Source organism: Solanum dulcamara, chromosome 3 (genome assembly GCF_947179165.1).
Source record: "Solanum dulcamara chromosome 3, daSolDulc1.2, whole genome shotgun sequence".
In the NCBI taxonomy this organism is placed as follows: Eukaryota; Viridiplantae; Streptophyta; class Magnoliopsida; order Solanales; family Solanaceae; genus Solanum; species Solanum dulcamara.
Window position 1 is genome coordinate 50,040,312 of NC_077239.1, and position 72,089 is coordinate 50,112,400.

A 72,089-nucleotide genomic window follows, 5' to 3' on the forward strand; every position below is an offset into this window, starting at 1 on the left:
TAATTAAAGCTAAGGGAGGCCAAAATCCAAGAGTTCATCAACCTCCGTCAAGAAAGTATGAGCGTAAGAGAGTATGCTCTCAAATTCACTAAGTTATCAAAGTATGCTCCCTTCATGGTCTCCAACCCAAAAGCTAGGATGAGCAAATTTATTTTCGGTGTCTCAAGCTTGGTGCCCAAGGAGTGAAAAATGGCTATGTTGGTCAAGGAAATGGACATCTCTCGGTTAATGACTTAAACGAAACAAATTGAAAAAGAGAAGCTAAGAGAGAGATAAAGGGGGTTCAAAAAGGCTAGAGTGGATGGTGGAGGGTTTAACCTTCAAAGGTCTGGTTATGGTAACAATGCCAAAGGCCAAGGTGGACAATGGTTTGTAGGACAAGGTTCCACCAATACTCCTCCTCCAAGCTTCAAAAAGGAATGCTTGTGGCTCCAATGCATACTTCAAGTGTGGACGACAAATATCTCACCAAAAGGTGGGGGGTGCCGAGTTCCTGGGAGCGAGATCTTTCCATCATGATCAACTAAAGAGAAAGTCGACCAATCACACTAGTCAGCGACATCTATTCAATTGTCCTATTTAGATGGATGAGATAGTTCCCACTTGAAGCATGCTTCAAGTCTATCTTTAAGACATTTACTGCAATCAGAACCTAAGCCGGACCATCATGCTAGGGATTGTAGAGGTGGTGGTAGTAGGCCTCAAGTCCAAATTGCTTATGGTCAACAAGCTCAAGGAGGTGGCCAACGCACCAATCGCTTTTATGCCTAGCATGGGACACGAGTGGTTGAGGACGCACCCAATGTCATTACTGGTATGTTAAAGGTCTTTGCTTTTTATATGTATGCATTATTATATCCGAGTGAGAATTTATCATTTTTACTTCATTCTTTACTTATAGGTTTGATGTTTCACCCGAAATATTACTAGAGCCTTATTTGTGTCTACCCTATTGGTGATTCAGTTGTTTCTAGAAAAGTCTATAGGGGTTTTCCCGTATCTATTTTGAATAAAGTTATTCCTTGTGATCTCATTGAGCTTTACATGGTCGATTTCAATGTCATTCTTGGGATAGATTAGTTACATGCATCTTATGCTTTCATAGATTGTAGGACTCATCGACTCAAGTTCCCATTTCAAAATGAGTTCTTTATTGAATGGGAGGGTCATGATTCAGTAGAGAAAAGTACGTTTATTTCTTATCTTAATGCGTGAAAATTGATTGCTAAGGGTTGTATTTACATATTCTGAGGGTTATGAATGTCGACTCCAAAATTCCTCCTCTTGAGTCGATTCTCGTAGTCAATGAGTTCCCCAATGTCTTTTTCGATGACTTTCCCTATGTCACTCCCAAAAGGGAAGTTGAGTTTGGTATCGATCTCCTCCCTAATACCCAACCTATCTTTATTCCTTCTTATCAGATGGTCCCAGTAGAATTGAAAGAGTTGAAGGAACAATTAAAAGACTTATTAGAAAAGGGGTTCATAAGGCCAAGTATTTCATCATGGGGTGCTCTCATGTTATTTGTGAGAAAGAAGGATAGGTTGCTTTGAATGTGCATAGACTACCGGCAATTAAATAAGATGACCATTAAGAATAAGTACTCAATCCCTAAAATAAATGACTTGTTTGATCAATTACAAGGGAAAAATCACTTCTCCAAGATTAACCTTCGGTTCAGTTATCACCAACAAAGGGTGGAGTGTGACATTTCCAAAATGGCTTTCATGGACTTAATGAATAGGATGTTCAAGCCTTACCTTGATATTTTTGTGGGGGTCTTCATTGATGATATTTTGATTTACTCTCGGGGTGAGAAATAACATAAGAATCACTTGAGAGTTGTGCTTCAAACATTGAGGGATAGGCAATTGTTTGAAAAATTTAGTAAGTGTGAATTTTCATTAAAGGAGGTGGCATTTCATGGTCACGTAGTGTCCGATGATGGGATCAAGGTTGATCCTAAAAAAATGGAGGCTGTCAAGAATTTTCCTAGGCCATTGTCTCCTTCAGACATTAGAAGCTTCTTGGGTCAAGATGGGTACTATAGAAGGTTCATCGAAGGGTTTTCTTCTATCTCATCACCTATGATGAAATTGACCCAAAAAAAAGCCAAATTCATATGGACGGATGAGTGTGAGAAGAGTTTCCAGACCTTGAAAGATTGACTTATCTCCGCTCCTATTTTGACTCTACCTAAAGGATTATAAGGGTTTGTGGTTTATTATGATGCTTCAAATATTGGTATAGGTTGTGGCATAATGCAAAATGACAAGGTCATAGCCTATGCTTCTAGGCAAATAAAGGTGCATAAGCGTAACTACCCTACCCATGACCTTGAGTTGGTAGCCATAGTTTTCGCTTTGAAAATTTGGCGGTATTACCTCTATGGGGTGCATATGGATATGTATACCGATCATAAAAGTCTTTAATATGTGTTCACCCAAAAGGACCTTAATCTAAGCCAAAAGAGGTGGCTAGAACTCCTCAAGGACTATGACATGAGTGTGCACTATCATTCGGATAAAGCTAATGTGGTTGTCGATGCACTTAGTAGAGTGTCTATGTGGAGTGTGGCTCATGTTGATAGTGGGAAGAGAGAGTTGGTGAAAGAAGTTCATCAGTTGGCTAGATTAGGGGTGAAGTTGTGTGGTACCAATGATGGTGGTATGGTTGTTGAAAATGGGTCCAAATCCTTTTTGGTGGTGGATGTTAAGTCAAAGCAAAATCTTGACCTGACGTTTATTGAGTTAAAGAAGTTGGTGAAGGAAAAGAAGGTAGAGGTCTTTTCCGAAGGGGGAGATGGGGTGCTATACTACCAAGGTCGGCTATGTGTTCTGGATGTGGATGTTATAAGGAGTTTGATATTGATGGAGGCTCATAATTCTACATACTCCATTCACACAGTTCGACAAAAATATACCGAGACTTAAAAGAGTTTTATTGGAGGGGTGGCATGAAGAAGGACAGTAAGGTTTGTGTTTGAATTGCCAACAAGTGAAGGCCAAACATCAAAGGTCGGGTGGCCAAGCCCAAGACATTGAAATCCCTACTTGAAAATGGGAAGATGTGAATATGGATTTTGTAGTGGGTTTGCCTCATACCCGGAAGCGTCATAATTCAATTTGGGTAATTGTTGATAGAATGACTAAATCAGCTCACTTCCTACTGGTTAAGACTTTTTATAGTGACAAAGACTATGCCAAATTATATATTCGGGAGTTGGTGAGATTGCATGGTGTGTCTTTATACATTATTTTAGATCATGGTACCCAATTCACTTCTCACTTTTAGAGATTATTTCAAAAGGGTCGCGGTACTAAGGTAAAAGTGAGCACCACATTCCATCCTCAAACCGATGGGCATGCCGAAAGGATGGTTCAAACACTAAAAGATATGTTAAGGGCTTGTGTGTTGGAGTTTAAAGTAAATTGGGATGATCATATACCTCTCATAGAGTTTTCCTATAATAATAGTTACCACTCAAGTATTGAGATGGAGTTATTTGAGGCTTTGTATGGGAGACGATGTAGATCCTCGATTGGATGGATCGAAGTATGTGATATGACCTTTTCGGGCCTCAATTTGGTACTTGATGCTTTAGAGAAGGTGAATATCATTAGAGAAAGGTTGAAGATGGCTCAAAGTCGTCAAAAGTCCTATTCCGAAACTAGAAGAAGAGATCTTGTGTTTAATGTGGATAATTGGGTGTATCTCAAGGTTTTACCCATGAAGGGTGTGGTTCAGTTTGGTAAGAAAGAGAAATTGAGCCCTAGGTATGTAGGACCTTATAGAATCGTGAGACGTGTTGGCAAGGTTGCATATGAGTTGGAGTTGCCATTGGAAATGGCCATGGTTCACCCGGTGTTCCATATGTCTATTTTGAGAAAATGTGTGGGTGATCCTATTTCCATTGTTCCTCTGGGAGTAGTGAATGTTGAATAAAATTTGACCTATGAAGAAGTTCTGGTTGAAATTTTGGACCGGCAAGTTAAGAAATTGAGGAACAAAGAAGTTGTATCTATTAAAGTCCTTTGAAGGAATCAACAAGTTGAAAGTGCTACATGGGAAGTGGAAGCGGATATGATTAAGCGATACCCTCATCTTTTTCCCTCAACTCAAACCTAAGGTACTAAGTTGCCCTTGCTCAATTACTTGGAATCCTTGCTTTCCAACTTTTCTTGTCATATGCTTGCAAAATTATGAAATATATTTCGAATGATATTTTAAATTACACTATTGCATTAATTATGGGTTGATGGTTTACACTCTACTCTACTCAAGCTAAGTCTTGTCTCATTCGAGGATGAATGTTTCCAAAGAGGAGATAATGTAACACCACCTAAAAACGTTGTATATGGTATTCCAATTCTTGACAAAAATGATATTGCTTCTATATTTTGGGCATAGCTTTTCATAGGATGGTCTAAATTAGGTGATTCTAATTTATGAATACCTCCAACATCATTACCTATAACTTTTTTAAAGACCAAAGCTTAAGATTTGGAGGCTAAGTAGGTCAAATAAATTAATATTTGTAAGACCTGGTGCCGTGATAAAATGGAGTATTTGTAGAAGAAAAATAATATCTCATGGCAGGATGATCCCATTCAGTTGATTCTTAAACGAGATGAAATAAGACTTCTAGAGCTATAATTCATATGAGATACTAAATCTTAATTAGAAAGTTATCTTGTTCAAACGTAGCTCCAAAAAAGGGTATTCCGTAAAAACAAAAAGACTCATCTCACCAACCATTTGATATCACCCATGACATCACAATCCTCTATTAAATTTTTAAAAAATTTTATAATTATTTTAATTATTGTTAGGTCCCTCTTTTATACCTATAAATACCACCTTATTTCATCATTTTGTTCATCAAGTTTTCTCAAATAACTCTTCTCTCTATACACTTCTTTATACATTCTCAAAATATAGCTTTAGTTCTTAGTAGTTTATAAATACTATTCCGGTGATTCATCTCCAAGTAATACATAAAATGCCCCAACAAGGAGAAAAGACTAGGATTCAAGAGTGTTCATTAAGTCCTTCGATTCTGAGTAAAGCTTCGAATTCCAGGTATGCAAGGCTTCAATGAGAGTATTTCTTTCACTCTCATGCCTAAAGTATTTTGATTATATGATAAATTATATTTATTTTCTTTAAGCTTTACTCTAAAGTATGTGGGTGTGTTTATCCATGGGCTCTTCCACCTATATAGTCTAAAATTCTTTTAACTAAAATCTCTTGATTTCAAGTAAGATTTTCTTATGGTTAATTCTTATTTCTACTTAATAGCATGAATCATGGTTAAACTAATGATTATTGGTCTATTTTGATGAAAAATAATTTCATATGTATGAATTGATGGTTTTCAAATATTTTCTCTATTTAACTCTTTAAAGGTTCTTGAAATTCATGGTGGGTTGTTTAAAGAATAATTTTTAATTAATGGATTTTAAAGTATTTATGCATATTCATTTACATACATATTTGAAAGTTAAAGTGATTTGAACCCACCTAGTTTTACTATGTTTTCAATGAAGTTTGACTTAAAAGCTTTGACTCCAAATGAATGTTTATGAAAGTAATGCTAATGATCAAAATGGATTCTTATGAAATAAAAGAATGATGAAATGATATGAATGGTGTATTTTTATGCAATAAGGAAAATTCTTACATATATGAATTTTCAAAGGTGTTAATGAGCTATTCTACCGAATATGATGTTTTAAATTTTCAAGCTATATGTTATGACTATTTTGAAATATTAAACTATTCCGTGGAATTGACTTAGCACCTAATGGGCCAATGAGGTGGGATTCGGTAAGGGAATCCTAGTAGCAACCCCTTGTCTCATTAACTATGTGCCAACATAGGAGACCTTGTAGGCTTAGGCTAATGGATCCACGAAAGCCCTTAAATTTAAAGTAAAAGAATGAATGTAAAATTGACGGATTTCTACCCTAGGCAAGTAGACTCCCTGGCCAACGTAGGGGGTTATGTTAGATTCCATGTAATATATCACATGGTCTTAATGTCGGTTATAGTAAACTTCCCACAAATGAATATTTCAAATTCTATTTGCATGATTACTCATGCATATATCCATATATGTATGATTTAAATGATATCTACTTGATTACTCATGCATGCACTCATTTATGTACTTTACCTTATAAATGTCCTAAATGTTTTACTTTGTAATACATGCCTACATACTTAGTACATTCAAAGTACTAACGCATACTCTTTTGCCTACATGGTATCACCATGTAGGGACCGGTGCTCCTCCTCATTCTCCTCTACGTGACTAGTTGAGATTTTATTTGAAGGCTACTTTTGGTGAGTTTTCATGTTCCGAGAACAATACTCTTTTATCTTTCTAGCTTATGATATGTTGAGATCTTTAGACACTTATTATGGCATTTCTTTCTATTATGATTGAGGGTGAACTAGGAACTTGTCTTAGCCCCGTTAAATCTAAAAGTTAGAGGTATTGTTGGATATATGTAAGTTGAAGATTTACTATTATGATTTTCGCTTGTTTATTTATTTTCACTACCTATGAAAGGCGAAAAAAATGCTAAGAGGCTTGTTTGAGGTACTTTCGGGTTCCTAATTCACTATGTCACATCTAGACCCTAGGCTTGGGTCGTGAAACTTTTGGAAGAAATATTAAATAAATTATGTATTTTAGAATTTTTTTTAATCATTAATTAAGTTAATTTAATTAATTTTCGAAATAACGGTCCGGTACCGATCCCTTCCTATCCCAGTATATACCATACCTGGATGGCCTCCATTAAATCTACCAATTAATACTTGTCCGGGTCCAATGTGATTCCGAATGGAACCACCATTTTCATGGCTGGTTCTGGTAGATACCGATCCGGTTGTTCCTATATCGATTAAGCTGCCACACTTAGTAAGCCACCCCAACACTTGAAAATTTTTGAGTTCCTCAACCTTACCTACGTTCTATGGCCTGCAGGAGTTCCTATGGACTGTAGGAGGGACTCTGGGAGAGAATTAGAGACTCAGTACCTCCTGAGTTATAGGACCGTACCTATGAGTTAGCAGGAAGCTCTGTAGACTATTCTACAACCCTTAGGAAGGGATTCGTAGACTCCACCTCAGAGGAGCTTCTAAAAATCCTCATACGAGTTAGCAGGATGAATCTTAGGTGGTCCTACGACTTGCAGAAAGGGGTTCGTAGGTCCATCTTCAGAAACCCAGGCAAGTGCCCGAGTTCCTACAAGCTGGTCTCTACAACCCGTAAGAAGGTATTTGATCGGTAGGAGCTTGTTCGTAGACCCTTTATGCAAATTCCACTGAAGTCCAATTTTGGACCTAGGCTTCTACGATCTTCCTCCTATGGTCCACATGAAGTTTTCACGATCGAAGCTAGACCCTAGGTGTGACACGATGATTAGATTCCCAAATAACCCCAACCATGCCTCTTAGCATACCATACATGAGCATACATAAGGTATTTAAAGCAATAAAGTCAAGACATATATTCAGAAATAAAATCTCAATACGAATATGTCAATAAAGGAGAATAAGTCTCAAACTCGAAAAGAAAAGACAACATAGACTCCTTGACATCCAGCATGCCTCTACTAGTCTAGATGGAAGAATAAGACAAGACCCAGCTTACCCAATATAAAAGATGACAAAGTCATAGGAAATAATAGAATATAATGTTTTGTGCTCGAAACATGAGGATTCACCATAATAGAATTAAGCAAGCTCAACTCGCCCCACATAGCGGGGACTAAGCTTCCCTTTCTTGCCAAAATACATCACACCCTTCATGGGTGAAATTTTCAAGTAAACCAAATCATCAACCTCAAATACAAGTTCCCTTCTCCTCACGTCTGAATAGAAATTTTGTCGACTCTGGAAGTCTTCAATCTTTCTCTAATTAATCTAACTTTTTCCATAGCCTCATGCACCAACTTGGGTCTTATCAAGCAACTTCACCAATTTCAAACCAACCAATAAGAGATCTACACCTCATGCCATATATGGCCTCAAATAGGGTCATCTGAATACTCGAATGGTAACTATTATTATAAATAAACTCTACCAATGGCAAGTGATCATCCCAATTACCCTTGAAATCAATTACTCATGCTCTCAACATGTCCTTTATGGTCTCAATAGTGCGCTTGGCTTGACCATCGGTCTGAGGGTGAAAAGTTGTGATAAGTTTAACTTGAGTACCAATACCATTTTGGAAATATCTACAAAAATGCGATGTAAAGTGAGTGTCTCAGTATGAAATAATAGATAGAGGAAAATCATGAAGTTTAACCAACTCTTGGATATATAATCTAGCATAGTCCTTCGCTGAATAGGAAGTATTAACGAGAAGAAAATGTGCCAACTTAGTCATTCTGTCAACAACCACCCAAATAGAATCATATTGCCTACTCGTACAAGGCAAACCTAAATCAAGGCTTCCCACTTCCAAGTAGGAATCTCTTTATCTTGGGCAAAACCTCCCAGTTTTTTATGCTCAACTTTCACTTGTTGATAATTAGGACACTTTGCCACAAACTCCGCAATATCCCTCTTCATGCCATTCCACCAATACACTTTCCTCAAATCCATAGACATCTTTGTGGAACCCGAATGAATAGAATATCGCGAACTATGAGCTTCGGACAATATCATTTCCCTCAAGCCATCAACATCGAGAATGCACAATCGGCCTTGATATCGTAATATACCATGTCCCCCCAATGGCTTTTTCGGCAACCGCATTCTTCAACTCAACCAAGGTAGGGTCATTATCTTATTTGGCCTTAAAATCCGCCACAAGAGATGATTCAGAACTATTTGGCATGCGACCTATAACATGAAATCCAATATAACTCCCACATCAAGAAGGGAGATGCTACTTTATCAAGGTAGACTCTGTGAGAACATCATAATATCATGAGCTAAATGTGGATCAACTAGCTAGGCCCTATTGGCATCATAAACCTACGCGGACAATGTAGTTAGAAACTACTAAGATTTCCTTGGGTAGCTACTTGGCTACCTTACCAAATCACACCTTAAAGTCCTCTATGTACTTAGTCATTATCTCAACAAAATTCATGTAAAAATAGTCATTAACATTATTAGGAAAGATAATAATAGATATCAATCCTCATCATAAAATAATCATAAGAGTAGCTCATTAACCTGAGTGGTTCATAAGAATCCACAAGTTAGTGAGAATGTCATTTCACCTCTTTAACATGAGTGTGTGGAAATTATCTTTCACACTATCGATACTTGCTTGAAAAATCATTGAAATCTTAGTTCATCATTATTCATTACTTTCGTGAGTCATTCATAATCGTTGATAATCATTCATAAAATATTCGTTGAAATAATTTGAAATTCATGATCATAAATCCTTAAAAACATACTTGAAACTAGCATATAGCATAGGTCAATGAAAGTCAACTTGAAATCATGCAATGTGATATGAATTATGCATAAATTGATCAATAAGCATAAGATAAATCGTAATTAAGAAGACCCAATGCAAATCCATGAAAATTAGGGCTTAGAAGAAGAATTCATAAAAGAGAATTTGAGAAACCTTGGGAATCCATGAATGAATTCTCACACACCTTGATCACTTTGAAGACCTAAATGCAATGAATTGGATACTTGACTTTGACTTCTTTTGGAATTTTCTTGAGGAAGAAGAAGACCCTTGGGAGAGAGCTTTAGAAAAAAGATTTTGGGATTTGGGTGTTAGAGTAAGAATGAGAGAGTTAGGAGGGTTTAGGGTAGTTAATAGGATAGGATTTAACCTAAAAATTATCCAAATATATTAATGAACCGATAGGAAAAAGATCAAAACAACCCTAACTTAAACTGAGTCGAGCATCTGCACGGGAAGGTCATCATGCCCGTGATGCGCACCATGGGTCATGGTGAGGGTCGTGATCCTAGGGGGTCGACTTGGCTAGGAGGGGTTGGCTTCCATGAGGGAAACCACGGCTCATGGTTCTCACCACGAGTTGTGGTCCCATCATGGTCCTTACCCAACTTAGAGGTTTTGGGGGTCCACTTTCATGAAAAGGTCTACGGTCCGTGAAGCCCTCCACGGTTTGTGAACCCTATCGTAGATCCTTCCTCTAATTCTCAAACTTCTAGGACTCCACCACGGCGCCTCTACACAATTTGTGGTGCCCTTCACGGCCTGTGAAAGGCTCTATAAAGTTCACCTGATGCCAAAAGCTGCAACTTTCTATGAAACATTCTTTAAATCCCATTTTTTGACTTAACTTCCGGGGTCTTACAGAAGTCCTATGGTCCGTATAAGTTTCCGTAGATGGCCTAAAGATAATTTTAATAAGGGTTAGTGTGGTCTTTTTTCACCTTTCCCAAACTAAACCCAAGCCGGTTTGGGACCAAAATTAGTCCCTTATTAGTACCCAAAGGGGTTTTCTCTCTCATTAGCACTTAGAACTTTTGAGAGAAAGGATTGGAGAGAATAAGAAGATCTAGGGTTCAAGGTTTTCAAGCAAAGTCTTTGATTTTTGACAAGATAGCCTTCTTTCCAGGTATGTAAGACTACCACAACATTGGCCTAAGTTCGTTCTCATGCCATACATGTTCCTAAAGTCAAATTGAGTTCTGAATTTGAGTTTCCAATTCCATAAAAATAAATTCTTGATGTATTACTTACTTCTTTATTGAATTCATATATGTATATTATATTGTATTGATGATTCGATGTTTGAAGTTTGCATTATATATATTTTATGCATTATTGATGTTAAAAGAATGATGATTTATCCATATTTAATAAATGATGAGTTGAGTATGATGTTGAGGTTGAAGGAATCTTTGAGGTTTATTTTCAAGCATGAATATAATACATTTAGATGTCATATTTTGAGAAGTCAATGTATATTTTAAATGTAATTGTTGAGATGAATGTTATCTATAATTAAGCGAAGAGAAGATGATGAGAGAAGATGATGTAAATTGATGTAGAAGTTCAATGAGACTACATGGGATGTACTTTGAGTATTTCACTCACTTGATGTATATGTATATGAGTATAATAATGTTATGTGAGTAGTATTGAGCACCGACTTGGACAAGAGTTCAAATAACTCAATCCCATAAACTATGTAGCCAGCGTAGGATAGGATCGTGCTATTCATTTGGGTGACTCCTCATAGTCCAAAAGAAGACTTTTATATGGATCCACAGATGATGTGACGTCCCTTACCCTAAAAATGTATCGGATAGATGTGGCAACGACATTGCTTCGTTGTATCGTCACTAGCTCATAAGTGATGGTTGTCGGTTAGAGAATCTCCCTAAGAAGTAAAGTATTATATTTTTATACTGAGTTGCATTTATTTTTGCATACCATTTCAAAGCACTGTCTTAATTTAATTCATGCTTTATTGATGTTGAATTCTTGGGTTGAGTATCCTGATGTAAGTTTTCTTTTGATATTTTACATACTCGTACATTCCATGTACTAACGTCATTTGATCTGCATCATTTTATGATGCAGATACAAGTGTTAGAAATCATTAACAGGTGCATCATTGAGAATATATATTCCATAGCTTTTGGTGAGACCTCTTTGCATTCAGAAGAGCTCTTTCATTTCATCTTATGTCATTGTTATTATTTCATTGAGGTAGCTGTGGGTTTGTCTCGGCACCTTCTTAGTAGTGAGTAGAGGCTTTATAGACTGAGTAGAGTGCATTCATGTTGAGTCATTCAGAGTCTGTCTTAAACACTACGACTTTTACTATTGAAGTTGTGATATTTGACTTATATTAAATGATTATTTTAAGTTATTCTGGAGCTTTATTAGAATGTTATGTGATTGCCCACTTGATGTTACTCTTCTATTGAGTTTGAGTCTTCCGCCGAGTGAGTTAGCCAGGCAAGTGGGTCGTTTGGGATCAACAACGGCTTTTGAGTGCAGATCACCTTCAGGGTGTAGGCTCGGGGCGTGACAAACATATTATTTTAAGTTTGACTTAGAATTTTGAATGATCCAATAAAAGTTATAGTCCATAAATATTAGTAACTCTAATAAAGTTCAAATCAAACTCAAATCAATACTAGTGTTAAAAAAAATCAATTTAACACTAACAATGATAATAATGTTGAATATTTGTTCTTTAATTTTACATTGATTTAGACAATTAAAATAAATAACCTAATTTTAGTTTTTTTTTCAATGTTTAGTCATGCAATTAATAGTTATTAGACTTATTTTTAGCATGATTTAGTAAATTATGATCATTTTCATTATGACTTATTTATTTGCAATATTTGTTTTATGCGATTTTATTATTATTTTTTGTTGATTATTTTAGTGTCATCACCCATATCATATTTTGTGTTATTATTCTAAGTAACACCTTACATAGTTATATTTTGATCGGACAAAAGAAATATTTGAAATACAAATTAATTATATATTTGTATGAATATTTTATTGAGAAAAACCCGAGAAATCCAAAACACCCCGAAGTTAAAAACTCAAATTTAATTAGCTTTGTTTGATTTATAAATTTAAAAACTCGATATAAATAATTTGATTTGATATTTGAAAAATTCAAACCGTCCATATACACCCCAGTAACATAAACTAGAAAATGATAAGTGGCATAATCAAACCCCCGAAAAATATACTAGCGGCTCCCTACATTTTGGAGAAAGTGCACCTAAAACTTGGCTAATTTTTGTGTACCAAAATAATGAATGAGGAGAACCAGAGACACCCTATCTATCTCCCCCGCGCGACGCTAGTATTTAAAATTTGGAAACAAAAGAGTCACAACTGTGACCTGAGAAAATTCCATGGCTACTCTTCAGTCTTGTTCCTTTTCTTCACTTCACTGCTTTCCCTCTGCAAAGTACTCTCGAGCTCAGCCAAGGATTTTGCGATTCCATTGCCGATCCAGCAGTGATAATAAGGAGGTCTCATATGTTGGATTTATGCTTTAGTAAATTATGTATCTTTCTCTGTGTTTAGTAAAATTGCTGACAATTATACAGGAATATTTGCTGGATGCTCCAGTTTCAGTTGGGGACGGCTTTTCTTTTAGCGGAGGTTGGTTGGAATTCTTCAATTTTGATTATGGATCAACAATATAATGAGATCAAATTGATTTTTTTTGCCTAGGGAAGTATTCAGACGACCCAAGTCCTGCTGACGAATGGTTCAACCAAGGAAAATTTGTGCGTTTTTCCATCGTTGATCAAAATCACAGTGCATTTATTTTTTTAATTCTGAAATTCAGTGATATTAATTCAGGTGAAAGCTCATCCTGTCTCTGGGACTGGGGAGAAGGCAAAGGATCCCATATTTGGACTTACAATGGGTGGGAGTTCGCAGGCGTCATCTGATCTTTTCAGGTAAATCTTGATGATTTATTAGTTTTTTAAAGGAGTTAGCAATCTTATATGGGTTGTTTGCAGGGTTACCCATTGAATATGATTTTGTGCAATAGATGGTTTTGTGTAGAAACTGGAAGCTCTCACAATTCTCCCATTCTATTACTCCACGGGTTACCATCACAGGTTACCATCTTTCCTTTTACCATTCAAATTATTAATCTGCGCCATGTAACATTTCCCTTGCTTGATTCTTCGCTAACCATGCCTCAACTCCTACTTTTTACAGGCATACTCTTATCGCAAAGTTCTTCCCATTCTTGAGAACAAATATCATGCTATAGCACTTGATTGGCTGGGTCAGTATTTTACTACTTACTTTCTTGCATTATCTTCCTAATTGTTTTCCATTCTTAATGCTGCATTCGTACCTCTACAGTGAGATCAAGTGTCTGTTTATTTTAGTTTTAAAAAAGAAAAAGAAATCGCTCGAGTTCCAGTTTCGGATCTCCAGTGTGAATTTCATATCCAAAAGAACATACTCCCCCCATCCAATTTTATCTGACGGGCATGAAATTTAAGAAAGAAATATTTTTGAAGCTTGTGGTTTAAAACAATTCATAAGTATTTGTGTGGCGAGGAAGATGAGAATTTTAATGTTAATATACTTTTATGTACAAAAAGGTATCATTCTTTTGGGACAAACTAAAAAAGAAAGTGTATCAAATAAATTGGGTAAGACAGAAAAACATATTAGAGAGGGACCATGTTTTACCTCTAAATGTGTTACAACATAGAACAATGTTGATAATGAAAATGTTTACAAAAGACATGAGGTAAGACTTCTTTACATTTGTAGCTTTCAGAAAGGTGTTTCCCTCGATTCTATCGGGCGATCGAATTGATTATAAAAACATGAGTTTAATTAGTCGATTATTAGTGAACAAGGAAAAATATTATCAAGATATGTGAATAAATTGACCTTGAACCAACAATGATTAATTACTCTTGCTACAAAACAAGCTCGTATTTTATCTTTGTTACCGTTTCTCAATAATGAGAAACAATTGGAAAGAACCGAGTCGACAAAATATTGTACATGGTTAGCATTAACCTATGCAACCCAAATAATGAAATCTTTAGTTGTAAAATGGTACATGGCCGCATAATAATACTTGACGATTCCATCTGATCTTTTTTCAATGCAGCTCTAACCACGTGTCTTTGAATGTGTTTCAATTTCTTATGATATACTTAACAGTTTTTTAACAGTGTCTCCATGTTATCTTCTGTTCTAGTTTTTTTACTATTCTTAAAAGATACTGTAAATCACATCCATCCATGATCCTGTCAGGCTATGAATAGTTTTACCTTCTCCTTACAGGATTTGGATTCTCGGATAAGCCCCAACCAAAATATGGATTTGACTATACATTGGATGGTAAGTCATATTTTCTATCCACCTAGTAGCTATGTTGATTGGCCTCTTCAAAAATATCTTTGGGTGTGTGTCGGATCCTCTCAAAGCTATGTATTTTTAAAGTATCCTACACGGGCCCAAATAGGTTATTTGACGGACAAAGAAACACAACCTAGTAATATAATAATAATGATCAGATTATTACAATGTTGGAATCTTTTGTCAAAAGAACGAAGAACTTCTCCCTCCTTTTAACATTCAATTTTTCATGTCTGACAGAATATGTGGCATGCTTGGAATCTGTGATCAATGCTCTTACTGACAAAAAGGTTACTCTTGTAGTGCAGGTATTATATGTATGGAAAAATTCTTCTATAGGACCGCCATGCTGTTTACAACAACAACAACAAGTCCAGTATAGTCCCACCATGTGAGGTCTGGGGAGGGTAGAGTGTACACAGACCTAACCTCCACCTTGAAAGGTAGGGCAGCTGTTTCCGAAAGACCCTCAGCTTAAGAGAGAAGAACAAGAGAGGAGAAACAAGGAAAACAAGACATAGGTCAGTAGAGCCAAGCATATCGAAAACAATATAAAAATATGAGAAATGAGAGCGAGAAAGTCAGGGTAGGAAAGACCGGAAAGAAAGAAGCATTAACTACTATAGATAAATAGGATACCCAAAGTAAACCGGACCAACAAATATAAGCAGTAATCAAATACAGAAATCAAATATTAATAAACAAATGAGCAAAACTATGACTACTATGGAGAAAAGATAAGCCACCTAGCCCACTATCTTAGTCTGAGTCCTCTACAGCCTCCTATCTAAGGGCATGTCCTCGGTGAGCTGCAACTGTGTCATATCATGTCTAATCACCTCTTCCCAATACTTCTTCGGCCTCCCTTTACCCCTCCTGAAACCGTCCATAGCCAACCTCTCGCACCTCCGCACTGGAGCATCTGTGTCTCTCCTCTTCACATGCCCAAACCATCTCAGTCTCGCTTCCCACATCTTGTCCTCCACCGATGCCACTCCCACCTTGTCTCGGATATCTTTATTCCTAATTCTATCCATCCTAGTGTGCCCACACATCCACCGCAGCATTCGCATTTTCGCAACTTTCATCTTCTAAACATGAAGTTTCTTGATTGGCCAACACTCCGCCCCGTACAATAGAGTCGGTCTAACCACCACTTTGTAGAACTTGCCTTTGAGTTTTGATGGCACTTTCTTGTCACACAGCACTCCGGAGGCGAGCCTCCATTTCATCCACCCTGCACCAATACGGTGTGCAACATCGTCGTCGATATCCCCATCTTCCTGTATAATAGACCCAAGATACTTGAAGCTTCTTTTCTTTTGAATGGCCTGGGTACCAAGCCTCACTTCCCCATCAGCCTCAAGTGGCAGGCCACTGAACCTGCACTCCAAGTATTCTGTCTTGGTCCTACTCAATTTAAATCCTTTAGACTCCAACGTCTGTCTCCAGCCCTCCAACTTGTCGTTAACTCCATTGCTAGTCTCGTCAATCAGGACTGTCATCCGCGAACAACATACACCAAGGCACCTCACCTTGTATTTGTCTTGTCAATTGATCCATCACCAGGGCGAATAGAAATGGGCTAAGAGTCGATCCCTGGTGCAACCCCATCGTGACAGGAAAGTGCTCTGAGTCCTCTCCTACCGTCCTTACCCTAGTCTTAGCTCTATCGTACATGTATTTAATCGCTCTAATGTACGCCACAGGTATACATTTCGCCTCCAAGCATCTCCATAGGACCTCTCTTGGCACTTTGTCATAGGCCTTTTCTAGGTCAATGAATATCATGTGTAAGTCCCTCTTTCGCTCCCTATACTGCTCCACCAATCTCCTTACAATATGAATGGCTTCTGTAGTCGAGCGCCCCGGCATGAATTCAAACTGGTTCTCTGAAATAGACACACTTCTCCTCACCCTCATTTCCATCACCCTTTCCCACACTTTCATAGTGTGACTTAGCAGATACCTCTATAGTTGTTGTAGCTTTGAATGTCTCCCTTGTTCTTGTATACGGGAATGATTGTACTCCACCTCCATTCTTCCGGCATCTTCGATGTCTTGAAAATGACATTAAACAACGTAGTCAGCCACTCCAATCTTACCCTACCTGCATTCTCCCAAAATTCCCCAGGGATCTCGTCAGGTCTAGTCGTTTTTCCCCTGCACATCCTACGAGCAGCTCCCTTAACCTCCTCAAACTTTATTCTCCTACAATACCCAAAGTCGCGACACCTATCCAAGTGCTCCAAGTCTCCCAACACAAATTCTCTATCCCTTCCTTCGTTCAAGAGTTCGTGAAAGTATGACTGCCATCTATGTCTACCAGTACTTGGCCATCCTCGTCCTTGATTTACTTCACTTGATCCAAGTCGCGTGCCTTCCTCTCTCTCGCCTTGGCAAGCTTAAATAGCTTCTTATCTCTGCCTCTGTCCTCTAGTTCTGCATAAAGGCGTTCAAAGGCTGTCGTTTTAGCCGCCGAAACTGCCATCTTCGCCTTCTTATTCGTCATCTTATACTTTTCCCTGTTCGTTCGCTTCTCTTCGTCATCCTTGCTATCTACCAACTTTACATATGCCTGCTTCTTTGCTTCTACCTTTCCCTGGACTTCTCCATTCCACCACCAATCCCCTTGGTGCCCACCATGGCGGCCTCGTGAGACCCCCAGCACCTCTCTAGTTGTTTCCCTAATGCAACTGGCCGTCCTATCCCAAATATTGCTCGCATCCCCCCTACTATCCCACGCCCCCATAGCCATCAGCTTCTCCCCCATCTCTAGGGCACTAGACAGAGTCAAACGACCCCACCTAATCCTCGGTCGGTCATCCACGACCCTCTTCTTCTTCTTCCTTCTTATGTCCAAGTCCATGACCAATAGCTTATGTTGGGTCGTAAGATTCTCACTTGGCATGACCTTGCAGTCCTTACAGAGGCTTTTATCATCTTTTCTAAGGAGCAAAACGTTTATATGCGTCGCCGCCCTCGAGCTACGAAAGGTTACCAAGTGCTCCTACTTCTTTGGGAAACTCGAGTTGGCCACCATTAATCCAAAAGCTTTTGCAAAATCCAGGAGTGAGTCTCCTCCACCATTCCTGCACCCAAAGCCAAATCCTCCATGCACCTCGTCATAGCCCGTCGAAACAAACCCAATGTGCCCATTGAAATCTCCTCCTATGAATAGCTTCTCAGTAAGCGGTATACTGACCACCACTTCGTCCAAGTCCTCCCATGTTGTTTAATCTTGGAAAATATATTGAAAACAAATCTTAGCCCCTCCACCCCACCCCACCAATTAAGCAGGAGGCAGCGCCCCCGCCAGCATGGCTACTTACTCATCCATTTGCACTACTTATTTGACTGTTAGCATCTAATTTGCACTATTACTTTTCTTGTGCGATCTGCTTTGAAGAAAACCTCTGCTTTTGCCACTCTTACAGGGATACTTCTCACCAATTGCAATCAAATATGCTAGCAATCACCAGGGAAAGCTGAACGGTCTTATACTTCTAAATCCGCCAGTAAGGATTAGTCAACATTTAACTGCAATCAGTACATGCATTTATTTGCTGAACATTTTTATGTCCTATTCTGCAGATAATTATTCTGCAAACTATGAAATTGCCAGCAACAAACATATTATGGTTTTCTTGTTCCCTTGGCTGGAGAATTCTAGTTTCTAGGACCTTGAACCATATTATTTTACACCCTTTTCAGACATAAGAAAGATAGAACTGTCTAAATTTGATGTTAGTCTTGTTTCTTCAACTTCTTTTTCTCCTTCAAATTGTTGAGTGAAGACATGTTCGGATTCACCAACCCATTTTATTTTTTTTTTGGTTTACTGAAGCTAACTATAAAACATGCCAATCTGCCGTCAAGCTTATCTGTTCTGAGCAACTTCTTGTTGGGGGAAATTTTTTGTCAGGTAGAGAGGATGCAAATATTTTCATGTTTGTTCTGCTTGCTGACATGCATGTTTCTCTGGACTCATCCTTGGTTTTAAATCTCTTGCAATCAGGACCCTCTTAGAGCTAGTGATAAAACATTGCTGAGTTGCGGTCCTTACCAAATAAAAGAAGATGTGGCAATGGTTTACAGAAGACCTTATCTCACATCTGGTTCTGCAGGGTTTGCATTAAATGCGATAAGCAAGGCAATGAAAAAACAACTTAAGGTGCACTTTTTAATCCCCGTCTTAATTTTCTAATTAATTAGTTTCAGGTCAATCTACTTAAGTTTTATTTTCAATGATTACCAGAAAAGTAATGCGTACCCAAAAGTATCTCTTCTCAGTGTTTGTCCTTTCTTTTCTTCTCCGGCCTGCCTCAAAGAGCGGAGGTAGGTGTCCTTTGCTTTTCTTGTTCTTTCCTTCCCTATTCCATTGTCGAAGGCACATAGTCTGAGAGGGTGGGAATCTTTTTCTTCTAGGAGCACCATGGAGCTCACGCTGGATAACATAAACAAGGAATTCTAGGACCTGATATGGAGGTTTTCAAATGAAAACTTTAAGAAGATGTCATATACAACAACAACAACCCAGTGAAATCCCACAATATGGGGTCTGGGGAGGTTAGAATGTATGCAGAGCTTACTCCTACCAAGGTAGGACGGCTGTTTCCTGGAGACCCTCGGCTCAGTAAAAGCATAAATGCATAAAAAAAAATGTTAGATAAGAATAGAAAATTAAAAGCTTTATGAGAAAAACAACAAACAAATAACGAATAGATAACAAATAAATACAAATAAATAAATACTAATAACAAATAACGATTAAATAAATAATGAAAGCGTCACAGGTAAAATTGAGTAATCAAAGCATAGAAAGTAATAAATAATAACAGAAATAACAGAAATCAGAAATCAGAAGTCAAAGCGCAAGAGATCGTAATGCACTACTACACCTATGAATAGAGAAGAATAACGAGACTATGAACTAGCCTTCTACCCTAATGTGGGTCCTCCACACCCTCCTATCTAAGGTCATGTCCTCCGTAAGCTGTAACTGTGTCATGTCCTGTCTAATCACCTCTCCCCAATACTTCAAGAAGATGTCATATAAAATTCACAAAAAATTGAGATCTATAAATCCAAAATCTAATTTAGAACCCAAATTTCTCCATCAAAATGGTAATGGGAATGTACTTTTGAGGGTTATATTTGTCAACAAAAATTCCGTAATTTGATTATGAGATAACCAATCAAATTCTCTTCTTCCTATTAAGTCTTGTTAAGAAGGATAACAGAAAATGCTAGAGTTCAGTTACTTTATTCTATCTTCCTTTTCATTTAAGGATATATTAATCTAAAACTTCCTTTTGTGCTTCCTAATCGGCAGGGCTATGTCGAGGACACCAGAGAAATACTTATGGACAATAACTGGTCAGTTCAGACAACAGTTTGCTGGGGACAAAGAGACCGCTGGTTAAGCTTTGATGGTGTAGAAGACTTCTGCAAGGAATCAAAGCATCGACTAGTTGAACTTCCTATGGTAATGGCACTATTTCATTGCTCTTTTTCTTGGGATAGTATTGCAAATGCAGAGCTTAACTTTCGGGATGAATATCATATTCTTGAAAATATGCCTTCTGAAACCTCTCAGTAAATTAATACAGGAACTTCTGGTCATTTGAAAGAGCACCGCTTATCAGAAGTTGATTCGTATTAACAAGCTAAATATTCTTTATATCTTTCTTGTGTTTCAATGTGTTATTGGTTTATAGAGAAAACTGTATTAAATTTCTGAATTATACAGTCAGGGCATCACGTTCAGGAGGATAGTGGTGAAGAATTAGGTCAACTCATTGCTGGAATTGTTGGAAAAGAAGCAGCACTTAGTGGTTGTGATGAGATCTAATCTATGGATTAAATAGGCAGTCCATCTGTTCATATATACACACACACACATCAGTGTGTTTGTTAATTGTACAACATGACATATATCTAATATTGTAATGCTGCATGAGATAACACCAAAATGGTTAAATTTCATTTTTAAGCTGCTTGACAGCTTTGTATTTTCATCAATTGTTTCAGACAGAGAATGAACTACAGGGTGAACATCATAAGTTACTCTGGCTGTCTGAACTATTCTATTTGTTTTTATACATATTTGGAGCTTATGGAAATTGACAATGTCCCTCTGTTATCATGAGCACTTGAAGTCCATAAGAATTATCTCAGCTTTCCAAATTCAGCTTGAAGACAGAAGAAAAACCGTGATTTGTGTGTCTCAATTTTATGTGTGAAGATGCAGCCCCTTCAGTCACCTTTTTTGTTTCACAGGCTGCTGAAAGGGATCAATCCAACATTGGTCTTCTCTGGCAGCCTTTTTCCATCTATTCTTGAATCTTTCCAATTCAACAAGAGATTGTTTCCGCACCTGCAAAATTACTCTGTTTACATTACAGGAACTAAACTTGCACATACTAATTAGTCATGTGCTTAGATTCATAAGCAATTTAACATTAGAAAATTGTCTTCTTGCATTGTGTCAGTGGTGTAAACACACTACAACAAGCATGTTAGAAAGACACTGGCAATTGCAAGGGCAAGCTACTAAGGTCTTTTTGAAAAAGTAAATGGAACTTACAGCAATTCTTGCATCAGATGGATGAGATTCTGGCAGCCCCTGCGATGATATTTCAGTTAATTCATTCTATTCAAGCAGCTGATTGATGAAAGCTAGTTACTTTTGGTACATACCATTTTGTTTGGTGAGCTTTCCTGTTTAGGAGTTGTTCCTTGTGCTGAACTGCTCTTCTACATAGAAAGTCTGTAGTTAGGATTTACTAAAAAGATAGGAGATGGAAACTTGTTTCCTTATTCAATTGTCTACTGTGAGTTTATCCCCTTGGTTTTGCTGGACATACCTCATTTTCTGCACCACCTAGTGTTGGAAGACCATAGTGAACCAAATATTTGGAGTCAATAACCCCAACATTAGTGGTTCGGTTCCCCTATCAAAAATAGTTACAGATCAAACAGAAGGGTAGACGTTTTTTTTTAATTGATGATAATTTCTGAAAAAGTAATTGCTGGAGCCGGAGCTGAAACCTGCGCACAATATCCAAGCTGGAAGTCCACCCCCCCCCCCCCCCCATGCATGAACGAAGTCGTTCTGGAATATCAAACTTACCAAATTCAATAAGAAATTTGGTGTAGTACTAGTGTGTTAGATTTATTAAGATCTGAAACAGTACCTGAATTATGTACCAGGCACAGAGCCATGATGCTCTTGAAAAAACAGGAGCCATCATTTCCACCCACCTGCATGTGAATTTAGAATTCAAAGATGTATAGGAAAGATGTGAAGTGAAAAACAATTCTTTCTGCCCAATAATATTACCCAGTGCATGGTGGTTCAGTATTGTTTCCGTAGCACCTCCTTCCAGGACCCTTTATGTTTATTGTCCTCCTGTTTCAGCCATAAGAGTACAGCCTTTCAAAAAGATCAATTTATTATTGATAAACCAGTCACTGGTCATGAGAGTAATAATACCTGTGCACTCTTGATCCCTCTTGTCGTGTTGTAAGTTTGTGGCGAATTTCTGAACTATATGCATCGATTGCTGGCTGTGATATCTGAAGACCTCCTTCTTTTATTATTGATAAATATCTGCAGGTGGAGATTATTTTTTTGGTTGACGTGATTGCTCTTACTATGAAGATATATTGAATTGTAGTATATTTTTAGCCCTATAATTACCGTCCAGCATTGAAATTTTCAACTCCAAGATCTTCATCCCATAGGATTATGTAACTCTGCAACAATATCTGGGTGTAAGAACGTCTTGGCAAACCACCTAAAATAACAAGAGAATAAAGAGTCAGCTAACACATTATAGAAGAACTTGAGTGAAGGCTATATGGATCCTGTAGGATGTAAAAAAACTCAATAGTTACCATTTAGTTTGATTAATAGCAGAAATGTGAATAGCAGTGCTACTCCATTCTAGATCTTCCCATTGATCCACGAGGCCATCATAATGAAAAAGCATAATAACAAAATCCGTACGTGGAAACTGCAATAAGATAGTAGAAGGTTGTTACTATAGTTAGAGGCTAGGATGAAAAATGCGAATAAATGATTAATATTGTCTCTCACTTTGTTTACAATTTCATTTACATTCTTTTTCTGCTTAATTCCAACTGCCATAGCTAGTAAGCTCGTCGGTGATTTTGATTTCTACAAGGAAAAAAGAATACTACTCCTGCCTCTTAAAGTAAAAATAAAATTAAAATAGTTTACACGACAAAGCAAATGTATAGCTTTTTATTGGGAGAACCCCAGAGTGGATGCATTTCTAAATCAGAGGTCTTAGCCACAATACCTCTGGGTAATGTCTCGCTTCCTTCAGGCCTGCACTCATCCTATAATAAAAGTATACAACAAAAACAACTTGCAAATTAATTAATTACACAACTAATTAAGTTATTGATGATCCCAACCTCACACATCGTCCTAGGTTTCTTCATTCTCAAGGCTTCAACCAATTGCTCCTATTACTTTCTTTACCAATTAAGGAAAACAACATCCAGTACAACTATGAAAACAAAAACAAAAAAAATAAGACTTGTGTGAAATGATGACAGAAGAAGATGAAGTATATTATATATTACCTCTTTACATTCAGTGATAATGAAGGCGCTTCCTATAAACAAAGCAGCGGAAAGCAGAATTGCATAACCTATTAGGCAATTCCAAACTAACAATTTCTTTTTCTTAGTATCAGCCATGGGAACTTAAAAGACGCAGCTGCAATATATAACAAGGAGGGCAAAGGGTGATGCAATGCATTTACAAGTATTCCAATATATATAACATGCACGCTTAATAGAGGTCAACGGGAGATAGTGGAAAGTTGCTTCAACTCTAGAAAAAGTTAGGTCAAGTGGCTGGTATCCAGTGAGCCGCTAAACCCAATAAAAAAGAAAAGTCCTTGCAAAATCCCTTCCTTAATGACATTCGCCCTTACTTTGACTTTTTGACTTTCTGAGAAGGATTTAAGTAGCTAAGTTTGGTGAGAATGAGGTTAGTCTTTCAAATATGTGGACAAAAAATAATGATATAAAAATGCAAAAAATAGTTGGGGTATCACGAACATTCTTTAAATCCAAGTAAACTCAATATAGGGGAAGTGGACCTTTGACTTATAGTGCACATGAGTAGTACCACTAGGCCATGTGGAAAAGTTCTTTTTGTTTTATGTTTTTATTTTTCCTTTGGGTGTGTTTGGTAACAAAGAAAATAATTTTCAATTTTCTGATGTTTATTTAGTTAAAGTGTTTTGTAAAGTGTTTATTAGAAAAATAAATTACTTAGAAATAAGGAAAATAACTTATCTAAGAAAATTATAAAAAATAAGTCCAAATGACATTCTACGTTTATTGTCTCCTCCTCATTCATCCAATGCCCCCAATCTTCACCCCTTAACCATTCCATCTATCACCACCTTCATACCTTGCCTACCTCATTCCATCCTATAGTTCTTGCTAAATTACATATAAATACTTTTGAAAATATTATTATGCTTATTAATGAAACATTAGAAAATAAGTAAGAAAACATTTCTTTCGTGCTAAACACGTCCTTCATTTAGTTTTTTGTCAAAAGAAATCAAGAGCCAAAATTCCAAAATCCATAGCTCAAACTAATAATACTAATAATGATGAACTTTCGTATTCTTTATGCAATGTAGGGTGGTTAATGATAAACTTTGAAATCGAAGTTCTGAAGTCAAGACCACCTTGTGGAATATTTTATCCTACTTCACATGTGGAATAAATTAGTCCAACAATTATAATCTCGAAATAATTTATGACATATCAAACGACTCCTTAAATTCTTTGAAAGAACACATTTTTATTCACTCCTTCCTACGTACAGGCCAAATTCATTTTTTTCGTTCATGATCAAGCACTTGAATATTCTTTTTTATTATGGATGACAGTGAAATTCGATGTCAAAATTTACCTCTCTAATATTATATTAAAGTGTGTGATCACCTCATTTAAAAACTTTCTTAGGAAAACGCTCTTTTATTCCCTTACGTGTATTCTCAACAATAACCACAACATCAAACTCACTTAAACCCTTCAACTAATTAACAAGTTGTTGTAATAGTAATATATACACATCTCTCTCTACAGTTACATACATTAACAAGTTGTTGTAACAGTAATATATACTCATCTCTCTATATAGTTACATACATTAACAAGTTCCTTGTATGTCAATTGTGCATGTCACTCTATTGTCTGAAACAGTCCTCTTGAGCTTGGTTTGAGAAATTCAACATAGGAGTTTGGCATGACTCGTAGTGGAGCTGGTCATTCTGTGTTTTATTGATATTCTACATCAAATCTAGTATTTCATGAGAAGACTGAGCACATTGAGGTTGATCAGAGAAAAGATACTCTAAAAATATATCTTTAAAAAAAATTGTGAAGTCGAATGATCAACTCTCAGATATCTTCACTAAGCCCCTCATTGGTCCTCATATTAATTACATCTATAACAAGCTCATTATATATGACTTGTATAATTGAGCGGGAGTGTCAGAATAGGAATAGATACAAGAATAGTCCTACTTGGAAAAGGATTAGGAAAATGATTGTAATGTAGTGTCCTAGTTGGAAAAGGAATCTAATGTAGTGTCTATAAATAGGGCATCAATGCAATAATGTAGAGACATAATTCAATAATATTTTTTCCTATATTTTTCATAGTACTATGGAGGCTTGTGGTTTATCTGACTTGGGTTATGTCAAACCTAGATATATTTGGTGTAACAAAAGAAGGCACTAGAAAAGAATCTAGAAAAGGCTTGACAGAGTTTTGGTTAATGATTTATGGGCTCAAATATTTCATACTAAAACTGTGAAGCACTTATCTAGAGTTGGTTTTGATCATAGATCTCTATTAATGAAAAGTTACACGGACCAAAAGAAGTTCATAGTTACTTCAGGTTCTTAAGCATTTGGACACAACAACATGATTTTCTTGAACTGGTACAGAAAGCATGGAACATGAATGTCATTGACAATGATATGTGGAGGTTACAAAATTAGCTCAAGTTTCTTAGTAAAAGACTTAGCTAATGGTCTAGGGAGATTATTGGAAATATTAATGAGCAGGTCAACACTTGGGAGACAAAAATACAACTTGTTAGAAGAAATAGACCAAATTAACAACAATGAGCAAGGGTAGGGAGGATTTGAACAGGGGTCATGCTGAATATGTCAAATAGTTGGGTATACAGGATTGACTTCTGAAGCAAAAGGTGAAGATCAACTAATTTAAAAAAGGGAATTGCAATAGTAAATATTTTCACAGTGTGTTAAGGGATAGAAGGAGAAATTTCAGATCCATTAAATTTAAAATCATAGAGACAATTGGATACAGGGAGAAGACAAGATTGCTAGAGCTGTTGTTAGACATTATAAGGGAATGTTTAACTTGGAACAGCCTGTTTTGGATGATAGTCTCCTCGATTGTGTTCCAACTTTGATATCAGAGGGAGATAATGAAATGCTGCACAATTTGCCTATTGAGGAAGAGATCAAGAATGTTGTTTTTAGTATTAGTGTTGAGAGTTCTGCAGGGCCAGATGGTTATAATAGTAAATTTTATCAAAATTGTTGGAATATCATCAAACAAGATGTTTGTGCCTTTGTCATGAAGTTTTTCTCAAGTAAGAATCTCACCAAATTCCTTACTCATAATTTCCTTGCTTTAATTCCAAAAATAGATTTTCTTGCTAGTTTTTCTGATTTGAGGCCTATAAGTTTGAATAATCTTTCCAACAAAATCATTTTCAAAATCTTGACTAGAAGGCACAACTCTCTCCATCACAAACTAAAGTTTCACTATAACAGTGCAAAAAGACTTTACAAAATCCCAACCAAGCTTAGGCTACTGGTTCACAGGATCCTATCATATCAACTAGTGATTCAGCCTCCTCAGCATAGCTTTCTTTACACCAAAATAAAAATAAAAATATACTATTCATCTTGATTTTCTCCACAAAATTGTATTTGTCTTCAAAAGCTCTATAGCTCCTCTCCTTCGAAAATGGTCCACCATATGCAAGCAGGGACAAGTTTCCACCAATTTTTCTAACTAACTGGCCCAACATTCTGATTCCAACATTTCAATAAATCAACACTTGTTGCTAGCATTGACCATCTGATTCCTACCATGTTCAAGAAGTAGTTCCCATAATTGTCCAGTACCAGGACAATGAATGAATAAGTGACTATTATTTTTCCTAGCAGCTCCGCACAAAAAGCATCTAAAATGTATTTAAATCCCCTTCTTTGAATCTTTGAAGTTTATCCTGTGTGAGGCAAGCATTTCTTGCTACTAGCCAAGAAAAGCATAGCATCTTAAAAGGAGTCTTTACTGGTGGGCTTCCATATAAGTGAATCTTCAGTATCTTTGAACCCTTGGAATGATTCTAAGGTCTTGAAAAATTCAACAGCTATACAAGAAAGACAACAACATAAAGACAGGGGGAGCAACATAACGACAGAAAAGTTAAAAAATCACTCTTGCATAGTTGAATGTCATTATTAAAAAAGGGGAGATTGTTAGCAATTGAAATATTTCAATAATGATTTTTTCTGTATTGCAGGAACACAACTCACATGAAAAGGTTGGCTCTCTATAATAAAAAAATAAAAAGAAATGTGAAAGCAGAAAGCAAATCAAATCTGGAGGGAATCAAGTAATCTTGAGGATATCAAACAAGCTGCAAACTGGAGGAAATCAAGCAACAACGACAAAGCCTAATTAGGCTGCAGTCCGAAGGAAATCAAGCAAACAACGATAATCCTAATTGATACCAAGCAATCCTAGATTAAGACTAGTGCTAATCAGAGAATTACACACGGAAGATTGCACGGATTTGCTGCTAATCAGAGAACTGCATAGGAAAGATTGCACAGATTCACTGAATCGCGAAAATACTCTATACAAGGCAGAGATCAATCCAAAAAAAAGAAAAAAATATCTCACAAAGAAAGATTTTACACGAACATATCTTATATGGATGTGTATTCTCAATCAAGGAAACATTACAAATCCTTAATTCTTGGATTTTCCTTTATAGAGCTAATATGGCTACCTCACAAAAGCCATATATAAAGTCCTCCTTGTCAAGCTAGATAGTTACGCACTTCACTTGAACTTATACTTTTATTTTCTTTCATCTTTCAAAAAGCTTTGTATTTATCTAAGTCTACAATTGTAACAATAAAGAGAAAGAACTATCTCTAGCATAGATTATACGAGTAAAGGTTGCGTCGTGTCAAAAAGTCTGATTTGCATATCAGAAAAATCTTAAAGTCTCATTAGTGTATCATCAGAAATCTCAAAAAGCTCTGAAGAAAACCTTTGTAATCCAAGGAGACTGAACTAGGCACCACACTGGTGATCCGAATTAGAATAAGATCTCTATCTCTTTTAATTTTACCTTTGTTCTTTCTATATTACTTGAGATATTAACTTGCAGGTCAGTCAACTCTCATACTCGAGTAGTCGACTCAAAAGAAAATTTCAATCTACACCCCCTCTTAACTTTCAGTATGATGTTTAACTTTCAAAAGATCATACTTTCATACGCGAATGTTTAAATTTATCAAACTTCAATTGTGATTATCTAACCTTTTATTCAAAACGGATAAACTTGCAAAAAAATAAATAAATATGAAGCGAATATTAATTAAATGATGATATCAAAAGTGGATATTTGTGCAATTATTTTCAAAAGCACTTAATTTTTTTTTTTAAAAAAAACTTAGCCAAATTCTTCACTTTTTAAAAATAAGTTTTTTATTTTTTGGAAAAAAAAGAAAGAAAACTTGTCCAAATAGGTTATTAGTTTGAAATGGTAGAAAGAAAAAACAACAAAAAAGGACCGGCTATTCTGCGCTTGAGAGCATCTTATTAGACTGCTGGTATCCAGTGAGCCGCTAAATCCAATAAAAAAAGATAGTCGTTGCAAAATCCCCTAACCTCCTCCGAGACTCAGGTCAGAGAAATGGCGCTGAAGCTACCAATATCTCGGTGTTACAGCTCCAGCAATTGCTTCTTTTTCTCCTGCAGATCAACATACACTAGTCCAAAGCTCTCTGGTACTTTCTCTAGTTTGTAAATGGTTGAAAGTGTTGTTGTAAAATTGTGGGTTTATCTGATGATAATAAGTATTGTACTTGTATTGGTCAGCGACATGGTTGGAGTTCAAAATCCGCAATTATCTTTCTGTAAGAACCTTTGCTTCCGTGACTGAAGAGAAGGGTCAATTAAAGAAAAAGTAATTTCTCTTTCCTGCTTCCTAGTATCATATCAATATATTCTTCGACCCAAATGTGTATTCGCTGGAACTTCCACAACTGTGCAACTTCAAAAAAAACATCCGAAAACATTAGCTTGTAATCGTGATTTAGTAGATGCACTTGTGTTTTAGTATTTTGTGTAGATGCTATTCCTTAACTGGCATGTGAGAGAAATTGTACTAAAGGCGTTTAATAGAATGTTTTTACATAACACGTGCCACAACTTGTGTTAATTAGATGTCTCTTCAACCATTCAATTGCACAATTCTCATACTCTTTGCAGTGCATTATTGTACTTTAGTCTCATTTGCCAAATGTATTTTTATATTAGAGATGTGATTTGCTATGTTCAATTGTAAAAATGTTGTTTCGTGGACAACATAGCATTATGTAAATGTCGCACATGACAAATGAGATTTGTAGACACTATAAAATTTAGTAAACACTCACTTAAGCTGTAAATTTGGTTAGACATGTATATGGATACAAGAACCTTCCTCGTTTACACATACTTAAAATACACTCTTGTGCACATATGTACTAGCAAATGTCATTCTTGATATGCAACTTTAAGTACATTATACTATGTTGATCTCATGACTGCATTCATACTATTGAACACAATAATTCAACAACAACATACCTGTGAAATCCCGCAAGTAGGGTTTGTGGAGGGTGGATTGTATGCAGCCTTAACCCTACCCTATATGGGTAGAGAGGCTATTTTCGATAGACCACTGGCTCAAGTAAAGCATATCAAACAAGTAGGAAAATAAAATCCAGTAAGGATTACCAGTAGCAGCAACAATCAATAGGAGAACTGGAGGAAAGAAAACAACAGGTGATAATAAAAGTGAAGTCTTAGACAGTAGGAGAAAAAAATAATAGTATTACTGATAAGGAAAACTAGACAGCGCACGACTACCAGGTGTGCCATGTCCTGTCAAATCACCTCTCCGGATACCTCTTCTACCTACCTATACCCTTCTTCAGGCCCACCATAACCACCACCATGCTGTAGACACCAAAAACCTGTCAATCCTGGAGGCCTGCAAGTTTTCCTCCCCACAGAGGTAAATTAAGCTCACATGAGCATCATCAATAGAGCTTCATTTCCTTTTTAGAGGCTCTTACAAAACATGTCCTTTCTTCTGTCTGGGAATGTTACACTTTTAGCTGCTTAATTAGCTGTTTCACTATATCGAAGCTTGTATTAATGTTCCTCAAATAGAGTTCAAAGCTCTTTTTGTATGTAATTTCTTGATAACTTGCGGTCCCTTTCCTACAATCATATTGATTAAGTGTTCGTATGATTCATTAGGAAAAGGAGACTGGATGAATTGTGTCTGGAGAGGTTTCAGCAATACAGCCGGACATTTATACAGTCATGGATCCTTCAAGGTAGTTGATATTCATCAAGTCTATTTGATACCTTCTTTTAATGTCTTGATTGCTGCTGAGTCCCGATATGATAAGTAGAACATCTGGATTGCTCAGTATTATTTAGCTTTTGGTAATCAAACCTGTTTTTTGCATTTCTTGTTGCAGAGTAAAGAGACTTCTCGTCTATGTTCTTATAATTTGTTTGAGCTGTCTAAAGTTAGAATGTTATTCTTGATGGAAGAGTTACAAGGTAGAATAACATTATTTGAGTAGAGTCTGTAAAAATAGTCCAGCTATCATTAGAAAGGACATCATCACACTAGTAAAATAGTCACTAAAATTTTCTGGATGCAATGTTTCAAGATATATAATTCTCTAACAGATCTACATGCTATGTTTCAATAAATATAATTTTCTAACAGATTTCTATCAATTCTGTCGGTGCCTGGAATGCTTCCTATATGATAAGTAGAACATCTGGATTGCTCAAACCTTGAGCTTTTGGTATTCAAACCTGATTTTCATTCTTCTCATTGCAGAGTAAAGAGACTTCCTGTCAATGTTCTTATAATTTGGTTTGACCTGTTTAGAGTTAGAATGTTAATTCTCTGTGGAATGAGTTACAAGGTAGAATGGCATTTCTTGAGTAGAGGCTGTATAACAATAGTCTAGCTATCATTAAAAAGGATATCATCACTCTAGTAGTGTAGACATTGAATTTCAGAGGCAATTTTTCAAGAAATATAATACTATAACAGATATATCAATTCTTAATTATTTATTTTCTGATGTCAATTTTAATTCATCTATGTCAAGTGGTCTCATTGAATAGTATGCCTTTATTTCTTTGAAGAAATGGAAGTTAGGCCTAACTAAACCCCAAAAACTAGATCATCAAAGCCATTTCCTCATCCAATGTGGGACATAACATTTCCCGGCTCACTCAAGACAATTGGAGCGTGGGCAACATAACATGGGGGCCAACATTGAGAAATATAATAACAAGGACAAAGGATCGGTGGAACTGGCTTTGACATCATGTGAGAAATATGACACGGAAGAAAGCATGAAAAATTTTATCATTATAGACTTACTATTTGTAAATAGGAGTGTGCTCTTACCTAAAACTTTAAGCGGTTAGTGAGAGCACACTTTTATATAAATAATTATGTCTTTAATATGCCCCCTCAAGTGCAGGCCTAAATCTTTTTCATTAACCAAGTATGTGGACATTCTTTGTGATAATGGGTGGTCTTGAGACTCGAAGCATGAACCTTTGTTTGCTCTAGTACCATGTTAGTAAATGGACTTGAGCCTAACCCAGCCTCAAAAGTTAGCTCACGAAGGAAAAATTGTCCAAGAGGAGGCCACAATCCATTTCTTCAACCAATGTAGGACTTACTGATTTCTTTTTCCAACACTTTAGTTTCTCTTAATCTTTTGTCTTGTATCTCAACCTCACGCAGAAAGCTCCTCTTCGGGCTCATTAATCTCCAACTTCAAAAAAATTTCCAAATCATCTTACAGTATTTATGAATTCCTATTTTATGTCGGACTGACAACTTATTGTTACTTCTTTGCTTAAACTTTGCTTTCAAGTTGATATATCCTAACTAGCTGTTGGTTTGCTTTTGTCACTCTGCCTCCATCTCCCTAACTCCCAACAATTTTCTAGCTTAGGCAAAGTGTTTGTGGACGGAAAAGTCGTTACCAAAGCAGGGACTCAAATCCCTGATAAAGCTGTTGTGGAGATCATGGCTGAAATTCCAAAATATGTATGCAGGTGAATATTCCTCCACTGAGCCTATATTTTTATTTTTGACATACTTCGCAGAGATCAGAAGCTCTTTGACTTGCTTGTTGATGCTTACTCAGAGGCGGACATAAACTGGAGGCTGTGATTGAAAACCTGGGGATTGATGTCGCAGGAAAAGTAGCTCTTGATTCAGGCTTGTCTACTGGAGGATTTACTGATTGTTTACTTCAGTATGGTGCTTCATTCGTCTATGGAGTTGATGTAGGATATGGACAGGTAACATCACCAGACTTAAAAGCTGATGCTCATTAAGCTTCTACTTTTTTGAATTTTCTTTTACTGGTTTCAATTACACAAGTTAAGGTCCTGAGTCATCCAATTTGAGATGTCTGAAGACAATATGGAAAGGACGTTGAATATTACATGGTGCCATGCTTGTTGGAGGCTTGGAGAAGCTCTAGCGAGTATCATTTTATTTGTGAAAAGATAGAGGAGAAAATGAACGTTGTCTCCAAATGCATTGCCAAAATTCTAGTGCAATGTGCAAGTTAGAAAAGGAGGGAAAAATTGTAAGACCCATAAAACTTCTTATAAAAAAATTAAATCACAAAGATACGAATCATAAATGAATAGTTATGGACACCACCATTATTAAAAAATCATAAGTAAAAGTAGTTTTCTGTATGAAGCAAAGCTGAGTTATAGCTGCTCGAAATTGTAACCTGAAAGTACTTCTAGCATAAAATAGCGGTGCAGGTGGAATAAGGCAGCAATGGTTAATGTTTTGAAGAATCAATTTTCTGATCTCTTTTTGGAAAGTATACTAGTGGCAGTGATGGCCCATAAAGAAAAATTTTACACACTAAATTGTAGAGCATTGAGCAAGAAACCATTCGAATGTATGAATGTACTGTCGGTTTGAAAAACTTCCATTGTGCTTTGAATTTAAGTTCAACAATTTAAAAAATCCTGAATGATGAGTTCCTTCTACTTTTGGCTGTTAAATAACATCTTCTTAGAGATTAATTAGTGGACAAGCAGTCCTGGATCATCTTTAAATTGCTGATCATTTGGTTATTTATATTTGTAAAGGCTTGCTGATTTCTTCACAGGTGGCAGATAAAATTCGTCGAGATGAGCGTGTAAGTGTTATCGAGCGTACAAACTTGAGATACCTTTCTGAACTCCCGCAAAAGGTCGACTTAGTAACTTTGGACCTCTCCTTTATTTCGATACTTCTGGTAAGCTTTTTCTTCTTGAAAATGCCTACCAATGTAATTGTTTTAATGTAGTTTCCTACATTAATGATTTAGCATAGAAAACTAGGCTGTTCCATTTTAGTATATGGTTTATCAGCAACATTTCTTACCTAGATGGTCTTCATCATTACCTCGTAATACTCAAAAGTTCATTGTCTATCCAGGTGATGCCTGCAGTTGTCAATTTAATGAAGGAGGAAGCTACTTTAGTGACTCTGATTAAACCTCAGTTTGAGGCTCGGAGATCTCAGGTAAGCATTTTCAGAGATCCTGCCTGCATTTGTAAAGCTTTAGTATGCCTTGAGAAATGACCCTCAGACCAAATATCTATATACAATAATAAAAGCACGAAACCCCTATGTGAAATGTTAATCGGCTCTTTTACCCTTCGTAAATGTTGTCTGTGTTGGATAAAATTGCAAGTACAAACAATTGTGCTTATTTGGGGGGAAATTGTTTCCCCCTTAAATCTAGTGTTAAAAAAAGGTCGATTTTCCACTTAATGTCATTTTACATTGAGCAAAATTGTCATGTAGTTAATCAACTAAAATTTTGCTTACTAAATATTTCCATATTTGAGTAATGTAGGAAGCCCTAACATTTAGGCCTTTAACCTATGTTGCTCAAATTCTCCAAAAATGTTGCTGCACCCATGTTAGATTCTCCAACAATGCACTACTTTTGGAGTATCCAATGCGCACCCGTCAACATTTTTGAAAAGTCCGAGCAACAACCTTTAACAAAATTTAAAACTTTTCTCATGTAATTCCTTTCCTTATTTGGACTATGCAATATAATTATGTCCTTCAAAAAATGTTGTAAGCCAAAGCCAATAAGCTCCTTCTTGCCAAAAAATCACAGAGAAATTTACAGGTGCCACATTCTTCTAATTGCCTTCACAAACAACTGAAGCATACAGTTTTCTATAGTAATTAAGCAATATGTGCTTCTCGTTCCATGAAAAAGCAAAACTTGTACCCAGAGAGACAAGAAATGGTTATATATTTATGTCATAGAATCAATATTCCAAATATTTACACTTTTTCCTTTAACTTCTATTTTATAACTCAACCATGTTTCGCTATATAATATTTATATGATTTTTAAAAAATTTGTATTCATTAATAAAGAGTACATGTGCAGCGTGCGTACCTACAGACTAGTAAATAAGTAGAAGTGTTACTTCTTACCAACATTTTGAATCTCAAAGCTCTTATTCGCTTGCTTAGAGAGGGAAATTAATCAAGTCTAAGGCTGGTGTATCCACACAAATTCATGTTTTACGCCTCTGATGGACCTTATTGGTGGCCATCTTTTTCATGTTTTACATTACATTGGATGTTGTGTCCTTGGATATAAAAGCTGAGATGCTTTTTATCTAAGTAATTCCATATCTCACTGCGCCCCTCTGTCACCCTTCTAAGCTGACCAATCATTTAACATTGGTTAATTGCATGACGACTTCATCTAAGAGCTTAATCTATTAGAGAAATGACACTTTTATTTATTTATATTAAATCTACAAGACGACCTTCATCCCCTTTATGTGGGTTTGATTTTTTTTCTTAGACCAAGCATGTGAGAAATATTCTTGTTGATGGTGGCAGTGAGATATCAATGTAGGATTTTTGCTTGCTTTGATACAATGTTGAGTTGGCGACGACCTCATCGAAAAAGTGTAATATTTTTATCGGTCTGCAACAAATATACTAAACGGGGGAATTTTGAGTGGACTAGACTTGGTAGAGTACTTTGACTTGATAAATGAACCAATTTTGCTGATGTTTCATCATCTAATTTGCGCGGACTCTTCATTTTTGCTGCCACACCCGTGTCGACACGAGACGGGTGCGGGATACGTGTGGGATTCGGTCAACCCACATTGGATACTTTGACCAAGAGTCCATGGACAACCCACATCAGACGGGTGCAGGTGCGGGTGCGGGTGCAGGATACTTGTGGGATCCGTCCAAACCACATCAGATACTTTGATCAAGATACTTTTCCTCTTGCTCAATATTTGTTGCTTCATGTTTCAGGTCAAATAGAGGGATGCTAAATATTCAAGCGGTTGTAATCCGACTTATGGTAGGCAGTAGCAATAATCTATAAGGAGAGTTGGTGGAAAGTCTTGAATGACTTTCTTTTTCTTTTTTGAGGGGAAGAATATCTTTATCTTTATAAGTATATTTTTATAATATTGAATATTTTTAGCCGAATTCCCGCACCCGTATCCATACTCGGATTCGTATTTCCGAATCTTAAAATTTAGATTTTCCGAATCCGACTCTCGGATTCGCATCCATCTCGGACACCCGCACCCGAGTCCGAGCAACTTAGTTCATCATAATTGAAGTTTTTTCAGTGGTCTTAAATTGAGTTTAGTCACCTCCTAGAAAATACAATTATATGAGCTTCTTGAGATGGTACTCTTGTATGTGTGTGGGTGTGAAGGATTCTGCATACAGAAATATAGGGTATAAACATCAGCTTATCAATGTTCTTTTAAGCCAAGTAATGCCTCAATCAGATCAACTGAAGCTTAATCATTTGTCCGAATATAGATTCTAGATGTCTTGGCTTTTATTCTGCTCTTAAGAATGTTCTCTATGTTAATTTTGTGATTAATTTTGCATGTGAAGGATTATATGTATGGAAATATAGGGTATGGGGACCGGCTTAGTCAATATATATCTCAAGCCTATTGTTGATCTATGTTGCTTGGACTCTTTAGAAATCTCACAGGGTGCTTGTCGGATCCTCCATAAGTACTGCATTTTGGAGGATCTGACACAGGCGTGGCAGCTTTTTTGGAGAGTCCGAGCAACATAGTTGTTGATTCAATCAGATGAATAGTTGTAGATAGTCCACTGATCGCTCAGTCATTTGCACTTACCTGAAGTCTCTTGTATTGGTATTGCTTCTTAGAGGCATTGGGTTTTATTGTGTTTTTAAGAGTTATCTTGATTTTGCAAGATAATTATGTATTTTTGATGGAGACTTTTATATACATGTTAGGTTGGAGGAGGTGGAATTGTAAGGGATCCCTTGGTCCATCAAGAGGTAAGCATTTCCCCAGCTTTTTCATTGTTTACTTTTGATGCTTTATAACCTACTCAAAAGCTGATTATTAAGACCTTTTTGGATTTATTTCTTATTGAAAAAAAAAGATGGTTATTAAGATTTTTGCTTAATGATAGAATCTTGGCTATTTTGAGGAGAGACAATGGGCTTTATTGAAAACAACTAATAGTGTATTCAACTTTTATAATCAGTCAAAAAAAGTATGAAAATGCAAGAAAACATTTGGTTAATGGGAGAAAAAAAATTCCTTTAGCAAGAAATGACATTTGAATCCATGCTATAATGTTTTTTTTGGACAACAATTTAGACGAGTAGCTACATTAATTTGTGAAAATTCCATGGGTGCATTGCTCATATTGTTTACTTGAATGTTAAACATGTTACAATCTCTCATTTTCTTGTTGATTCATTCTTCTAATGTCTTGTCTTAACATGATGCTATTTCAAACAAATCCTCGTGTATATCAAAAACATGCTTCCTTTTTAGTCCAACCAAGCAAACCATAAATTATTTGAATTGATTATAGTAATATGAATCCCCTCGGCTGAATAAGTAGGTCAATCTGAGGGAAATAGTCAGTAAGACTGCTCAACTTTCATTCAGAGCTCTACTGATTTTATTTTCTTATATGAAATAATCTGTTAGTAAAGTCATAGTGTACTCCCTTTGTCCCAATTTGTGTGATGCACTTTCCTTTTTAGTATGTCCCGGAAAGAATGATACCTTTCTATATTTAGAAATTATTTAATTCTAAACTTTTTATTTTACCCTTAATGAGTTGATTTGTAGCCACACAAATATCTATTACTTGTTTTAGTCCATAAGTTTTAAAAATCTCTTTCTTAATTTCCATTGCCAGTCAAATGCATCACGTGCATTGGGATGGAGGGAGTACAGATACGTATATTTCAACTTGAAGTAATCAATCCAGTATCTTGCATAATTCTATTCTTTCCTTGGTTGAGTCCCATAATGTCATGTTCGTGGATGCATACAATAAAGGAGGAAGGGGGGATAGGTCTCCGAGACATTTTTTCATTTGGACCTGGTTTAAGTTTTTCTATGAATCGGATGGATGCTAACTGTCAATAGGTGAGAGAAAGTGAGAACTCTGACTAGATTAAGGATTTCGATAAAGAGAACAGAAACTTCTGTCAACTCAGGTAGGATGGGAAAACCACTGATAGGTTAACCAGCAAAAGAAAGAGCTGGATTTACACACAAATTGCAGCATTCCATTTGATTGTATATCCTATTTCGGGTCAGGGAATAGACTAGGTATGTTGTCAGTCTGCTTGTTTGCGCTCGGGATGTGCCAAATGGCTGAACTCTTGGAGAAGTCAATTTTGGTTATCAGTTCTCAACCTTTTTAGTAGATTTTCCATTTTTTAATGGGTTAGAGCATTTTTTCCATCGGAGGTGGTATCAAAAATTTTGGCTGTGTGAGGTAAGATGAAGTTGATATTTTCATGATGACCTCCTCAGGGGGAATCTGGAGATGCTGGAATCCCACTTGGTTTTATTGTTATTTGTTCAACATCCACATCCCTATTTCCCATCATCAAACTATTTTTGGTGACCTTTAGCAATAAAAATTAACTGAGAAGAAAAATAATGTTTTACTGTCACATCTCTTGCTCATAACAGAAGTTCCTCGTTTTACTACTGTTGTCACGAGATGCTTACTATTACTGCTGTGCAGGTGATCGAGAGGATCATAAATGGGGTACAAAACCATGGATTTCAATGCAAAGGTTGGATTGAATCTCCTTTGAAGGGAGCTGAAGGAAATAAAGAGTTTCTAGCCTGCTTCAATCGAGCAGTCATCAGTGAAGAAGTTGAGAAACAGTAAACGTTGCTAACATTTGGAATCAACCATGTATGAGAGCAGTCATCAGTCAAAGAAAGCCTTTGTAACATTTGGGATAAAACATATATTGTACGGACATGCTGGATGCCGACCAAAAATATTAAAGAGCACAACTTGTAGAGGGGCTTGGAGTCAATCAATGACATGGATGCATAATTTTGAAGTCGGATTGCTAGATAGATTTATGAGGGCCTTTTGAGTGTGGTCCTTTCTTCTCTGACTATAAACAATGAACATGTTGAAGTTTTAGCAATGACCAGCATGACTACACTTGCAGAGAATCAATATCCATTTTCCGTTTTCCTGAATTTACCCGCTTTCGAGTCTACTAAACCTCTTGAACTCGCTGAAAGGGAAAGAGGAAACCGTATAAGGTATTTTTTTCACTTGTGTACGAGGACAGTGTAGAAGGAAAGGAGGATGGGATTGGACTTTCCAGTTTACGTAGTGCTACTGCAGCTTCTGTTTTACAAAGGTGACTCTAGTCCGTCTGAAACAGTTTATAGCAATTAGAGGTGTACATGGACCGGGTTGGTTTGGATTTTTTACAAATCAAATCAAATTATTTGTGTCGGGTTATTAAATCTATAAATCAAACCAAACTAATAAAAGTCGGGTTTTTCGATATTATTTTTTCTCGGGTTTTTTGGGTTTTTTTTAATTTTTCGGGTTTTTCATAGTATCTAATAAAAAGCACAGAGCAGTGCTTCTTAAAAAGAGTTCTAGTACAAAATATCAACATATAAGATGGAGGCAGAATATTGTTTAAAGTTTTAACTTTATAATATAACTTTATAAGATGAGCTTTTTTTGTATATTATTTAGATGGACTTCTCAAGTCCAAATCTAAATATAAGAAAGAAAACAAAAATTATGAAAAAATTTTAAAAAATATTTATAAATTATATTTTAATAAATATTTTTATGTATAACATAATTTAAAAGTAGTATATCTATAATCGGGTCGGTTTGGGTTCGGTTTGACTTTTTTTAGTTAAAACCAAACCAATCCTATAATGGTCGGTTTTTTTTTTCAAACACCAAACCAAGTCAAACCAAACCACTAGTCGGATTTTTTTTCGATTTATCGATTTAGTGCGGTTTATCGGTTTGCCCTGTACAACCCTAATAGCAATACTAGTGTTCTACCCTATTCTCATGTTTATGAAGTACTAGTTTTGATGTAAAATATGTCAATATTGTTTGTAATCAGTCCGGTGCACTAAAGCTCCCGCTAATATTAAAAATTTAATAAAAGGAATAATAAAGTAAAAGTTCCTATGAATAATTAATGTAAACTTTTAAATATTAAGTGTGTGCATACTTAAAGCTGTGAAATCAATATCGGAAAACATCTATATCTATTTATAATATAAATATACAATGTGATGTAGCAGCTCTCCATGAGCTCCAATTACATTTTTTTTCTTATTTTAAAATTAAAAAAATAATTGCGATATGTAAAAATTAAAAAAAATCACTCTTAAAATTTCTTAATTACACCTCTTGTATGTCTTGTCTCCTCTCTCTCCCGTAATTCATTGCTTGCTTACTATTGTACTAGGGAATGTGGTCGTGCGAGGGTTAAAATATGTGTTAGAATCGTTTTTCTTTTCGATTAATTATATTATTATATTGTCCGATGGTATCATTATCTCTTGATTTACTTATATCATAAAGATTGTTTTAAAGTGATGATACATAATGAAGCTTATCAAATTTAGCATCTATTAGATTATAAATAATGCATTCTTAATGAATAAGTCAGAATATATGTTGTATTAAAAGGTGTGCAGAAATTGCTCAGAAAGTAATCTACAAATATGTAAGACCACGATACGACCTTGCAAAAATCTTAAGATAAAAAAGATCTTTCCAAATAAAATTTAAAATACAAATATTTTCAATGATATCCCAGGGTGTAATTTCACTTCAAGCACTCATTCCATGTGGATGGTTTTGTTCGTTGGGTTGTTCATCCAGTGATTAGCCTAAGGGAGCTGGTTTTTTCGTATTCAAGACAGCAATCTTGTAAAAAAACACCAATCGCAAGAATTAAAAATTCGAGGCTTTTCTAACACCGACCCTCAGGTTCCCTCATCATTTTTGTCACGAAAAGTTAAGAGGCTACTAATTAGCAGATACCATTTGGCCTAGCATTGAGAAGGATTTAGTTGTCGGCGTAGCCATTCCTAGTGCTTCTAAGTGCATTTTTCTCAAAAATGCATATGGGCAAAAGGTACATTTTCTTAGCTTTTGCTACTCCTGAGAAATACTTTTTTCTGCTAAAAGCTTGTCAAACACCTTGCTTTTCAAAATTTGGGAGGTTATAAGTTCTCTCGTTCCAAAAGCTTGGCCAAACAGACTATAAATCATAGTTTGTCCAAGATCTACACTGGAGTCTGAAGTGGTAGACAAAAACATTTAACTCTGTTTCTAATCTAACCTGTTGAACTAACTCTTGAGGACCCAACTTAGCATAAGCTGTATGTTCTGAATTCATCATCACAAGGCAAGTGAAATTGAAGGTACCATAGTGCCTCGATAACCATATGGATTGTCCAACTTATAATATTCTGTTGTGAGCTCTGCATCATGGTTGGCATCTTTGTTCCACCAGTAAATTCCAACTACCTACATGAGCAAAATTTGCAGGAGGAAAAAAATCACTTAGCTTGTGCTGTAAAAACTCAAAAGGGATCAGTAGTGTCATTTCATTCACATTATTAGTACGTCATTTGAGTTTATCGGTTTTGTGTTTAATAAATTTTTCAGACTACCCGGCGTCTTAAAATTCTTGAGTAGGCCTGCACTACACCTTGGATACATAGTTTTTTTTTCTTTTCCTTGATAGCAATGTGAAATTTTATTTGCACACGCAACATAATTCCGAGTTGATAAAATAGTCAGTTCGCATGGAGCTAGTTAGCGAGTAAGATCAAACAGATCTCTTAGGTGAAAGCTATCCGTGGCATGCCATTCTTCCAATGCTTTTCTACTACTCTATGGGACTTAGGGCTTTGAAGCACATATTCCTTTATATTTTTACGTGAAAATTAAAGCTTGCACCAGTGTGTTGTGTGGAGTGGCGTATAAAAAACTTACTGGTTGGAACAGATCCATAGACTATAACTACAATTTTACAATGAACCAATCCTTACTGAAAGTCCAAATAAATCGACACTATGATATTCCTTGGTGAACACAAGTGTGCAGTGGCTGACAAAAACTTTACCAAATTGAGGCTATTTGACAAAAAAAGTCAGTAGAGTTTGTCGACTATATTACAGTCTAATCAATCAAAAGCATGGAAAATCGAGATCTTTCATTTAACATGTATTTTTGATAGAGGGTCAAGTCAAAGATAAAACAGAGGGAGTAATGAGGGACGTGTATATTCGGTTGCTACCTAAATGAAAATGACCCATCCAGATCAAGAAGATTCTTCCAATATACCAGACAATTTAGGTATTTTGTAGCATTTGTCAATGTCAATTGTTCAGTTTTTGTTTTCTTCTTCCGATAGCTAATTCCTTCTCAAAATAGTTGATAGCCTATTGGAACTTGTTCTTCTTCTTGTTAAAGTGAAAAAAGATGTAACTTTTTTTTTCTTTGGATAGAAAATTGATGAGGAAATCCATTGGAAAGAATAAAAAAAATTGGAATATTTCTCCGTGAAAATTTTATAAATATCATTTTTAATATAAGAAATTTCGAGTTGTGACAATAGATTCTAAATTTAAGAGTGTAGCATTAAAAATCTATCAAGTATTAACAAGTTTGAAAAAAATATGCATTAACTAAAGAATTTAAAAACGAAATATATAAAATTAATAAAAATGGAAATATTGACTCTTTTTATTTAGTTACAAGTTGGGATTTTCGTCAATTCTAACATTAAAATCCTTAAATTACTGAATTAGTTGATTTGTTGTAATGTAAAACGAATTTACTATGCATAAATTACTCAATTAGTTGATGTGGTTATATTAATTCATTTATGATATTTTATTTTATTTTATTTTTTGAAACTCTTTAATCTCCTTCTCTCCTATCAATTCATACGTTTTTTTTTTGTGTGAGTTTTACAATCAAATTCAGTTGATATTCAAATGAAAAACGAAAGTTGAATGTCGATATTAGTTCAACACAGTAATAGGTGAGATTGTTCAAGTTGGCTATCTATTCAATTTTTTTGTATTTTTTTTCGATTGTGTTTCGTGTAAATTTTATTATTATAGTTTCAAAACAATTCATTAGTTTATGTAAAAAAGTTCATTTGGTGCGAAAACTGTATAATTTGTAATTTTAAAAATTAAATTTTAATATTTTTTGTTATATTTTTTTGTTTGTAAAAGTTGGTAAAAGCAAATTAATCAGTTATTGAAGGAGTAGCATGAAGATTGTATAGTTTGGCTATAAATGGTTTGTTGTTTTGTGTAGTACAGTTGAATGAAAATAATAAAATAAAGTATGAATGTTGAATGAATTTTGTATAATGATTTTATAAGTACTTACTGTTGTATGAAATGTGGATATGTCTTATTTGTTTTAAAAGCTTATAAAAAAAAAGTCATGTGTGAGTATGTGTCTATTTATAGTTGTATAAAATTTATATAATTTGGATATGTGTGGCATGGCTTGTATGTGGATTAAGATGGATTCGAGTCTAAAATGTCCGAGATTGAAAATAAGTGTGCATAATTCTTTTTTCATATACAACCGGTAAAAAAAATTCATGTGTGAGTACGTGGTAATTTGGATTGTATGAATTTTGTATATCTTTTATATGTGTGGCCTGATTTGTGTTTGTATTATATAATGAATTTACATAATTGTGTCTGAACTTTGTATAAAATTATTATGATAATTCTATAAGTCAACTGAATTTTTTCATTACGAAAACAGGAAAATATGTGGGCTTTCAAATGGAGGGCATCATATACAAGTCTAGTACTCTGTTTGTTGGACTGGTTAATGCAATTGTTGCACAACTGGGAATAGACACGACTGTTAACAAACTTGATATTAAGTATATTGTGAATGAACTGTCACGACCCAAAAACTGAGGTCATGATGGTACACATCTCAAAACTCAATCTAATGTGTAACCCTAAAAATAAAACTCATACAAGACTCTCAAAGGGGAAAGTGATGCCACGATTTAAATAAAAAGGAAAAAATGAAGAACTTATCCCAAAACCTGATGTCATAAGTATAAAGAGCATCTAATACAAGGTTCGAATCTGAAGATACAACATAAGTCTCTGAATGATACAAAAGACTGAAAAATAAAGATAGACTAGTGACGATCCGAATTCTGGGACCTCACCACTAATCTGAGAATACACAATCCGCTAGAATATTAACTGCCACGTGGGGTACCCCGACTAGTAACTGCATCAAAAAGGGACACAGAAGTAGGGGTGAGTACAATTCACATGTACTCAGTAGGTTTTAGCTGACTGAGTATAAGGAATTAATCAAACCTATGAAATAAACTAAGGAACGCTTTCACCTGCATATAGAAAAGTCTCACTTCGGCATCGGTGCCGCCATTTTATATATATAGTGGCACGAGTAAAGTAAACTCATAATAACAACTCATAATCATAATTAATCAAATAATTCAAGCAGCACAAATATCAATGCAATGCAATGCAATATGATGATGCAATGATGTGGTGGTACGGTGGAATCAAGACTGTCGCACAGCCTGTCGTATACACCTGCCGAGCTGTGCTACCAAGCAGGACCCATGGGGGTCTCGCAGACCATATACCTCAATCACAATATCTCATTATCCTTGCCACCTCCTCGTGGTCAAGGGATCACAATGCATCCACTACCCTGCTGGAAAACTGCCTCGGTCAGGGACTCAAGATACAAAGGTTAGGATCATAATGCATCCACTACCCTGCCGGAAAACTGCCTCGGTCAAGGACTCAAGATACAAAGGTTGGGATCACAATGCATCCACTACCCTGCCGGAAAACTGCCTCGGTCAGGGACTCAAGATACAAAGGTTTAAAGGTGTTTCATTTTCTTTCTCAAAAAGAATTTCCATATTTCTCAACTTTCCATGTTTCATGATATGATGAATGAGGATGAATGCATCAAAACACATATGCATGGAAGTAATAATCAACTCATATGTGGTATAAGGTTCAAAGTTCTCAAAACTTAACCTACACATGATATTCACCCTCAATAAATAGTAATGGGAAGGAAACACTTTCTTTTAAATATTCACCCCTTTCTCAATAATATTTCAATACTCAAGTATGCTCAAAACTCCCAACTCAATCTCTTAGGCGGCATCACAAGTCAAATAATATACTCAAGCCTCTCTCTTAGGCAAATCACAATTCACATGCTCTCAAAGCAAATAAGATAGCAAATAAGGCTCTCACACGGGCTATGTAATATAAATAAACCCCGTCACGGCAACACATTAATAAATAAGCCTCCACACGGGCATCACAATATATATAACATTCTCAACTCATACTACAACCCCATCCCAAAGTCTATAACATATGAATGACTAATTATCCCATCTCAATCTCAAAGAAAGATAGCCAAACCTACCTCAATTGCCGAAACCGCACTCGATTACCTCCACCGGACAAGCAACTCTCGAATTCAGCGCCCGGAATGGTAACCCACTATCAACAATGAAACATACACGTCACAAGAAGTCCAATGACACCCATATTGATAGGTTTCGGAACCGGGGGTAAAATGGTCCAACTATTAACTATTTTCGAAAAGGGTCAAATCTAGAAATTTATTGAACAATCCCATTCTATTGGTAATAAGGAACTCATGGTTGAAAAACCCATAAAATAGAGCTCAAAAACGAGTTGGAAATCATAATTTTCCTTAAATTCGGATTACGGAAGAAACAAAGATTTTTGGGGTTTGAAACTAAAATTTAAGAGTTAAAATCGTCAAAAACTTAATGAAAAAGGAAGGTTTTAGGTCAAAAATCACTTACCCAACACTTTGCCTCGAAAATCTCTTCTCAAATCACCTCAAGGAGTTCAAGAACTCAAACAAATGATGAAAAATATTGAAATGGGAAGAAAGGGGCATTTTCTGCCCAAAAAGTTATTGTTCACGTGTGTTACTGTTCATGCGTGTTTTGTACAAATTTTCAAAAATCACCCTCAAGGTCATTACATGAACGTTGTCCACCCATTTGCATACACAATGATGTGGGTGTTATTAGGTACAGAAGTCTGCACGGAGAGGATTATTGCTTTCCGTATTACAATAATAAAAATTATCAAATGCATATGCAAGTCCGGCTGAGCCTCTTCCGTGCAAGAGTAAGTGGGATATACCCAGTTATGTTGTAGAACCTAAATTGATGCTACCTGAATTTTAAAAAGTAGTAAGAAAGCCACCTAGTTTACGCTGGAAGGGATTTACTGATATCAAATTTAAGAGATCTAAAGTTACTTGTAGCACGTGTCATTGGAAAGGTCACAATCGAAAGACTTGCTTAGAATATCCTCATGCTAATTAGATTGAATTTGTATTTTTATTTTGTTTAGTTAGTGAAAAACAAATGTTATTATTATGTTTTGTAGTTTTTTTTGTGTAATAAATTCAAACTTTATATGTATTTATTTTTAACTGGAATATACTTTTTTTTTTGTATGATATTGATAAGAATTTGGACTATACATGTGTTAGACTGATCAGTGTTGAAAAAGTATTCAAAAATATACAAAATTCATATCAAGATTGTAATCAGTTTTTAAAACATAATAATGTGTATAAAATAATGATAGTATAAAGGGGTCAAAGTATACAAATTTCAGATCATTATCATACACGAACCAATGTTTGAGTATTAATAAGTATTCAAAGTATACAAATTTTAAATTTTATATATATTTAGTTATGTCCATAATATACTGTTTTTTGTATTAAATTTGTTTGAATTTGAAATGTAGATGTGGTTATATACTACTGTATGAAATTTGTGACGAATTTAGTATGTACAAGTGGTTAAAATAGTTTGAAAATATAAATCCTATTAACCCACACGTGTTAAATATGGAAAGTGTTGAAAAATATTCAAAATTTATCAATTTTATGCCAAAGATAAGAATATGTAGAAATAATGATGTTTAAAAGGTATAGAAGTATACAAATTTCACATCATGATCATACACATACCAATGATTGGATGTTAATAAGTATTCAATAATACAAATTACTACTTAGCTTAAACGCTGAGTAATAAATAATGTGTGTGAGAATATGTAGATTACTTATTATTTTGTTTAATTATTTTTGCAGGTGTATATATTCCAAATATACATATTTCATATCCAAAAATAGTAACCATATAAAAGGGGTTCATGTTGAAAAATGATCAAGTTATATAAAATTCATACCAATATCATAATTATAAATCTTATAACAAAAAATTAGTTTGTATTAATTTAGGAGCAATATGTTGTAAATCAGCAAAGACACTTCCACGAATCATGTGCATAAACAATATAATCAGTGTTTTGAATAAAAATTAAATAATTCAAAAAATATTGTGTTGTTGTTTTGTTAGATAGAACACACTAATACTAGGATACAAAAGCAACCGTATGAGTCCATCTTTTATCTGGGAGCAGGTCTCCTTAGTTTTGGCGTTGGATACTTGGTAGTGTCCAAAGCATGTTCTTTTGGTGTTCGTGGTCCACCGAATTTAGCAAAAACAGTTTCAGTAATTTCCCTCTCGCTAGCTGCACAATCATTGATCTTTGATGTGTCATACTGCCACAAAATTGTGTCGTACCTCTGACGTTAATGTTTTGGATCAATGAAGACATCGTTCATATTAAATGTTACACCCCGTACTTTTGTACCTTTGAACGCGCTCTTAAGTCTCCTGAAAGGCTCTTATGTTCTTGTAAGGATCGTAAGCCTCTTAAGTTTTTTAAGGTTCTTAAAGTTTCTTAAGAACTCTTAAACTCTTAAGAGTTACCATGTGAGCCGGATAATCTATAACGCTACCAAACAACTATAAGGAAAAGGGAATGCGATACCTCATAGTAGAGAAGATTGAAAATAGAGTTATAAGAATCCAGAAGAAGTTGGAGACCAAATAATGAGTCGTAGGACTCGACTTATTTATGTAAGCTACCAACTTGGAAATCTTACATACTTAAGCTACTTGAGTACATACCAAGCTTACGTAGCAAGGATTACGTAGGTTCATAAAGTAAGACGAGATTACGAACCCACGAGGAGGAAAAGAGAGTACCATGTGGCAGCTGAGGGAGTGCCACATGGAAGCAGCTGGAGCAAGGGTGGTGGACCCCCACATGCCACGTGGCAGCCTGTGATTGGAGGAAAGGGGTGTGTTGGCCCAATGAGGGCTTGACATGTGTCACCACTTAGGGGATGACATGTGTCCCCCTTAAAGTAGCCTATATATATATATATTGATGAGTTTTAGTCATCCTTATCCCTTAAGTTATTACTTCATCCAAATATTCTAGAAAAGAGAAGAAGAGGAGAGAAACCCTCAAGCTAGAGAGAGTTTTGGATTTGAGGGGAAAAAAGGTAAGCTTTCAATTTCGTTCAGTGAATTAATTATCTAAGGTGCACCACGATGTTATGAAGGTGTTATTAATGAAAATTTATGGTTTAAAGTAGCCCAAAATGTTACCAAACAGCCAAGAAGTTTTAGGCGCGCTAAAGAAACTTCTGAGGCAAGTTTCAACGAGGTTGACGAGTTACGGGCAAGGTAAGAGTTTCTCTTTCGAACTGGAGTTTATGATGATGTTATGAGGTATATTACATGTATTAAATGATGCTGGAAGTGGAAAAATTTCACAAGGATGCTTGACATTAAAGACAAGCTAAATTAAAGTCATAGTAGCTAAATCGAAGTCGCGTAGTGTGTTGTTGTTGTGGTGCTGCGGATGCAGATGGTGGGGTTGCGTGCTGTAGGGATTTAAAATATTTTAAAAAGGGTGTGGATGCTTCTGGTTGCAGCCACACGACCCTCCGTTTGGTATGGTTAAAGATTTTGGCAAAACAAAGATTAAAAACTCTATTTTTGTATTGTAGTTGGGAGCTAGTTGTTTGGAGCTTGTATTGTGTAAGGTTGAAGTGAGTTAATTGTAAATATTCTGCTGGTTGTTGTTGCTGGTATGGTTGTTGATATTGTGGCCGAGTTGAAATCTCGAGAATGTTGAAGTTGTAGAGAAAATGTTGCCCGATTTTCGGTAGCTTCGAAACTAGTAACAAACTAGTCAAGGATAATGGATAGGAAACAATTCCTATTAGTACTTGGTTGTAGAGTGGGATATTGAAAAGTGAAGGCTATTGAACTTAGTATTACTTTCATGTCAAATAGGTTAAGGAGGTATCAAGGCAGGACGGATTTCAATTTATCCCCAAAAATGTATGTGAAGCCCTTCTTTCTCTTGGCATATTTTTTTGGCATAAGTATGTGAAGCTTCCTCTTGGCATGTATTTGGTACAAGTTGGTAAAGCTACCCTTCTTCCCTCTTGATATGTCTTTGACATAAGTACGATGTTATAATGCTACGATTACTCACCGAGTCCCATAATGGGCCGAGTATGGTTTATGATGATATGATTATGACATTGAGTTCCATAATGGGTCAGATACGATTTGCGATGATATGATGATGACACCGAGTCCCTTAATGGGCCAGGTACGGTACATGATGATATATGTATATGATGATTCCATTCCTAAATATTTCTTATTCACCCTCTAATATCGGAACTCTTCCAATAATTGAACTATGGCTTCGCAAGCTTTTCTATACCTTGGAAAGTAGTAAGTAGGTAAAGTTAATCTTCTCTCTTTTGGCATGTCCTAGAATTAAGTAAGGATCAATATGAACTTTGGGGTAAATCTTTTCGTAAGTCTCGAGGGTAATTCATGATCCCTATTCTTAAAGACTCTCCGGTAATTAATGTCCTTAACTTTTATAAGTTACTTTGTATCATCTTGAATCATGCCTACGATTTCCAAGGCTCTTTTGATAACATCAATAGTGGCATGTGAAAAATATTTGATGTGACTATAGTCCTGATTTTTAAATGATAATTCGTTTTATTGTCTCATTGAGTCTTGGACAATGTTTTAAATTGCATATGGTTACTTACTACTCTGCTCGTGCATACTGTAACTCTTCTATCACTGGGTCTCGAGCCGAGAATATAATCGTGCGCAGTTCACTGCATTATCCATCGAGTCCCTCACTAAAGGGCCGGGTACGCTATATGAGAAAATAATGATGCAATGACATGAACAATTCATCGAGTCCCTCACTAGAGGGCCAGGAACGTATATATATATATATATATATATGATGTGATGTGATGTGATGTGATAAGGTGATGATGGCATCGGGCCCTATGATGGTCCTACGGATATATATTTCACCGAGTCCCTAAAGGGTCCGGCTATATTGTATAATATGAGCATGCATGTTTTTATGATTCACAAGGTACAGTTACAGTGTTTTCTTAAGTAACGTATTTGTCCCCTGATTCTCCTTATTTCAGATATATTTCTAGTTATGCTTTGTATACTCAATACATATGTCGTACTGACTCCCTCTCTTCGGGGGATGCGTTTCATGCCCGCAGGTATAGACACACAGTTTGGAGGCCCTCCAGCGTAGAACTCCTATCAGCAGTTCAGAAGCGCTCCACTGTGCTGGAGCCTAGATTTTGGGTACTAACCCTCAATGTATATATTTGTTTGTTCATGGGTACGGATGGGGACCTGTCCCGCCTTATGTTATTATTATACTCTTAGAGGTCTGCAGATATATGTGTGGGTTGTATATGGGTTGTATATGCACGTATGCAAAGTTATGCTGATATGGCTTATGTTTTGGGGAACGTTTTCCCCTGTTGTGATAGCCGTGACGGCTGAGGTGTTATCTAGTAGATTTGTACACTGTGATTAAAATGGGGGACAAGTTTGCTTATAGCTAGCAAGGGTTACGCGAGTGTCCAGTTCGGACATCCGTCATGGCCTACGGGGTTGGGTCGTGACATCAAATATCCCATCGCTAATTTTAATAGACAGGGTACACATATTCAAACCAATTTAATACAAATGAAATTACACAATTGAAAATATATCTACAAAAAAAATCACAATAATATAAATGAAAATACATAATTCATACCAATTAATACAACAACTGAAAATTAATATCAGACCTGATTACGCATATATAAATACAATTACTAAATTACACTATTTTCATACAATTTACATGTTGTTTAGATATAAAGTGTATAAACATTTAATGCCACTATGCTAAATCAAAAAAAAAGAAGAAGTTATACATACCACTTTCATGACAAATCACTTACACATTCATGCAAAAAAAACTTAGTGTATATCAAAAACATTTCATTTTTCATTAAATAAACAGGATAGTCATTATATAAGCTTCATACATTTTTCATACATGTTTTATATATTAATTTAAAGATAATTTTATACCAATTTAATTTGAAGTTAATTCCAACTCAATTGAAAGTTAAGAATACATTTCATTCAATAATTCCAATTTCATACAAAATACATGTCAATTCACATCACTACAATTTAGATAGACAGTGTACACACATTCTGTTATATTACATATTTTTGCATCTTGGACTATTCGTGAGCTAACAGATATAAATTCAAGGACTTTTAATTTTAAATTTTAAAATGGCATGATTTGTTGTAAATGCCAAGTTATATGGATAATTTATGTGAAGTAAAATACATCTCAAGAAGGACCCTTGAGCCAAATCAAAGTAGAAACCATCAAATATTGTTTTCTTAAAGTCACGTTTTCGAGTAAGCTGACTTCGGGAGGCCATAATCCCTTTAGAATTTGGTAATTTGGGAAAACTCTCAAAATAAAAGTTGTAAAAAATTGAAATATATTTCCAACCATAGGTCGTATGTCTAGAGATGACATCTTTATAAGGAGATATGGGTATTTTAAGACAGAAGGGTCAAGCTGAATAGTGGATTCGGCCCAACCCGATCCCAACTCGGGTCAGGCCCAATACCCACATCATTAAGGGATGTTTTAAGCTTTGTTCTTCATTCTCAAACAAAGAAATATCCAGAAATTTCTAGCGAGAGAAAAGAGGATGATCTTAGAGAGAAAAACCAAATCCGACCAAAATTTGAGTCCCGAAATCCGAAGCTCATGAAGAGAAAAGTGTTGAACGTTATGTTGCCTTCAATTTGAGCTAAATATCATCCAATAAGTAGAAGATTTAATGTGGTTGATGCACACTTGAGGTAATATTAAAGTTCCTTTTTCATTGTTAACAAGTTTATTTAGAGTTTTAACGGATTAGAATGGAGAAAATAGCGTTATAAACTCGTTTGGTGATTTATTGAGATTTATAGGTTAAGGAACTGTTTTGGGTGGATTAAATGGATGGAATTAGCTTAGTGATTATGTATAATAATGTTTGATATTTTTTTGATGTTGTTGATGAGTTGTTGTTCTTGAATTTGGAAGAATAAGGTGTATGGAGATTGTAAGTGTTCAAATCCATTTTTGGAATTGCGTAGCTTGTTGTAATTCTTGAACATCTCATTGTGTAGACCTTTGTTTTAGAAAATAAATATGTTTTGGAAAGCTAATACACATACCTACAACTCTTGTGCTTATGTCAGAGCCTATATCTGCTGTTATTATATCGAAAAAAGAGGATGAAGCATAAGACAAGTTCTGTCCAAATTCTTGATTGAAAAATTCTTCATGTATAGCTGTTAGTTTTTTGATGATATCTTTTTGTACAAAATGAGTTTTGAATTAATTCCTTTTGTATTGAAAGCTTAAGACAGAGATCTAAAAGTTTCATGAGGTCATCAAGTCCAGTTTTACCATTTTCAATTTCAAAATTTAGATACAACTTGAGGTACTCGGCTTTCCAAAATTACTGTTTTGGTAACATAATTCGGGTGGCAACATTCTAGGCTTATTGTCAATAATAAATCTTGTTTTATGTAAATATTTTAGATTGTTAATATTACTTGATGATTATATGGCTGGTTTGGAAGTGGGAAAAGTGAGCGGTATAGGAAAGGTGTTGTTCAATTATTTTTAGAAATAACCTACTAACGATAGAGTACGTTTTATTTCTATCCATAGCTTAACCATAGCACTTAACGTTTTAATATAGGTTGAAATAATATTGGGCAGCATATACGTATAAACGCTAAAGGTATGTAAAACTAACCTTTCCTTCTTTTGGCATGATCCATATGAAGCGAACGGACAAAGAATGTATAAATTTCAAAAAAGCTCTTATTCTTAGATATACTAGGATGGCTAATGTTCTTGATTTCCATAACTTATATCGTTATGTCTTGACTTATGTGTATGCTTTCAGCTGTCCTAGTTGGTATAACTCATATTTTGGTATAATTCATATTTTGGTATAATCCACATTTGGTATAATTCATAATGACAATAGAAGAGTACTTGAAATGACTATTGTCTTGATTTTCAAATGATGGGTTGTTTTGGTTATTCCATTAAGTCTTCGATAATGATCAAATTACACAAGGTTGCTAATGATACCCTATTCGTGCATATTGTTATTGTAATATCCATTGAGTCCTACGATAGGCCGGGTATGTTATCATGTATGAATTTCACTATATTATTCACCGAGTCCCTTAATAGAGGGCTGGGTACGTGATATGATAATATGATGTTATGAAGATATAATTATGGCACCGAGTCCCATAATGGGCTAGGTATGGTATATATATATATATATATATATATGATGATATAAAGATAAAATTATGACACCGAGTCCCATAACGGGCCAGATACGATATATGATGATGATATACATGACTTCATTTTATAAGACGCAGGTACAGTGATTCATTGATTATGATACTTGTCTCCTGAATCTTTATTTCAGATGTGATCTCCTTTATGGTATTTTATGCTTTATATACTCGGTATGTATTTCGTACTGATCCCCTTTCTTCGGAGGGGGGGTTGCGTTTTATGCCTGCAGGTACAAATAATTATTTTGGAGATCCGCCAGCTTATGATTTTCACTCAGCTGATTTGAAGTGCTCCATCGTTCCAAAGTATAGACTTTTGGTATCAATCTATTAATGTATATATTTATTTATTTAGGGGTACGGCGGGGCCCTGTCTCGTCATATGCTATTGTTAATACTCTTAGAGGCCTGTAGACACATGTGTGGGTTTTATATAGATGTTGTCCGGTTGTACTGGTATGACGTATGTCTTGGAACGTTTCCATTCGTAGTGGCAGCCTTGTCGGCTCGCGTTATGTATATAATGGGACATTCATACATGTAATGACAGCTTTGTCGTCTTACGCACTATGCTATCTTTTTTTTTGCTATCTTATTTTTGACAATTGTGGCTCCATAGAAGACAAGTGGTTTTGGTATACATGTATATGTGACATTTTTGAGACGACGCTCCGTCCGTATAAATTTCATGTCATATGGGGGTTGATATTTTAGATAACAGACGTGTATATGAATGTCTAATTCGGGCACTAGTCACGGCCTACGGGGTTGGATCGTGACACATTCCATTTTTTATTAAATAAAATAAGACACTCATTATATAATCTTAATACAATTTTCACATATGGTTTATACAAATTTCATAACTATGGAATTCATTATAAATAAATAGAATTTGTGTTATGAAAGTTTCATAAAGGTTTCATACATGTTTCATACAAGTTTCATAACAATAAAATTCATATGAAATAAATAGAAATTGTTCATATTTATAAATACCTTCACAATTTGTTTTGCATTTTTAGAATTGATGATTTTTGAGTCCTTCAATCTCAAACTGCTAGGTCTCTTCCTAGGAGGTTTTGAAGACTCCCTCTTTTCCATGGTCTTTCCTTTTTTGGGGTGTTCTCACTTACGAAATCAGAGTCAGACTCTGAATTGGAAGAATAGATGAATTAGAATCTAAAGATTGAGATTCCAATATCTTTCTTTTTCTTTTTTTTGTCCTTTCCTGCTGTTGGTACTTTCTTCACTTGGCTTTGTTTCTTTTTGGGAGTAATCTTGAAAGGGATTGTATTCTTCTTCTGTGTAGGTGTATTCTTCTTTGAGGGGGTGGTTGAATTCTTCTTCGCCGGCATTGTATTCTTTTTGACGGGTGATTGTGATAAAATATTGAATGCTGGTTGCTCGATTTCGACTGTTTCTTGATGTTCAACCAACCTTGGACTTTTTCTTGGTGTTTGACGATGTATTTGATTTTTGTTCATCTTGTAAAATGGCTGAAATTTTGTTTAACAGTGGTTTGAAATAGCACGAATAGAAAGGTTTTGAAAAAGAGTTGAAATTGTTTTGAATTTTGTTGAATAGAAAAGGTGCAGAAAAAAGAGAAACAAAAAATTGAAAACACACGAAAAAGATGGAAAAAAAGTTTATGCGTGTAATTGTGGTAACCTAGATTTCAGAGATTTGATTTACTCCCATTAATGTACCATCAGATTTTATTATCTCTCTCTCTATAATTATCTTCCAGTAATTATGACGAGAGAAAAAAAATTATAAAAAATTTAATTTAAACTAATTTTAAATAAATAGATATTTGTTAAAATTTAAGAATAAAATGTTATAACTTGAACATACTTAAAACTACATTTAAAACTTAAAATATTGACTCTTAAATGTAATTTTTCCTATTTCTCTTCAATCATTGCAGATTGAAAACCACTAAAACAGGAAATTGAGGTTTTTGGGCAGCATTTCTTTGTGTTTTCGAGGAGATGGAGATGGTAACGAAAGCCACAAGTGTCATTCATTTTTTTTCATCTACAAAGTGTCATCTAACGGTGAGTCTCAATTAGCTTTTAATCTATAACCAAAACTTAAATTCAACAACTCTCATAACTACAAGATAGAGATACAAAAAAGGATCATACCATTAACACGATGAACACACAATATATATTTATTGTTTTACATAGCCATAACTTGGAAAAGTTACAGGGAGATCAACTAATTAGAAGAATCAGAACACTGAAATCCTAGACATTTGATACAACAATCGCAACTATAACCCTTTCCATCTCCATACATATTAAAGTAGAATTTTCATGACTTGTGAATTTTACCTCTAAGTTTAACACCAAGCACCTTCTCCATTTATCCTAACACAAGTTGATTAGGCACCGCCTTATCATTTGCATACTCCGCAGCAACCTGCGCCCGTTCATTAATCAGTTTAGCCGGATAAGCTTGGCTCATCTTCTTCTCAGTCCTCGCTTTCTGTATCGCTTGCCTCATATCGATCATTAATCAATTTAGCTGGATAAGCTTGGCTCATTTTCTTCTCAGTCCTCGCTTTCTGTATCGCTTGCCTCATATCGATCATTAATCAGTTTAGCTGGATAAGCTTGACTCCTCTTCTTCTCAATCCTCACTTTCTGTATCGCTTGCCTCATATCGATCACGCCACCGGTTCTAATTCTTATCGTGAAATCATCTTGTCTAGAAACCAACTAGGTAAGAAAAAAATACGACATTGTAAAAATTCAATTAATTCTATAGACAAACCAAATTACAATATGTAGAAGACTCACTACCAATTAATATATAGTGGAAGAATTAGAGTATGAAAAGACATAAAAATAAATCAACAGTGTCTAAGAAGTTGGATTAAAAGGAAAAACGGACCCCTGATAACCTATTCATTGGGCCATTAAGGGAGTACGTGGGCTGGGATTTATTGAAAAGGTTTCAGACTTTAACACTATCTTAATGTGGGCTTTAGCTAAAGAATATTTTTTAGTGATCTTTTAAAGTCATTTATTTAAGAAAAATATATAGCAAACATCAATACTTATTTAATATAAATAGCTATAGTTTACCTTTATTATATTATATGAATACAATTAAATATTAAATAGCAAAGTTAGTTATACATAAATATTTTTGTTTAAATTTTTATACACAATTAAACAAATAATTAATACCCAAAAGCAATAAGGGGCCGTTTGGTTACCGTATAAGGGCAAAGTTAATACATGAATAACTTGGTTATTCATGTATTAATTTTATACCATATTTTCAATTTATACAATGTTTTGTTGGTGTGTTTTGAAATGTTGCATAAAAGTTATTCTTGTATTAATTTTATACGGTGTTTGGTTGTATTTTTGTAATTCTACATAACTAATACTCACATAACTTATGAGAAAATTTATGTATAATTTTATGCGGGGTGGAAGGTGGAATAAGTTACGAGGGTATTAGTTATACATGAATTAAAATAGTAAATTACATGTTTACCCCTATCAATTTACTTTTAAATCTTTCAACTCAATATTTTTCATCATTTATCAAGACCTTCGAATTAGTTTATCAACTAAATATTTTAGTTTACATCTTAATTAGTCTAGACCTTTTCTTTTGTTCTCGTCCAATAATTAATTTTTAAGTGCTTTTTTTTATCCGATGGATTTGTTACTTTTTTTATTAAATAAAAACGTTCCATGTGCTCATATATATGTGTGTGTATGAAGATAACGAATCAATAATTCATGGATTATATCCTCTGTATAACTAAATCCTACATGCATAAGTAATACTTTCATAATTAATACCTATATAACTAATACCCGCATAACTTATTTTTACATAACTAATACTTGCATAACTTATTCCTACATAAATAATACTTGCATAACTTATTCCTACATAACTAATACCTACATAACTTATTCCTACACAACTAATGTCAGCATAACTCTAACCAGTAACCAAACGACCCCTAAATGCACTACTAATCAATTACCACACTCCTAATCAATCACCAGATATTATCCAAGACACTCGTGCACGGTTCTCAATTTTTTTACCATGTTCGAAGTATTCTTTTTCATTATCTCTAGTTCTTCATTTTTTTTATAGAGAAATATGTCATACTTTTATCTTGTTTTGATATAATAATACATTAAGGGTTACATGTATACTTTGATATAATAATACATTAGCTATATAAATGCTTGTATTCATTTGAAATATAAGTAATTTTATCCTAATATATTTGAATACATTTTGATATTGTTTTATGTTATGTTCTATTTTTTCTCACTTTTTTCGAATTTGTCCAAAGCATCAATTTCTTCTCTAATAACATGATCATATCAAGAGTATACATATATACACTGTATTACATAATGTATCACTTTATTTTGTGTATTCTTAAAGGCAATGTATTCTTAAGGGCGAAGATATTTCTGTAGGAAGCTTGGGTGCGGAGCTACTTCGTATTAGATGTGATGCCTCTATGTGAGTACGGTGCAAACAAGATTGAAGATAGAGTTGTTAGCGATAATGAGGCACCACAAAAAATGATCAGAAGGCCATGCACAACAACTGGGTCTTTTTTGATCTAAAAATATAAAAGTACATTTTAGTGGTGAATATGTTACTTTTATTCTTTCATCACCTTTTTAATCTAGAGCATAGTTAATTATTGATGTTTAAGTTTTATATTATATTTTGTTGATATTCAAAATTACACATTGTATGCAAGCAAACAACATGTGAATACTTAAGTATTAAATTCATGATATATTTTGTTATAATGAGTATCCAAGTATAAAGATGAGTAAAAGTTTTTCAAGAAAATTTAAGTTCAATTAAAAAAATGAGATACTTACATAAATAATGTACACAATGAATTCATGTATCATTTTAGCTATGAATGATGTATTTAATAGGTAATTAATAGTTATTAATTTAATAATGGAAAGTTGAGAGTTTTTGGAGAGTGGATAAAAGGATGTCATACTAAATTTTTACCTTATTTATTGTAATACATTTAAGAATGTATTATTGTATACATTAAAAAATAAAAAATAATTATACTATAATACATCGAAAATATGATATAAACTAGAGTCTTTTATGGTAAATTAGATACTTATAGCTATTCAAATTCAATAACTCTACAACTATAGCTATTTATGTAAGTTTCTCTTTATTTAATTATTGGAATAAATTATGAGGGAAAAATCAAAAAAAGATAAATGGAAATGGTGGCTTTAGAGGCATGCCACATCAACGTGCTTATGTTCCTCCTATATATATATATATATTGATTGTTGGAGTTCCTGTTTTTAATATAACATTAATGTAACATCCCCTAAAAACGTTGTATACGATATTTCAATTTTTGCCTAAACATGATACAGCCTCTGTATTTTGGTCATAACTTTTCATAGGAATATCCAAATTGAGTGATTCAAATTTCTGAGTAACCACAAGATCATTACCTACAACTTTTAGGAAGACCATATTTTAAGATTCGGAGGTTAAGTAGGTCAAATAAATTAATCTTTGTAAGGTAGGATGCTGTGACGGAAATGAGTGTTTATAGAAGAAAAATCATATCTCACTGTAGGTTTATCCAAATTGGTTGATTCTTGAACGATATGAAACTAGACTTCCATATCTACAATTCTTATGAAGACACCAAATCCTAATAAGGAATTTAACTTATTCAAACGTAGCTCCCAAAAAGAGTATTCTGTCAAAGATAACTCATTTCACCTACCATAGAAAGATCTAGATACATTTGACATCACTCATGACATAAATTGTCCTCCATTTAACATCATCCATGACATCAATATATTCCACTAAATTTTCAGATTTTTATTTATAATTATTTTATTTATTGTTAGGTCTCTTTCCCACCTATAAATACCCACCTTATTTCCTCATTTTATTCATCAAGCTTTCTCAAGCAAATCTTCTCTCTATACACTTCTTTACACATTCTCAAATATAGTTTTAGTTCTTAGTAGTGAAGAAATACTATTCCGGTAATTCATATAATCCGGGTAGTACACAAAACGTTCCGGCAAGGAGAAAAGCTAGGACTCAAGAGTGGTCATTAAGTCTTCCGATACCAACTAAAGCTTCGGTTTCCAGGTATGTAAGGTTTCAATGAGAGTATTCCTTCCACTCTCATGTCTAAATTATTTTGATTATATGATAAATTATATTTATTTTCTTTAAGCTCTACTCTAAGTTATGTGTGTATTTATCCATGGGTTCTTCCACCCATGTAGTCCAAAAACTCTTTCAATTAAGTCTCTTGATTTCAAGTAATATTTTCTTATGGTAATTCTTATTTTTACTTAATAATATGAATCATGGTTAAACTAATGATTATTGCTCTATTTTGATGCAACATAATTTCATATGTATGAATTGATGGTTTACAAGTAATTCTTTTATTTATCTATTTAAAGGTTCTTGAAATTCATGGTGGGTTGTTTAAAGCATGATTTTTAATTAATGGATTTCAAAGTATTTATGTATATTTATTTACATACATATTTGCAAGTTGAAGTGATTTGAACCCACCTAGTTTTACTATGTTTTTAATAAAGTTTGACTTGAAAGCTTTGACTCCAAATAAATATTTATGAAAGCAATATCTATGATAAAAAAGGGAGTCTTATGAAATGAAAGAATGATGAAATGATATGAATGATGGATTCTTTATGCAATAAGGACAATTCTTGCATATTTGAATTATCAAATGTTTTAATGAGCTATTCTACCGAACATGATGTTTGAATTCTCAAGTTATATGCTATGAATATTTTGAAGTATTAAACTATTCCGTGGGATTGACTTAGCACCGAATGAGGCATTGAGGTGAGATTCGGTAAGGGAATCCTAGTAGCAACCCCTTGTCTCATTAACTATGTGCCAACATAGGAGCCCTTGTAGGCTTAGGCTAATGGATCCATGAAAGCCCTTAAAGTTAAAGTTAAAGAAATGAATGAAGTTGACGGAGTTCTACCTGGCAAGTAGTCTCCCCGGCCAACGTAGGGGGTTATGTTGGATTCCATGTAATAGCTCGCATGGTCTTAAATGTCGGTTATGGTTAATTTCCCACAAAATGAATGTTTTAGAGGATATATAAATGATTTATTATGCATACATTAAATTATGTTCCATATTACATAAATGTTTTAATGTTTTCTCAATGTTCATGCATCCTTACATACTTAGTACATTCAAAGTACTAACGCATACTCTTTTGCCTACATGATATCACCATGTAGGGATCAGTGCTCCTCCTCATTCTCCTCCACGTGGCTAGTTGATATTCCATTGAAGACTACTTTTGGTGAGTTCCCATGTTCCGGGAACAATACTCCTTTATCTTTCTAGTTTATGATATGTTAAGATATTTTACTATGGAATTTCTTCTATTATGATTGAGGGTGAGCTAGAGACTTGTCTTAGCCCCGTTAAATCTAATAGTTAGAGGTATTGTTGGACATATGTAATTTGAAGATTTATTATGATTTCCGCTTGTTTATTTATCATCATTACCTATGAAAGGCTAAAAGAATGCTAAGAGGCTTGTTTGAGGTACTTTTGGGTTCCTCATTCGCCATGTCACGTCTAGGCCCTAGGCTTGGGTCGTGACAAACTTGGTATCAGAGCCCGAGGTTTTGAATGATCCTTGGAAGTCCAACATACCGCGTCGAATAGGTTCTTCTTTATGGTTGTGAAGCGCGCCACAATTATGAATAAGAGACTATGAGACGTTTAGGAAAATTTTCACTTCTTTCAAATTCATGTCGTGCCTTAGAGTGTCCTAAGTTTTCCTTTAACTAACGACCCATTTTGTGTTCTCTAGATAATGACTCGTGAAATACCACCTCGAAGAGCAAGGGTTGACGATGAGGACCAAACTCCTCCGATTCCTAATGCCCAACATCATGAGGATGGGGTAACCCATGTCGAGTTTCGCAGTGTTATTACTTTGTTAGCTCAAGTCGTAGCTAACCAAGGGAATCTAGGTGTTCCTCCTCCCCAAATGCAAAATCCAGCCTCTAGAATTCGGGATTTCCAAAGGATGAATCCACCCGAGTTCGATGGTTCTAAACTAGATGAGGACCCTATGGAGTTCATTAATGAGGTGTACCAGATTGTGGCTATCATGGGTGTGCCACCAAATGAGAAGGCCGAGCTAGTGGCCTATCAACTCAAAGGTGTAGCTCGAGTGTGGTACGAACAATGGGTTGTTGAGAGGGATGAAGAAATAGGATCGATAGGATGGGAAGAGTTCAAAGGTGCCTTCCTAGACCGCTTCTTCCCATTAGAGCTAAGGGAGGCCAAAATCCAAGAGTTCATCAACCTCCGTCAAGGGAGTATGAGCGTGAGGGAGTATGCTCTCAAATTTACTAAGTTGTCAAAGTATGCTCCTTTTATGGTCTCCGACCCAAGAGCTAGGATGAGCAAGTTTATTTCCGGTGTCTCAAGCTTGGTGTCCAAGGAGTGCAAAATGGCCATGTTGGTCAAGGAGATGGACATCTCTCGGTTAATGACTTACGCAGAACAAATCGAAGAAGAGAAGCTTAGAGAGAGATCAAGGGGGTTCAAAAAGGCTAGAATGGATGGTGGAGGGTTTAACCCTCAAAGGTCCGATCATGGTAACAATGGCAAAGGTCAAGGTGGGCAACGATTTGTGGGACAAGGTTCCACCAATACTCCTCCTCCAAAGTTCAACAAGGACAAGAATGGTAAACCAATGATTCCAAGAGAGAATGTTTCTACTCAAACTTTCCCCACTTGCAAGAAGTGTGGAAGGACTCACAAAGGGGAATGCTTAGCCGGCTCCAATGTATGCTTTAAGTGTGGCAAGCTGGGCCACCATGCTAAGGATTGTAGAGATGGTGGTGGTAGGACTCAAGGACAAATTGCTCATGGTCAACAAGTCCAAGGAGGTGTCCAACGCACCAACCGCTTTTATGCCTTGCATGGGAGAAAAGAGGTTGAGGATACACCCAATGTCACTACCGGTATGTTAAAGGTCTTTTCTTTTGATGTGTATGCACTATTAGATCCGGGTGCAAATTTATCTTTTGTTACTCCATTCCTTGCTAATAGATTTGATGTTTTACCTGAAATGTTATTAGAGCCCTATTTGGTGTCTACCCCCGTTGGTGAGTCAATTATTGCTAGAAAGGTCTATAGGGGTTGCCTTGTGTCTATCTTGCATAAAGTTATTCCTTGTGATCTCATTGAGCTTGACATGATAGATTTCGATGTCATTCTTGGGATGGATTGGTTACATGCATCTTATGCTTCCATAGATTGTAGAAATCGTCGAGTCAAATTCCAATTTCCAAATGAGCCTATTATTGAATGGCAGGGTCATGATTCGGTGGTGAAGGGTCAGTTTATTTCTTATCTTAAGGCCCGCAAAATAATTTCTAAGGGATGTATTTACCACATTGTGAGGGTTAGGGATGTCAACTCCAAAAATTCTTCTCTCGAGTCAGTTCCTATAGTCAATGAATTCCCCGATGTCTTTTCCGATGACCTTCCTGGTGTCCCTCCCGAAAGGGAAGTTGATTTTGGTATCGATCTCCTCCCTGATACCCAACCTATCTCTATTTCTCCTTACCGTATGGCCCCGGCAGAATTAAAAGAGTTGAAGGAACAGTTAAATGACTTGTTAGAGAAGGGGTTTATAAGACCAAGTATTTCTCCATGGGGTGCTCCCGTTCTATTTGTGAGAAAGAAGGATGGGTCACTTCGAATGTGCATAGACTACCGGCAATTAAATAAGATGACCATTAAGAACAAGTATCCACTCCCTAGAATAGATGACTTGTTTGATCAATTGCAAAGGGCAAGTCACTTCTCCAAGATCGACCTTCAGTCCGGCTATCACCAACTACGGGTAAGGGAGTGTGACATTCCCAAAACAGCCTTCCGAACAAGGTATGGTCACTATGAGTTTGTGGTGATGAGTTTTGGGTTGACCAATGCACCGGCGGTGTTTATGGACTTGATGAATAGGGTGTTCAAACCTTACCTTGATACCTTTGTAGTAGTCTTCATTGATGATATTTTAATTTACTCTCGGGGTGAGGAAGAACATAAAAATCACTTGAGAGTTGTGCTTCAAACATTGAGGGATAGACAATTATTTGCAAAATTTAGTAAGTGTGAATTTTGGTTAAAGGAGGTAGCATTTCTTGGTCACGTAGTGTCCGGTGATGGAATCAAGGTTGATCCTAAGAAAATAGAGGCAGTCAAAAATTGGCCTAGACCATTATCTCCTTCAGACATTAGGAGCTTCTTAGGTCTAGCCGGGTACTATAGAAGGTTCGTCAAAGGCTTTTCTTCCATCTCATCTCCTATGACAAAATTGACCCAAAAGAAATCCAAATTCATATAGACAGATGAGTGTGAGAAGAGTTTCCAGACCTTAAAAGATCGACTTACCTCTGCTCTTATTTTAACTCTCCCAGAAGGATTAGAGGGGTTTGTAGTTTATTGTGATGCTTCAAAGATTAGTTTAGGTTGTGTCTTAATGCAAAACGGCAAGGTCATAGCCTATGCTTCTAGGCAATTAAAGGTGCATGAGCGTAACTACCCTACCCATGACCTTGAATTGGCGGCCGTTGTTTTTGCTCTGAAGATTTGGAGGCATTACCTCTATGGGGTGCATGTGGATGTGTATACTGATCATAAGAGTCTTCAGTATGTGTTCACCCAAAAGGACCTTAACCTAAGGCAAAGGAGGTGGCTAGAACTCCTTAAGGACTATGACATGAGTGTGCACTATCATCCGGGTAAAGCTAATGTGGTTGCTGATGCACTTAGTAGAGTGTCTATGGGGAGTATGGCCCATGTGGATGAAAGTAAGAGGGAGTTGGTGAAAGATGTTCACCGATTGGCTAGATTAGGGGTGAAGTTGTGTGGTACTAATGATAGGGGTATGGTTGTTCAAAATAGGTCTGCATCCTCTTTGGTGGTGGATGTTAAATCCAAGCAAGATCTTGACCCAAAGTTTATCGAGTTAAAGAAGTTGGTAAAGGAAAAGAAGATAGAGGTCTTTTCCCAAGGGGGAGATGGGGTACTGTACTATCAAGGTCGGATATGTGTTCCAAATGTTGATGGCTTAAGGAGTTTGATCATGATGGAGGCTCAAAATTCTACATACTCCATTCATCCCGGTTCAACGAAAATGTACCGAGACTTAAAGGAGTTGTATTGGTGGGGTGGCATGACGTAGGACATAGCAAGGTTTGTGTCCGAATGTACGAATTGCCAACAAGTGAAGGCCGAACATCAAAGGCCAGGTGGCCTAGCCCAAGACATTGAAATCCCAACTTGGAAATGGGAAGATGTGAATATGGATTTTGTAGTGGGTCTGCCTCATACCCGGAAGCGTCATGACTCAATTTGGGTAATTATTGATAGAATGACTAAGTCAGCTCACTTCCTACCGGTTAAAACTTCCTATAGTGCCGAAGACTATGCCAAGTTGTATATTCGGGAGTTGGTGAGGTTGCATGGTGTGCCATTATCCATTATTTCGGATCGTGGTACCCAATTCACTTCTCACTTCTGGAGATCATTTCAAAAAGGCCTCGGTACTAAGGTAAAGTTGAGCACAGCATTCCATCCTCAAACGGATGGGCAAGCCGAAAGGACGATTCAAACACTAGAGGATATGTTAAGGGCTTGTGTGTTGGAGTTTAAAGGGAATTGGGATGATCATCTACCTCTCATCGAGTTTGCCTATAATAATAGTTACCACTCAAGTATTGAGATGGCACCGTTTGAGGCTTTGTATGGGAGACGATGTAGATCACCGGTTGGTTGGTTCGAAGTAGGTGAGATGACCTTGTTGGGCCCCGATTTGGTATTTGATGCTTTAGAGAAGGTGAAGATCATTAGATAAAGGTTGAAGACGGCTCAAAGTCATCAAAAGTCCTATTCTGACACTAGAAGAAGGGATCTTGAGTTTAATGTGGATGATTGGGTGTATCTGAAGGTTTCACCCATGAAAGGTGTGGTTCGATTTGGTAAGAAAGGGAAATTGAGCCCTAGATATGTAGGGCCTTATAGAATCGTGAGACGTGTTGGTAAGGTTGCATATGAGTTGGAATTACCATTGGAAATGGCCATGGTTCATCCGGTGTTTCACGTGTCTATGTTGAAAAAACATGTGGGTGATCCTAGTTCCATTGTACCTATGGGAGTAGTGAATATTGAAGAAAACTTGACCTATGAAGAAGTTCCTGTGGAAATTTTGGACCGGCAAGTTAAGAGATTGAGGAACAAAGAAATTGCATCTGCTAAAGTCCTATGGAGGAATCAACAAATAGAAAGTGCAACATGGGAAGCGAAAGCGGATATGATTAAGAGATACCCTCATCTATTCCCCTCTACCCAAACCTAAGGTATTAAGTTGTCCTTGCTCAATTACTTGAAATCCTTACATTTCAACTTTTCTTGTCATATGCTTGCAAAATTATGAAATATATTTTAAACGATATTTTTAAATTACACTGTTGCATTAATGATAGGTTGTTTGTTAACACTCTACTCTACTCAAGCTAAGTCTTTTCTCATTCGAGGACGAATGTTCCCAAGGGGGAGATAATGTAACATCCCCTAAAAACGTTGTATACGATATTTCAATTTTTGCCTAAACATGATACAGCCTCTGTATTTTGGTCATAACTTTTCATAGGAATATCCAAATTGAGTGATTCAAATTTCTGAGTAACCACAAGATCATTACCTACAACTTTTAGGAAGACCATATTTTAAGATTCGGAGGTTAAGTAGGTCAAATAAATTAATCTTTGTAAGGTAGGATGCTGTGACGGAAATGAGTGTTTATAGAAGAAAAATCATATCTCACTGTAGGTTTATCCAAATTGGTTGATTCTTGAACGATATGAAACTAGACTTCCATATCTACAATTCTTATGAAGACACCAAATCCTAATAAGGAATTTAACTTATTCAAACGTAGCTCCCAAAAAGAGTATTCTGTCAAAGATAACTCATTTCACCTACCATAGAAAGATCTAGATACATTTGACATCACTCATGACATAAATTGTCCTCCATTTAACATCATCCATGACATCAATATATTCCACTAAATTTTCAGATTTTTATTTATAATTATTTTATTTATTGTTAGGTCTCTTTCCCACCTATAAATACCCACCTTATTTCCTCATTTTATTCATCAAGCTTTCTCAAGCAAATCTTCTCTCTATACACTTCTTTACACATTCTCAAATATAGTTTTAGTTCTTAGTAGTGAAGAAATACTATTCCGGTAATTCATATAATCCGGGTAGTACACAAAACGTTCCGGCAAGGAGAAAAGCTAGGACTCAAGAGTGGTCATTAAGTCTTCCGATACCAACTAAAGCTTCGGTTTCCAGGTATGTAAGGTTTCAATGAGAGTATTCCTTCCACTCTCATGTCTAAATTATTTTGATTATATGATAAATTATATTTATTTTCTTTAAGCTCTACTCTAAGTTATGTGTGTATTTATCCATGGGTTCTTCCACCCATGTAGTCCAAAAACTCTTTCAATTAAGTCTCTTGATTTCAAGTAATATTTTCTTATGGTAATTCTTATTTTTACTTAATAATATGAATCATGGTTAAACTAATGATTATTGCTCTATTTTGATGCAACATAATTTCATATGTATGAATTGATGGTTTACAAGTAATTCTTTTATTTATCTATTTAAAGGTTCTTGAAATTCATGGTGGGTTGTTTAAAGCATGATTTTTAATTAATGGATTTCAAAGTATTTATGTATATTTATTTACATACATATTTGCAAGTTGAAGTGATTTGAACCCACCTAGTTTTACTATGTTTTTAATAAAGTTTGACTTGAAAGCTTTGACTCCAAATAAATATTTATGAAAGCAATATCTATGATAAAAAAGGGAGTCTTATGAAATGAAAGAATGATGAAATGATATGAATGATGGATTCTTTATGCAATAAGGACAATTCTTGCATATTTGAATTATCAAATGTTTTAATGAGCTATTCTACCGAACATGATGTTTGAATTCTCAAGTTATATGCTATGAATATTTTGAAGTATTAAACTATTCCGTGGGATTGACTTAGCACCGAATGAGGCATTGAAGTGAGATTCGGTAAGGGAATCCTAGTAGCAACCCCTTGTCTCATTAACTATGTGCCAACATAGGAGCCCTTGTAGGCTTAGGCTAATGGATCCATGAAAGCCCTTAAAGTTAAAGTTAAAGAAATGAATGAAGTTGACGGAGTTCTACCTGGCAAGTAGTCTCCCCGGCCAACGTAGGGGGTTATGTTGGATTCCATGTAATAGCTCGCATGGTCTTAAATGTCGGTTATGGTTAATTTCCCACAAAATGAATGTTTTAGAGGATATATAAATGATTTATTATGCATACATTAAATTATGTTCCATATTACATAAATGTTTTAATGTTTTCTCAATGTTCATGCATCCTTACATACTTAGTACATTCAAAGTACTAACGCATACTCTTTTGCCTACATGATATCACCATGTAGGGATCAGTGCTCCTCCTCATTCTCCTCCACGTGGCTAGTTGATATTCCATTGAAGACTACTTTTGGTGAGTTCCCATGTTCCGGGAACAATACTCCTTTATCTTTCTAGTTTATGATATGTTAAGATATTTTACTATGGAATTTCTTCTATTATGATTGAGGGTGAGCTAGAGACTTGTCTTAGCCCCGTTAAATCTAATAGTTAGAGGTATTGTTGGACATATGTAAGTTGAAGATTTATTATGATTTCCGCTTGTTTATTTATCATCATTACCTATGAAAGGCTAAAAGAATGCTAAGAGGCTTGTTTGAGGTACTTTCGGGTTCCTCATTCGCCATGTCACGTCTAGGCCCTAGGCTTGGGTCGTGACAATTAATGAATAAATAAATATAAAATATAACATATAAAAATATACTAAATTGTGTGTTTGGTAGGCATTATAGTAATTTAACATTCAAGTTGGGGGGTGTTTAAATTTCACTGAACATCAATTCAATCAACGACTACAAATCACACTTGAGTTTTTTAAGAAGAATAAAAAACTTACAAAATTCATAGTTTTAATGTGAGAAAATCTCTCTATTTATAGCCAACAACGGATAGTATGAACATGTGTTTATTGTGTCTTATCAGAAAAGTCAACCATTCGAAAAGTTCACAAATCATCAAAAAAATTATAACTCTTTTAAAAAGTCACACACAGCCCGTGAAAATCACAACTCTTCAGAAAAGTCGCAATCGTTCAATGCGAAAAAGTGTTTTCTTTTAATATAATGTAAATAAATAAATAAATATAATTTAGAATATTATAGATATACTAAATTGGGTGTTTTAAGAAAAAGAAGAATAGAAAACTTACAAAATTCGTAGTTAAAAATATAAGAAAATCCCTCTACTTATAGTCAACAAAGGGTAGTATGGACATGTGTTTAGTGTAACTTATCAAAACAGTCACAACACTAAAAAGTCACAACTCTTCGAAAAAATCACAACTCATCAAAAAAATCACAACTCTTTGAAAAAGTCACAGTTCTTCAAAAAAGTCACAACTCATTGAAAAAGTCACAGCCCTTCAATATGAAAAGGTGTCTGTTTTTAATATAATGTAATATAAATAATTATAATATAAAATATAGAAGATATACTATTTGAATGTTTTAAGAAGAAAAAAATAGAAGACTTGGAAAAATCGTAGTTTAAAAATGTGAACAAACCCTCTATTTATAGCCAACAAAGGGTAGTGTGAATGTGCTTATTGTGCCTATAAGAAAAATCACAACTCATTGAAAAAGTCACAAGCCTTCAATGTGAAAAGGTATATGCTTTTAATATAATACAATATAAATAAATAAATATAATCTAAAATATGAAAGATATACAAAATTGAGTTTAAGTTGGAGATATTATAGTAATTTAGCATTCAAATTAGGTAGTTCATGCTTTTAAGGTAGTTTAAATAGATATAATGGGTAGCTGGAAATGGACATCCATATTGTGTAACGAAAAGAAAGGAAAAATGCAGGTTATCTTTGCACAGGGTATACGGCGTTCCTCTAATACTTACTTTTTAACAAATGACCTGTCTGTCTGCTCTGTCTATAATGAAGACTCTGCTAGTAAATAGTAATCAAATAGAGTATTTTTTTTGTTTTGAAAATATGTCGGATACAAGTGTGTGTGATCATATATTTCAATTTAAGTTTTTGACATTTTGCACCTGTGAATGTAATCCTCACCAGCGTACATCATGAAAACTGAGAGAAGCTCATTGAAATAATCCGAAATGCCAACACTTTAACAGATTAAAATTTAAAATCTACATCGGCCTATTCAGGATAAAGATTAATTTTATGTAAGGCCTAACATCCAACATAATCTGCTCTAATTTTGCATCTTAGCAGATAATTTACATTGACAAGAAAAAACTAAATCTATATTACAGTAGCAACATCTCCAGACTTGTTGGGTGTATAGTTCATACATGTAGCGAATTTTAAGGGGATTTTAAAACCAAAGATAGCTGATACAACTGAAAACCATGAGGTTAGATATTTCTCAATTGCAACTCCACCTTGAGACACCACCGGAGGTTCATTACTGAAAAGCAGCTTCATCCAGTCACTAGTCCCACAGGGATGTAATGTGTACCATGGCCGATTCAGGAAGGGGTGCTCCTAAAGATAATTCAGCATTTGAATTAAGACAGATCTTAATTCAGCATTTAAATTAAGACAGATCTCAACGTGGTGCACATTCATTACATATATTTCTTTCCAATAAGTTTTGTTTGAAACTGAAAAATAAGTTCTTAGCAAGATTTTTCCCCCACTAAGTTAACTTCATTCTAATGGGTAGAAGGAGGTATAATGGAGAAAAGCAAAGAAATATCGTTGTAGCTAATCCTGTTTTGCTTTTACTGGTGAAGGAGGGTTAAGGAAGAACATAGTAAGAGATGCTAATTGACAGGATATGACAAGGATCATCCAGGAAGACTCAGCAACGACGGGAGTTTTGCCAGAACCTTGACATCCGAATGGCTTCAAACAGAAAATAGTCATTCCACTGAAATACTTAACTACTAGAAGTTGGTAGCGGTTATGATTGTCAACTGATAACTAAAGGGATCTTTTTGTCATGATATCACTTGCAAGTTGAAGTTTGGCCACCATTATATCATATCATGGTTAACTATGTTGCTTGAATCCTAGAATGTGAAGCCACATAAACATACCAAGTGCAAATTGAAATTACAAGTTGAGAAAACATGATCAACTTTCAGAAAATAAATGAAGCAAACATACCTCCCGAGTTATAAAGGTCCATTTAGATACAACTAGTTCCTGTGCAGCATAGGTAGGAAAGTCCTTTTCCAGGTCTTCTATTGCCAAGGGTTCTCCATCTATCGATATAGCATGATCAGAACAATATTTATGTTGGTGTCTAAATTATCATATAAATTATCATGAATTATCTGAGAGAGAATTGCATATCAGAAACCCAATGCTGAGTAGCTTACTATTTGGTTTGAAGTGATAAATGAAACAAAAAGCTAATGACAAAGAAGTATTTATACAACAAATAAGTAGTAGAGGCAGAATTAGAACTATGCAGAACATTGAGTTGACCAGAGACTAGAACTACTCATCATCTTTTCCATTTTATACATCAGGGCATAAACTGTACAAGCATATATGAGATGGCAAGTATCAAGCTCATCATGAGTATAGCCAAGATTTTCTGCTTCAGCAATAAAATTTGTCAATCTAGCGTCTCACTGGTACAGTTGTAAAGCTGCTATCTTGTTTTCAATCACCAGTGACGCTGTAGCAATCAAGTCTTAAAGCATGACTTTATTAACACAAAATAGATGGTTGGTGATCCTATAAATGTATGATTAAGAAATAATTATATCAAAAAACAAGAAAACTATTCCGTTCAGTATTTTTCCGCATAAAATGAATACAAACATACCACTGCAGTATGCACGGAAATAAAGTACTGGAACCCTGAAAGAGGAACTGTAGATGACATGAAAGTCATAATGATGTCTTTCTTTGCCGTCCTTTTGAACCTTTCAAGGAAAATCATGACAATGTTTAACCATGTACAGTTCAAAGACAATTAAGAAATGAAAACTGGAACAGATATATCACAGCAAAGCATGTGGTTTTGAAGATGGAGCATGGATATGTATAAATGTTGACAGCCACATACTGCAATGGAACTGTGGCTAGAGTACTTAAAAGAGGAGAAAATTGTTGATAAGAGCACCACCATCTATCAAATTAACATCCATACCGAAAAATTGGAAGTTTTATAATGCCAAGGAATAAATGATCATTAAACTTATTGCCTGATTGCAAGAAATTAACATGTGAACCAAGAGATTACATTAAACTACTCAGCTACTCATCTGACACTTGTATCCATAACTTTTCCTCTCTCTAACTAAACACTCTCCGCACAAATAGAAACCTTATACACAACGGTAAATTTTTCAGCGAGTCTAAGGCATAGCGACTTATAGAGCCACCAGATGGAGGCCTTCCGGCGTGTCCACTTAACCAAACTGC

General features: G+C 35.3%; 4 protein-coding genes across 7 annotated transcripts in view; 2 read left to right on the forward strand and 2 right to left on the reverse strand.

Annotated features, from left to right (window-relative positions):
• The first annotated feature begins 12,708 nt into the window (after window positions 1-12,708).
• On the forward strand, window positions 12,709-20,881 carry LOC129882584 (uncharacterized). Of its 3 annotated transcripts, none has more exons than XM_055956960.1 (13): window positions 12,709-12,981; window positions 13,060-13,114; window positions 13,187-13,242; window positions 13,319-13,419; window positions 13,515-13,584; window positions 13,688-13,757; window positions 14,783-14,839; window positions 15,098-15,165; window positions 18,295-18,375; window positions 18,705-18,782; window positions 18,876-19,031; window positions 20,193-20,345; window positions 20,470-20,602. In XM_055956960.1, the coding sequence occupies exons 1-13, from the start codon at window positions 12,862-12,864 to the stop codon at window positions 20,485-20,487; spliced, it is 1,083 nt and encodes a 360-aa protein (XP_055812935.1). In that variant the 5' UTR covers window positions 12,709-12,861; the 3' UTR covers window positions 20,488-20,602. The 3 variants fall into 3 exon arrangements, with proteins under 3 accessions (XP_055812935.1, XP_055812934.1, XP_055812932.1); XM_055956957.1 differs by lacking the exon at window positions 20,470-20,602 and adding an exon at window positions 20,610-20,881 and having other exon boundaries at window positions 12,714-12,981; XM_055956959.1 differs by lacking the exons at window positions 18,705-18,782; window positions 20,470-20,602 and adding an exon at window positions 20,610-20,881 and having other exon boundaries at window positions 12,712-12,981.
• On the reverse strand, window positions 20,812-24,754 carry LOC129883567 (uncharacterized). The gene is given in 16 exon segments (XM_055958201.1): window positions 20,812-21,236; window positions 21,447-21,485; window positions 21,560-21,616; window positions 21,727-21,813; window positions 22,057-22,123; window positions 22,203-22,271; window positions 22,356-22,472; window positions 22,563-22,616; window positions 22,618-22,659; window positions 22,760-22,878; window positions 22,962-23,042; window positions 23,111-23,227; window positions 23,306-23,354; window positions 23,356-23,366; window positions 23,477-23,598; window positions 24,742-24,754. Coding segments are annotated over 16 exon segments (1,161 nt in total). The 3' UTR covers window positions 20,812-21,119.
• Window positions 24,755-28,774: 4,020 nt separating this feature from the next.
• On the forward strand, window positions 28,775-38,855 carry LOC129882585 (uncharacterized). Its single transcript, XM_055956961.1, has 9 exons — window positions 28,775-28,993; window positions 29,085-29,172; window positions 30,516-30,595; window positions 32,258-32,360; window positions 32,453-32,609; window positions 33,446-33,574; window positions 33,757-33,843; window positions 36,611-36,655; window positions 38,380-38,855. Exons 1-9 carry the CDS (start codon window positions 28,900-28,902, stop codon window positions 38,527-38,529), a joined length of 933 nt encoding a protein of 310 aa, XP_055812936.1. The 5' UTR covers window positions 28,775-28,899; the 3' UTR covers window positions 38,530-38,855.
• Window positions 38,856-69,790: 30,935 nt separating this feature from the next.
• LOC129882586 (ubiquitin-like-conjugating enzyme ATG10) overlaps window positions 69,791-72,089 on the reverse strand; it is a 15,533-nt gene continuing 13,234 nt past the window's right edge. For both annotated transcript variants that reach the window (XM_055956963.1, XM_055956962.1), the window contains 3 exons: window positions 71,488-71,587; window positions 70,818-70,915; window positions 69,791-70,190 (listed from right to left, as the gene is read on the reverse strand). In XM_055956963.1, coding sequence (XP_055812938.1) covers window positions 69,948-70,190; window positions 70,818-70,915; window positions 71,488-71,587 — 441 coding nt within the window. In that variant the 3' untranslated portion in view covers window positions 69,791-69,947. The remainder of the gene's footprint in view (window positions 70,191-70,817; window positions 70,916-71,487; window positions 71,588-72,089) is intronic.

Coding starts and splice junctions, on each gene's coding strand:
- LOC129882585 (XM_055956961.1), top strand. CDS start 28,900: ATGGCGCTGAAGCTACCAATATCTCGGTGTTACAGCTCCAGCAATTGC. Junction 28,994..29,084: donor CACTAGTCCAAAGCTCTCTG/GTACTTTCTCTA, acceptor TGTATTGGTCAG/CGACATGGTTGGAGTTCAAA. Junction 32,610..33,445: donor TTGATGTAGGATATGGACAG/GTAACATCACCA, acceptor ATTTCTTCACAG/GTGGCAGATAAAATTCGTCG.
- LOC129882584 (XM_055956957.1), top strand. CDS start 12,862: ATGGCTACTCTTCAGTCTTGTTCCTTTTCTTCACTTCACTGCTTTCCC. Junction 14,840..15,097: donor ATTTGACTATACATTGGATG/GTAAGTCATATT, acceptor CATGTCTGACAG/AATATGTGGCATGCTTGGAA. Junction 20,346..20,609: donor GACTAGTTGAACTTCCTATG/GTAATGGCACTA, acceptor TGAATTATACAG/TCAGGGCATCACGTTCAGGA.